This window comes from Antechinus flavipes, chromosome 2 (assembly GCF_016432865.1).
Source record: "Antechinus flavipes isolate AdamAnt ecotype Samford, QLD, Australia chromosome 2, AdamAnt_v2, whole genome shotgun sequence".
Taxonomy (NCBI): domain Eukaryota; kingdom Metazoa; phylum Chordata; class Mammalia; order Dasyuromorphia; family Dasyuridae; genus Antechinus; species Antechinus flavipes.
The window spans coordinates 175,854,396-175,907,239 of NC_067399.1; the positions used below are offsets into that span (position 1 = coordinate 175,854,396).

At 35.8% G+C, this 52,844-nt stretch overlaps 2 protein-coding genes and 1 pseudogene across 4 annotated transcripts; 1 reads left to right on the forward strand and 2 right to left on the reverse strand.

The window, feature by feature from the left end:
- Positions 1-375: 375 nt before the first annotated feature.
- LOC127552421 (ornithine decarboxylase-like) lies at positions 376-1,762 on the reverse strand (annotated as a pseudogene).
- Positions 1,763-14,737: 12,975 nt separating this feature from the next.
- LRRN4 (leucine rich repeat neuronal 4) lies at positions 14,738-29,956 on the forward strand. The gene is made up of 5 exons (XM_051975950.1): positions 14,738-15,073; positions 16,351-17,078; positions 20,007-20,211; positions 24,837-24,974; positions 27,042-29,956. Exons 2-5 carry the CDS (start codon positions 16,382-16,384, stop codon positions 28,330-28,332), a joined length of 2,331 nt encoding a protein of 776 aa, XP_051831910.1. The 5' UTR covers positions 14,738-15,073; positions 16,351-16,381; the 3' UTR covers positions 28,333-29,956.
- A 2,152-nt stretch (positions 29,957-32,108) lies between these two features.
- On the reverse strand, positions 32,109-45,468 carry CRLS1 (cardiolipin synthase 1). 3 transcript variants are annotated; one of them, XM_051975951.1, is made up of 7 exons: positions 44,616-45,468; positions 41,683-41,820; positions 39,728-39,857; positions 36,829-36,914; positions 35,902-35,970; positions 33,516-33,607; positions 32,109-32,439 (listed from the first exon to the last, which is right to left on the reverse strand). In XM_051975951.1, the coding sequence occupies exons 1-7, from the start codon at positions 45,099-45,101 to the stop codon at positions 32,352-32,354; spliced, it is 1,089 nt and encodes a 362-aa protein (XP_051831911.1). In that variant the 5' UTR covers positions 45,102-45,468; the 3' UTR covers positions 32,109-32,351. The 3 variants fall into 3 exon arrangements, with proteins under 3 accessions (XP_051831911.1, XP_051831913.1, XP_051831912.1); XM_051975953.1 differs by lacking the exon at positions 44,616-45,468 and adding an exon at positions 44,454-44,474; XM_051975952.1 differs by lacking the exon at positions 44,616-45,468 and adding an exon at positions 43,691-43,788.
- Between the last annotated feature and the right edge of the window lie 7,376 nt (positions 45,469-52,844).

The window sequence follows — 52,844 nt, forward strand, 5'->3', positions numbered from 1 at the left end:
TATTTTTTAATTTCAATATACTTTTATTTTAAAAGAGGTCACAACACTAAGCTCAATCCCATTATGCTATTATACAAAATACAAATGCTTGCTTAGCAGTTGAGAGGCAATCTTTAGAAGCATATTTGAAAAGTGAATAAAAATCCATATAAAACAAATATTCAAATAGTTTCCATAGGAACACAGATAAGTATGACCCCATCTCTTACATCTTCCATATTGTTGCATTTGTGCCAATCCTATTTCTTAAAACATTTAAAAACTCTAGCAGGAATTAAGTCAATGGTCCCCCAAAATGCTCTAATTCAAGCTAAATTTGCAATTAATGTCTACAAACAGCTTCTATACATTAATACTAGCTAAAGTACAAATTGTCTAGTGATGTTCCATTCCACTTTCCCAACTGCAAGATAATGGCAAAGTGTTGATATCCTGATCCTCTACTTCTGCCAGAAAACCTTGGTTCTTGATTTGTTGCATACATTGCCATGCTGGCCCAGACATCACATAATAGATAGTGGGTCTCTGAAATCCATTAAAAGTGGAAGCAGCAGGAACAGTGTAAGCACCCATGTTTTGAAACAGCATCCAATCTCCTACAGGCATTTCTGGTAAATCACAGTGTTCAATAATTCGATCAAGGCCATCACATGTTGGTCCCCATATGCTAGAAGAATAATACTTCTCATCTGGTTTGGGTCTCCTTTGTAAAATAGGTTTAACATGTGCATGATCAGAAAGGATGCAATTAAATGATTCATATACTCCATCATTTACATAGTATATAAAGGTTTGGTCGTTTGTCTCATCTTCATCATCAGAACCTGTCTGTTCCCTTAATACAAGTTTTTTGGCAATAATATTAACTGCTAGCATGAAAGCTGATGCAACACAGTATCTTCCTAGTTCAGTTATGATTCTCCCTCCAAAGTCAGAAGAAAAATACTTGTCCAATGCTGGACTGATTACACTTGAGATCTCTTCAAACTTAAGCTTTACATCTTCAGAACCAGAAAAACCACCACCAATATCAACAAGATACATGTTGAAACCAAATTCACTCCCATGTCAAAGACACATTGGGCATCAGAAACTGCTTGGAGAAAGATTTCTGGATCAATACAACCACTTCCCACATGGAAACTAACTCCAATAATATCAATATTCAGTTTCTTTGCTCACTCAAGAAGTAGCCTACTAGTTTTGAGAGTGGCACCAAATTTAACACTTAGCCAACAGACAGCTTTGGAGTCATCAGTGGCAATCCTCAAAACAAGCTTTGCCTTTGGATGAGCTCTGGCTCTTTCATTAGCTCTATTTCACTATCAAAAGTCATCATTTGTACTCCATTGTTGGCAGCATACTTAATTTGTGACACTTGTTTGCGTGGATTTGCATAAATTATCCACTCTGGAAGCACCCTCTCTGTACTAATTGTATTTAAGTCTTGCTAGCACAATCAAATCCTACTCCTATAGTAGCAAGTATCTTTATTGCTGTCATTACATTTAACAACACAAAAAGGAGTTACTCAAGGAAGAGCTTTGTACCATCTCAAATGTTTTTTAAGGACGTCACCAAGGTCAGCAACATAGAAGATATCTTTATCATCAGAAGAAGAAACTTCATTAATTTTCTGGTCCAGAATCTCCTTTGCAGTAAAGCCTTCATCCAGGAAATTGAAGTTAAATTCATCATTGCTAAAGTTGTTCATGGTTTCTTGGTTTTCCTTTAAAATGCAACAAAACGGAAAACTAAAAGATGGAATTTAAAGACACACTATTTTCAGCTTTATACACAAGGTGGTTCTCCAGGAGGATAAAGTCCTATTAAATACAAGGCTACAAATGTCCCTTTGGTACAGCCATTGCACTGGATGTTCTCTTAAAGGGCAAGGATGGAGTGGGCAGACCCCATGGAGATGCTCAAGATGAAAGGAATTCGATGGCTATACTGCCTTCCCCCCAACCTCCGCCCCCACTCATTCACCTCCTGCCCAGCTGGAGGAGACGCACTAAGTCGCCCACCCAAGGTGGCACAAGAGCTGGTAGCAGAGGAGCTACTGGTGGTGGAGGCTGAAGGGATCTGACCCAGGTCTTCTTTTTGATGGTAATTCAAAGGCAGATAGCCTTCTAACCGTGTTGGCCAATACTCCTTTATTTCAAGAAGCCCAATAATCTCATTTTAAATATCATCAGGCTGCTCAAGTTTTATGTTGACAATTTGAAATAACAAGAATGGAAGCTAGGAGCATAGTAAAAGCCTGTACGGCTTGCCTTCCTTTCCACACTCCTACACTACCTCCAGGGAAGAACCCTCATGGTTTGAGACCCAATGAAATTTGGCAAATGGATGTGACCCATTATAAATCTTTTGTTCACCTGTCTTTTATCCATGTTGTGATAGACACCTTTTCAGGATTCACTTTTGCAATACCAGCAGCAAAAGAGACAGCCTGAGTAGTCACTGAATTCTTTATCCAAGCATTTGCAATTATGGGTGTGCCACAAGCCATAAAAACAGATAATGGATCTGCATTATGCTTCTAAACATTTTGCACACTTTTGTGCACAGTATAAGATTTTACACACCACTGGCATACCTTTTAATCCTCAAGGACAGGCAATAGTAGAGAGGAGAAACAGAGACATTAAGATGCTACTCCAAAAACAAAAGAAAGGGGGAGCCACGGGTAACCCTAGAGAACTTCTAAATCTAACCCTTTATATGATTAACTTTTTGATTTTTGACAAAGATATACTGACTCTGGCAGACAGGTTTTATAACCCACCGGAAGGGCAGTGTCCAGTGCGAGCAGCTCCACTATCTTTAGATAATCGCCAGGTGATGTGGAGAGACCCAGAAAGTGGTGAATGGAAGGGACCAGATAGGCTAACTGCTTGGGGGAGAGGGTTTGCTTGTATCTCTACAGGTGGAGAAGGAATCAGATGGGTGCCAACGAGCCGTATTCACCTTGTCCATTGGAGAGAGACAGAGCAGACCCTTGAAACGAAGGAGAAGATCCAAGAAACATCAGGTGGTTCCATCACTGACTGTGCCCACCACTGAATGAGCATGGCAGTTATGGCGTTTGACTCATGGACATCGAAAATTGTTGGACTTCAAAACCCTCAGGAATGATTGGATTCTCTGAGATATGATAAAACTGTTGTAGGACTTGAAAACCCTCAGGAGTCATTGGATTCTCTTGAGACATGATAAGACTGTTGTAGGACTTGAAAACCCTCAGGAATCATTGGATTCTCTGAGACATGATAAGATTGTTGTAGGACTTGAAAGCCCTCAGGAATCATTGGATTTTCTGAGAAATGATAAGACTGTTACAAGATTTCAAAATCTGCTGGAATCATTGGATTCCCTAACACATAAAAAGACTGTTGTAGGACTTCAAAAACTTGGGGGGATAATTGGATTCCCTGATATGTGAAGCAATGGACAATAGTTTGGTTTTGGACTATCTCTTGGCTGCTGAAGAAGGCGTATGTTTGACTGTTGTTTACATACCCTCCTTCTAGGACTTCTGAAAATCTTTTACAACACTGTATTGATCTATATTGTTTGTTATATCACTACTTGCATGTACAATTCATGTTTGTTACACCACATTGAGTCTGCACTGGCTGTGGGGAGACTCATCACCGATAGCCTGTACATTTTTGCTATGTGCTTGTGTAATACCTCCCATGCTGATGGGTTTGTGCATATCTGTTTCTAATAAGACCCTTCAGGCCAGAAACCCGCTAGCAATCCCCACTTCCCTTTGGTGCTTTTCATCTCCCTTCCTGAGATGTCAGGGAGGGCATGATCACCTCCTTTTTGGGGTTCTCACCTCCCTGAGAAGTCAGGAATGCTGTGACCACCTGTATTCTAAAACAAAAGAAAACGGGAGATGTAAAGGTCTGAAACTCTTGAGTCAATGCACTGAGGTTGGTTTGAGAATTTAAGGCTAATTACTGATTGGACAATACTCTATAAGCATATGCTTGGAAAATGGCCCGCCCCACTATCCTATGCTGGCTCAATAATTGGTGTATATAGAGAATTTTAGGAGGGATTAGGGGATAGAGTAAGACTAGCCAGAGTCACTTCTGGGCAGGAGACAAAGAAAAAAGGTCGCAGAGATTCTGCTTCCATCCAATTCAATCCTACCTCTAAAGACCAAGAATGAAGACTAAGGACTTTTGCTTATCCTGACTCCAGCTGATTCTAAAGTATCCAGGGTGCTAACACGGTCATCACAGATAGAGAAGCTGTCCTTGAACTCCTGGAGGAAAACTTCCTCTTTTCATATATCCTTAAAAACTTCAATCAGCTTTGGTATGAATTGTGTCCTTCCCCCTTTTCCCTCACTTTGTAAATCTCAGTTGGAATAGAATCAGCATCAAGTGCTTTGCCACGTGAATGGAACCTAATGGCTTTCAAAAACTCTTCTTCAGTTAGAACTTCCACTAGAGAGGAATTGACTCTAACCTGAGGTAAATATTTCAGCATCAATGGATATCAGTCTGTTGAGAAAATTATGGAAATATTCAGCCCATCTCTCTAGGATCATGTCCTTATCACTAATCAATGTGATTCCATCAGCACTAAATAGATGAGATGCACCATATGTCTTTGGCCCATAAATAGCCTTCAGGGCATCATAAAAGCACTTTGGATTGTTACTATCAGCATAAAACTGAATTTAATCTGTTTTCTTACTAAGCCAAAAAATTCTACATCTCTCTAAACTTCACTTGTATTTTACTTTTGATGGAATTAAATGTTGCCTTCTTAGAGATGAATGAACTAACCAAGCAATACACCAGAAGTACTAATATTTCCTGAATACACTCTACACTCCCCCAAATTAGCAAATGATTCCTAGTACTATCTTGGCAGTTCTGACTCTGGTTGACTGTATAATCCTTAACTGCCCAATCTCAGTTTCTTAGATTACAAGGGAATATAAAGACATCTTTATCCATGTCTTGTGTACAACCAATTTATACATCATCATTATCATAGCATTTATTTAATGCTTATTATGTGCCGGGCATTTTGCAAAATGCTTATATTATATCATTTGATTCTTACTACAATACTGAGGTACAGGTACTATTATGTCTCCATTTTATACTTGGGAAAACTGAGGAAAAGAGAGGTTCAGATAATTTGTCCAATGTCCCACTACTAAGTATCGAAGGAAAGATTTGAAGTCAGATCTTCTTGACTCCTGACCCAGTATTCTATCCACTGTGTCACCCAGGTCTCTAAGTTATAAAAAAAGATCTATTTGGTATGATGTGAGCTAAGGCAGTCCTAGAGGTGCACATACAAAAATATGAAGTAGACATCACAGTGTTAGTAGAGATGTAATGTGGTATAGGACACTGACACAGGACTTGGAGTCAGAAATATCACTTCAAAATCTTCCTAGTTGGCAAGTCACTTAATATCTCTCAACCTCACTTTCCCACCTGTAAAATGAAGGAGCTAGACTTAAATGGCCTCTAACATCCCTTCTAGTACTAGATCATGTGGTTTTTCTTAGCTTCAATAAGCCAACCCACAAAATAATTCATAATGATTAGAGTCATTCCATCTGAATTTTTAAGATAATTGTTCAAATAACATTCACCTCTCCCCCTTTACAACATTCCATTCCCAGAATATACAAGGCACACATATGCTATAGCAAGAACATTTAATTAGGACCAAAAAAAAATGCAGTTAATGGTAAAGAAGAAAAATGGTTGTGATTCTTTGTCCTATTCTCAAATAGATGCATGTTCCCTTCATGAAGTATTATTCCAAGCACAGAAATGCTCAGGATCTTTCTGAATCTTGAGCTCAGCTATTTTCATAATCTTTTTTTTCTCCATGGTTTTCATCTCATTCTTTTCCAAGTTTGTGCTCGTGATGCAAGATCTCATCTCTGTGCAAATCTTCCAGGATTCTGAGTCTTGGATATTCTTTAATGAACAATAGTTCTCTAAAACCTCATGGTTAGGGAAAAATTAAAACCATAGTAGAAAGCTTCCACTAGCCCATATGACATTTGGAAAATCTGAAATCATAATAAAAAATCCAACAAGAAATCCACAGTAATGGGCAGCTAGGTGGCATATTGGATAGAGCACCAGCGCTTAACTCGGGAGGGCCTGAGTTCAAATCTGACCTTAACAAAATCCCAAATTATTACTTATTTGAATGGTCTGCCAACCTAGCTATAAAACGGAAATGGGATTTTATATGTGTGTGTTTGTGTGTATACATACATAATAAAGCCTTAATTAGCCTGTATGCCAAGAATCCCATGCAAATTAGTTATTAAATAGTCATCTCTTTTATATGCGACTTCTTTGCAAAGATTTGCCTTGATTTATTAGAATTATATCATTCTTTTAATGACTATCTTCTCAGGGTTCTGCTATGTAATCAGAAAGGTCAATAATGATAATAGCTCACGTATTTGAAGTTTGCAAAGCATTTTATGTACATTATTTCATTTGATCCTTACAGCAACTTTGTGAGATTAGTCCTATAAGTGTAACTTCCATTTTACAAATGAGGAAACAAAGCAATAGAGATTATCTGGCTCACCTGTGGTCCGGTAGTATCAGAGTTGAGGAGGGAGGAAACACATTACAGTCAGGCATGTTTCTCAAGGCCAGAAAAGAGCTTCCAAAGTCTGACTTTTGTCATCAACAAAGAGAGTCAGTTAGCAAGAGAGAAAAATGGAGCTGGAAATCGAATTGGGTTGTAGAGAAGACTTCTTAGAGGGGAGGGAACAAAGCACCCAGTCATGAGGCTCAGTCAAGGCAATAGTGTAATATCAAAGAAAAGGCAGATTGGCCAGGGTAGCTGGATCACAGAGAAAAGTGTGAGCCTGGAAAGCTTAAAGGGGCCCAGATTCAAAAGGATTTTAGATGCCAAAGGAGCAGTTCTCACATGTTTACTTAAATAAGTTCAAAGAGAATAACTCTTAATGACAAAGAAGCTTCCTCCATGAAGAACCTCTTCTTCTTGGACTTCTTTTCCCCCTATGCAAGTTTTCTTGTCCTGATTTTTCCCTTTATAAATGATACAGCCATTAGACAGCTCTACAGAAAAAAAAGTGCAAAAGGAAATGTATCTTGAAGAGAGGGGCAGGTAAACTGGATCTGTGAACTTTTTTTTTTTTTGATAATTGCATTGTGATATATTTGCTTTCCTTGTAATCCTTTGTGTTTTATATGCATTTAAAAACATCTGAGAAGTGGTCTATATTTTTGTTCAATTGTTTTAGTCACATCTGATTTTTCATGACCCTATATGGTGTTTTCTTGACAAAGATACTGGATTTCCTTTTCCAGCTCATATTACAGATGAGTAAAGTGAGACAAACTGGGGTAAGTGGCATGCCCAGGGTTACATAGCTAGTGAGTGTTTGAGGCTGAATTTGAACTTGGGTCTTGCTGACTTCAGTTCCAGCTCTCTATGTACTTTCCCAACTAATTGCCCCTGAAAAGTGGTCTATAGGTTTCCCCAGATGGCCAGAAATATCCATGATACAAGTTAAGAAAGTAATGACTTTGCAGAAGATAACACATTTCAAAGAATCACAGAATATTAAAGTTGAAGGAACCCTAGAGTTCATTTACAAATTCCCTCATTTCTTCATTAGTGTTGAGGACCATGAGGTTTGGAGAAGCCTTAAAGGAAAGCTCAGAAAGGCCACACAGTTAGTTTATAGCAAACTAGCTTATAGCAAAGCCAAAAATAAAGCCTATTTTCTAGTTTAGTTCCCCTTCTTTCCAATCTACCATGAGTAAACAACCCTCTTTCTACTTTCTATAATGTCAGGAAGGGGGAATAACAATAAATTAAATTAATTCCTTCTCATTGAGGTATGAGAAGAAGCATAGCCTGTTTTTGAACATATACATCTCATATGTATATTTTACATTAACCTTATCACTTCATATAATTACAACTTAAAATAAAATGCTACTTGGATTCTACTTTTTTTACATTTTGAAATCTAAAATTTTGTATGCCAACACTGGACATATTGCCAATTTAGCTGATGAAATCCTGTCTTTAGCCACATTTTTACTGAATAACAAGCATCTTAAATTGGTACTATTTTTAAATATATCAAGTTTATTTCCTCACTTAGGAGTTTTTTTGTTAATCTATGCGTCACTTTGATGTTTTTATGTTTTTATTCCAATCAGTTGAAATTCCTCTATAATGGATGTTGCTTGGAGACTTTATAACCTGGTACCATCTCCTCCCATAATGGCCCTCTTATTGCTTTTCCTTATCTAATGTGGTGTCAGAGAAGTATGCTTTCAGTCTTTCACATTCCAATTCTTGTAGTCATGGGGATTAGGACACTCACAACCCCAAACCATCACTTCATAAAAGCTAAAAGGGAAGTTAAATTTAGCGTACTTGAGAAGAATGACAAATGGCCATACCTTCCCCCAATCTACCCTAGTAAGTTATTTTAGTCAGACAACCTGAATGAGAATAGGTAGAAAGAATATTCTCACAAGGGTCATTTTCCCAATGGTGTATTTTTTGCCTTGTGGTCTGTCAACATTTTCTTTCTCCACTCCTGTCTCATTAACAAAAATCTGTTTTCTCTCCTTCCCTCATCCTTCCCATTGGGAAAAAAAAAAGAAAGAAAGAAAATCAACACCCGTGTGAGAATTATGAAGAATCAAAATTAATTCCCATATTGATTATGTCTAAAAGAAATACTTCTTACTTGGTCCTCTATGTCCATTACTTCTCTGTCAGAAGGTCAGTAGAATGTTTCATCATTATGTGTCTTGCTAAATCATGATTGGGCATTCCATTGATCAATGTTCTTAAATCTTTTAAGTGTTTGTGCTTACACTGCACACTTTGTTTTGTTTTGACTTTTTGGGCTATTGGACAAGTAGCAGTGTTTTAGGAGCAAAAGGAATGAATAAATTTTTTTTTTTGGGGGGGGGGCAGCAGGGTTCCAAATTGCTTTCCAGAATGGATGGATTTATTCACAGCTCCATCAAAAGTACATAAAGGTACCTGTTTTCCTGTAGTCTCTCCATCATTGTCACCTTCACCAATCTTATTAAGTGTAAAATGGAACTTTATAGTTGCTTTAGTATGCATTTTTCTAATTATTCCTCCAGTCACTTGAGAAAGGTTCTTATTCTTATAAATTTGAATCAATTTAAATTTGAATATGAGACCCTTATCAGAGAAACTTGCTAGATTTCTTTCTAATTACCTGTTTCCCTTTTAATTACACTTGGATGGGTTTTGTTTACACAAAAGCATCTTAATAGTACATTATCAAAATTGCCTTATAACTATGTTCAAAGGTTTTAGGAAGAATCAGAGAAAAGGAATAATAGACTTGGCACAATGAACATTTCTTTCTGCTTTGGGGGGCTGTTCCATTTTGCTAAGAATAGGACTGAAATGATTGGCCATTGTGGCTAAATTAAGGCAACATAACTGGTTTGTTAGGATAAGGATAACCACACTTTACAATGGGATGGTTGATTTCCCCCCTTCATTTTATTTGCAATTGATAGACTATAACTCAGAAATGTTACAAATTTTCAAGGGCATAATCATAGGATGTAATTTTTGTACAAAAGGGCAATAGGGAAATTGTGGCTAAATGGAAAACACATGAAATTTGTTTATGGGCAATGAATGGTTTTTACTAACACTTGGATTACAGTGGTGTGTAAATTATCTGCTACCAAGTAAAATAATGAAATTTTTTGACTTATATAATCAATTGTATAATTTTTATACCTTTGAAACACATTAAATATGCAATATATCCTTCTTTTGCTGCTCTCTCATATTTTACATGATTTAATATCAGTCATTAGTTGTTGATACTTACTTGAATTCTTTATCATGATATCACACTTTTATGAGGCCCTATGATAGAAATTCCAAACATAAAGGTGATATTGTGGAGAAGATGGTGGGGGAGTTACAGACAACCTTGCTCAAAGAAAGACCTGCCACTTAATAAAGCAATGCATCTGTGGGATAGTTTGGTTTATTAGGAACTTTTATTTTATACCAAGACCAAAATACATCATATTTGTATGGTATTTTGTGTTTATAAGCCATCTTGGATGTATTATCTTGTATGATTTTCACAATAATGGTATGAAGGAAAAGCTAAATATATACACACATGCATATATATCTATGTGCACATTGTTATTGAATTCAATTATATCTGACCCTCCAAGACCCCATTTGGGATTTTATTAGCAAAGATTTTGGAGTGATTTACCAAAGTGACTTATCCAAGGTCACTTAGCTTATAAGTGTCTGAGGGCAGATTTGAAGTCAGGAAGATGAGTCTTCCTGATTCCAAGTGCAGGTCGCTATGCACTGTACTACCTAGCTGATTTCATATACATACATCCATGTGTACAGATAAGTTTTACAGATAAAGACTCTGTCAGAAATGACAAAGTCAGGACTCTTTAGAATCCTTATTCATTGGTCTTTTTGTTTCTCACTATTATCCCTTTCTTCTAAATCCATATTTCCCATTGACCTTTTCCCATCCTGATTACAGACATGGACCATCACAACAATAAATGCTATCTGATCCTGGCTTGTATAATCAATGACTGGTTGGTTTGCCCCTATAAATCAGAGATTTGGACTCAGTACTAAATGGCCAGGGAAATGCACCTACGCCTTAAACTGAAGAAGGTCAATTACTTTAGCTCATGGTTTTGTTGCCTGGACCCAGTTATTGGCCAGAATACTAAAAATCTAATCCTTTTGGCAGATTGGGATATATATTTAAGTTCATTCATGAGAACCAATTCTTTTTGGTAGCTGGGATTTTAGTTCAAAATAGATTTTTGAGATTTTAGTGTGAGGAAAGAGATTATGTCCCTTTAAGACGAATGCTATGATTGTCCTAGAAAATCTGGTGTTTTTCATCGCCGCCTAGATAAGGAATGACAGGAAGAGAGATAAGTTTTGGTCTGATCTCAGAATCTGGTGCAATCTTTCATGATTAACTCCTTCTCACCTTCTATGCTCATACTCTCTCCATTTTTAATGGGATTGGAATAAGGAAAAGTTTCCTGTCTGTTTGATCAAGGATTGAGGAGAAACATCATTTGCTTTGTTTTTCACATGCAACTCTGAGATATAGAATTCATCCATATTCTTAGAATTATATTAGAGAAGCATAGGAATTCTTAGGATGTTCAAGGAATTATAGGAATCAAAATTTAAAAGTTTATTCAAGATCATTTGGTTCAATTTCCTCATTTTCAAGATGAAGAAACTGAGGTCCAGAGAAGTCAAGTAATTACTTAGGTTACACAGCTAGTAAGCAGCAAAGCAAAAGTGAATGAACTTACAGACTAAGATAATATTTTCTGCACTAATAAAATTTTTAAAGAATTAATTAGATAGCAAAATGTAATTGAATCTCTTCTACTTAGAGTCAGTGTCTGGGTACGATCCTTTAAAAATAGCAAAAGACCATCCAAAAGTGGAATGAACTGCCAAGAAGCTTGGTAGTCTTCCTCTTCTTGAAGGCTGCCAAGTAGAGAATGATCACAGGTCAGAAATATAATAGTGGAAGCCTTTTTTGAATATATATTGCATTAGGTGGCTGTTGAGTTTCTTTCCAATCTTCAAATTGTATGAATATAATCACAAGAGGAAAAAAGAAAATCAAGGGAACAATATAATGTAATTAAGTCATCAAAAACTGATTGAGATTGTCACAAGAATTACTTTGCCATGATAAATTCTAAATGGATATATATATGATTTAGATGTAAAGAATAATATAATTTAAAAATGGGAAGAGCAAGGAAGAAAATATTTTTCATAACCATGGAGAAGGGGAGAAAATTATTACTATTAAGACTATAACACAAAAAGATCAAAGAGGGAAAAATATATGCATAAAAATATTTATACCCCCTCTCTTTGTTGTGGCAAAGAATACGAAAGCTGAGTAAATAATGGAAGGTAAATGTCATAGAATATTTTAGCACTGTAAAAAAATAGCAAAAGATATGGTTTCAATTAAATCTGGAAAGGTTTGAATGAACTGATGCAGAATTAAGTAAGCAGAGCCCAAGGAACAATTTATTATTTTAAAATATTTTATATCTTTTACCTTTAATTATCTATAATTTCCTCCCTATTTCTTCTCTTCTTCCCAGAATTGTTTAATTCTTCCAACACTGATTTTTTTAAAAGAGAGGATATTAAAAGAAAAAATTCATCCAAAGTCAATCAACATAACAAAATAATCTGACATTATATACAATGCTCCACACCCATCAAACACCAAGGAGGGGAGGCATTTTTTCATAAATTTTTGTGGGGTCAAGATTTTTCTTAATAATTTAACTAAATTACATTTCAAATTCATGATAATTAGTGTCAAAGTAAGCTGCATTTCAAGATGAAAACAATGTTGCTAAAAACAAAAAGGGTCATCAAAGCATTTTTTTAAAAAATGTACAGAAGTAGGGCAGTTAGGTGGTACAGTAGGGCAGCTAGGTGAGGCAGTAGTTAGAGCACCAAGCATTAAACTCAGGAGGACTTGAGTTCAAATGTGATCTTAGACACTTAACACTTCCTAGCTGTGTGACCCTAGGCACTTAACCCTAATTGTCTCAGCAAAAAGAAAAAAAAAATGTACAGAAGTGAACAAAAGGAAGAACAGAGAGAGATGAGCAAAATGGCTTTATATATTTGTTTTTATTTCTTAATAAGAGATTTATATTATTATTTATTTAATAGAAGTTTTTATTGTTCAGTTTGAAGACCAGTAGTATGGATGGATAATTAATTCTTACAAAAATAAAAAACAATGAATTTATTTATAAATTTTTAAAAAGTAAACTGTATATAATAGATTTACAATTTTACAAATAGTCCTTTTCTCGTCTTTTTACACAAAACTATTCTTTTTCTGTTTCTCTCTTTTAAACAAAGGAATTAAGAGCAAAACATTAAATTAAAAAAAATAATAATCAGTTTCACCTTCCTGGAACTTAAAAGTATGCAAAAGCCACTGTTCAATATGTGCTATGTATACAGTTTGTTAATATGATTATTTTGTTAGGTGACAAGCATGATCCATTAGATTGTAAATTTCTTCAGGGCAAAAATTGCTTTTTTCATATTTGAACCTTCACTGCTTAGTACAATGCCTGATACATAGTAAGTGCTTAATATTTATTAACCACTAATACATTGTTGATGAAGCTGTGAAATGATCCAACCATTCTACAGAGCAATTTGAAACTATGCCCAAAGTGCTATAAAACTCTGCATACTTTTTGATTCAGCGGTGCTACAGTGATACTTCTGTATCCCAAGGAAATCATAAAGAAGGAAAAAAGACCCACATTTGCAAAAATGTTTATAGCAGCGCCTTCTGTGGTGGCAAAGAATTAGAAAATGAGTAAATGTCCATCAATTGGGGAATGGCTGAATAAGGTACAGTACATGAAAGTAATGGAATATTATTGTTCTATAGAAAATGATGGACAAACATTTCCAAAAGACCTAGAAAGATTTACATGAACTGATGCTGAGTGAAAGAAGCAGAACCAGGAATGCATTGTACACAATAACAGCAAGGTTATGTGATGATCAATTATGATAGATCTGGCTCTTCTCAGTGGTTCAGTGATCTAAGGCAATCTCAATAAGCTTTGGATGGAAAATGCTGTCTGCATCCAGAGAGATGGAGACTGAATGTAAATCAACATATGCTATGCACACTTTTTTTTCTTCATGGTTTTTCTTTCTAACTAATTTTTCTCTCCCAACATGATTCATAAGGAAATATGTTAAAAAAAATATGAATGTATGTGTATAACCATGTACTGGGGGTGGGAGGAGGTGAAAGTAAACCTTAAAAAAAATAAATATTTATTGACCATTGATCTTAGGAATTCCACTTTTATTGTAAATAATGAAATAAAACACAAAGGAAACTTTGATATATCATCTAGAAACAGATTTCCAGTACAAAATGAATACAAGCATGTATACTGAAAGCAGGACAAAAGTGATTAATGCTCTTTTATTATCTCTGCTTTTGAGATCAACTAAAGGCCTTTCCAAGCAGAGCTCCTTTCATTTTTTCCTTCCTCTTTCTTCCTCCTATTTTGTACATAATCAAATCAATCAACAAGTATTTTTAGGTGTCAACTTGGAGGTGGGGAACCCTCATTATATTCTTGCTTTTGGAGAAGACATTTGGGGCACCCTCATTAAATTCTTGCTTTTGGAGAATACACTTCTGGGGGAATGCTCACTATATTCTTGTTTTTGGAGAAGACACTTGTGGGGGACCCTCATTATATTCTTGTTCTGTGTTCCAATGCTATCAGTACTGGTTAGCAGACTAAGGAAATTGTAGCGGAGTTCATTTCAAATTGACATTTGGCTGTCCTGCCTTGAGTAGAAAGGGACAAGCTTTTTTTCTTTTCTCACCATTCAGTTTTACTTCTCCCATGGAAATAGCAATTACCTGCAAGGGAAAAGCTGCTCTAAGCAGATTACTGAAAAATGAGGATGAAGTTGCTCTCTTGCCTGACCATCCAGCCCCATTAACCCTTGTTAAGTCCGAACCTGAGAGAGCAAGAACGTTTCATACTTCAGAGAATTCAGGCAATGTAAAAAACAAGAGACGAAAGCTGTAACAAGCTCAGAGAGGAGTTGGCTTTAGAGGAGGGGGAGGGGAAGGGCCAGTGGGTAAAGGAGAAACTATGAAAGCTCAGTGAAGGAGGAGGACCAGAAAGAGAAGGAGGAGGGGCTCAGAAGGGCTGGAGTAAGCTCTGCCCCTAATCATGGGCGGAGGGACAGAAAGAACGTGGATGGGGAGAAGTTGGGAAGAGCTGCCACTGGGATCGTGAACAAAGCTGCTGGCTGACTCACAAGTTCTTCGTCAAAATCTATCTCTATATATATTAAAAAAAAAAAAAAAAAAAAAAAGAACCGAGGGAATCTGAGGAAGACTGGAAGGCTATATACTTCAAAAAGTGCCTGTCTGGTAAGTACAAAGTGAATGAACTTTCTTGAAACCCACCCCATCCCACCCCTCCTCATCCCACTATCAAGAACAGAGATTCTCAGAATCATGGCTGTTTTGTTGTAGAAACTGGAAGGGATCTTAGAAATCATCCAGTCTAGCTTCCTCATTTTATGGAGAAAGAAACTGAGGCTCAGATGGTGGAAGTGGCTTTCCTATATCCTATAATTAAAAGTATGACTGGGACTATAGTTCATGGCTCAGAATTCCCAGTGAGCAGAAAAAAATGGCTTGGGTCATAATTAACATTGGGAGCTAGTACAGATATCAATAGCTGGACTGAGGGAGTAGCTAGTTTGGAGATCTCATATTCCAGGGGTTTCTTTGCTCCCTCACCTTAATAATAACTGAATTTTATGTAGTACAGTACAATTCGCAAACATTTTAGAAACATTGTTTCTGAGGTCTATCCCCATTTGACAGATGAGCAAACAGAGGCTTACAGAGATGAAGGGGTTTGTTCTTGGTCACTAGGGCTTAGCGCAGTGCCTGGCACATAGTATATATTTAATAAATGTTTACTGATTTATTGAAGTGTTGGAAGTAGGAATAGAACCGTTTTCTTCCTGACTCTAAGGTCCTCTGTATCTTGCTGTTTCTCTAGTATTGAGCAAGTCAGTGTTATTTCCAAGTTGTACAAAAGAAAAACTCATGTTTTTCAATTTTCTTTTTTTCTTTTTGTTTTGTGTAAGGATATATACATGTTTGTTGATGTTTGTCAAGCTCATAATTTTTAAACAAATATTTTTAAAAATATTCTGTGTTCCCAGAGACCTTGGAATGTAGCTCATGTTTCTCTCTCAGCCCCATACCACTTCTATAGGGAAAAGATTTCAGCTGGAAGTCATCAAGTTTTCATGCCCCACACTTTTTGAGCCTAGGAGTGGCAACTTAATATTTTAGCTTGATACTTAGGGGCCTCAAGAATTATTAGGAAATGGTATCTACCTAGAAAGTGAGGGTGTTGACCTTGGAGGTTTTTAAGGTCTCACAATTCCCATGTCAAAATATCCCAGGCTTTTCTAAAACTATAGCAATGGCTTTCCCTTCGAAGCTTTTTAGAAAGATTGATGTTCATTCCAGTAAAGACCTTACTACATCCCCTGCTTCTAGGTAACCATTCCAGGTATAACAGGAAAATCCACCCCAGCCTTTTACTTAGAAACTCTTTCTGAACACTGAACAGCAATTGTATTTACTATGTCTTCTGATGGTCTTTGCTACCCTCTCCCCAAAAGGTCCATGCTTGGAAGCTACTGAAAATACAGAATGTTGTACTTGCTGCTGCTTTCCATGATGGAGCTGCGATGGGCAGCACCTGAGAGCCCACTGAGCATGGAAGGTGTTGCTGTGCCAAAGGCAATAGCAACTCTCTTTCAAGTCACAGAGCTTGGTCCCCAGGAGGACAAACTCAGTTTTTCTAGCTTATCTTGTGAGGAGTTCAATAAGACAACAAGAGGCACCTTGTTTCTAGTCAACAGAAGCCTTGAAAACTTCCCTCCTTGTCTGTCAAAGACACTACAAAGCTTAGACCTAAGCAGTAACAAGTTGAAGGAATTGAAAGATCAGGACCTGAGGAACCTTCCCAATCTTCAAGTTCTTATCCTGAGGAACAACCTGATCCAAGAGCTTCACTGGGGGGGAACCCTGGTCTTTGAGAGCCTTGAAACTCTGGACCTAAGCTACAACAAGCTCTCATCCATGCCCAGCTGCCAAACTATGATGTTGCCGAACCTGACAGAGCTTTCACTTGTTGGAAATCCTATTCTGGAAATCCAACCCGGGGCATTTTCCTGCTTTCCATCCCTACGTCTCCTTAACCTGTCAGCTACTCTGTTGGGAAAAAATGATCAAGAGGGAATTAAGGAGTCAGCTTTTGCTCAAAGAATATTAAACGAAGCTGGAGAAAAGATACCGATGCAAACCATGGAAGTACTGGATCTGAGTGGGACTTTTCTTCCAGAAAGTAAGTCTGAGGATTTTTCTGGGAATGGGATTGGGCTTTAAACTACAAACATTATAGTGGGGAATTTCTGGTGTGCAAAAACCTTTTTTTTTTTTTTTTAATCGCTGCTACTCATCTTCAACTTAAGCAACTTTGGGGAGCATGGAAAATTGAAATGACCTTGCCCATCCTCAAAAAGCCAATATATGTCTGAGGCAGAAAGTGAACTCAGGTCTGAATCTAGGGCCTGACTTCTTCTGTGGCCAGCATGGCCCTCAAAGAAGGAAGATATGAATATAAAAGGATACACTCAAAGACACACACATTGTCATCTATCTATACATAAGCATATACTTTTATGTTGCATTATGTATATATATACACATGGATACACATACACATATAGACATAAGAACATATAAAATATATATATTTGCATGTGTTTGGGTGTGTATATGGTGTCACAAGGGGAATAAAGAAGAAAGCATAGTACAAAATTTTTTTCTTTCCTGAATAATACTACCCAATACAGACAGTCTGGGAATATATATAGATAGATAGATAGATAGATAGATAGATTAGATAGATATAGATATTTATAAATACACACATACATTCCTATAGACACACATGCACATAATACATATATGTATACACATGTATATATACGATTACACATACATGAACACATAGTCATTCTACTAAACAAGCATTTATAGATGCTCAGGAAATAGACTTGATGAACTCAGCACTAGATGTACACTCTGAGTTCCATCCACAGGAGGGTCAGTCCTTTCCATATTTCTTTGTTTAGTTGGTTTAGTAGAGAAAGAGAACATTGGACTTAAGAGTCCCCTCAGACATTTACTGACTTTGAGTCACTTTTCTTTGCCTAAGATTTTCTCTTCTGTTAAATGGGAATTACTGTGTATCGCTCATGAGGTTCTTGGGGCAATTAGGTACTGCAGTAAACAGAGCATCAGACCCCTGGAAGACCTGAATTCAAAATCATCCTCAGACACTTATTAGCTCTGTGTACCTGGGCAAATAACTTAACCCTGTTTGCCTCAGTTTCCTTATCTGTTAAAATAAACTGGAAAAGAAAATGTCAAACCATTATGTTGAGGTTCAAAAGGCGATACCAAAAAGTTGAGGTTGCAGACTAGTGTCATGAGGTATCTCAAAAGAATTCGCAGGCTTAATCTATCTCTAAATCAAGGGGCAAAATTTATTGTAATTGTAATGCCAATTGAAGCTAAGTTCCAAAAGATTTTAGCAAAAAAACAGGAGAAAGAAGATAAATTTATAAGACAAGACAGATATTTGATTCTTCATGTCACTGATATGCTAATTTTATAACTTAGAAATCAAACTGAGGAAGGGTCTGTTATGCACCTCAATACTGAATTTTATGGTTTAAAAGTGGGGTTGAGCAATAGGCTGGTATGCACCTCACCATTTGTCTCAGAAACTTGTTATCACTGACCAACAGATTGTTATCTGGCAGTCAGAAAAGTTTCTAAGACTATAGTATAATATTCTTAAAGCCATGAAACTTTAGGATCATTGACAGAACAATTAGATTAGAACAATAGCACTCCTAAAGTCTGGGGGCCTCAGGATTACTGCTATATTTCTCTTAGAAGCTACACTTCCCCCTCTCCCCCATCAGTTCCAATATCGTTGCCAAAAAAAACCCTAAGTAAGGTCACAAAGAACTGAGCAGAACAAAATCATAGGAGGGCTAAATGAGGTATCACAAGTAAAATATTTTATAATCTTATAGCATAATATAATTGCCTCTTGTTATCATTATTGATAAATTTATCTCAAAGAAAGCAGTTTTTTTTCCCACCATAAATCCCATTTAGAACAAGAGAATTTAGGAAATTGAATTAGAACTTGGAAGGTGAAACTTTTGCTTTTGTAAGGAAGAAGAGGAGGAAAAGGGGTGGGGGTGGAGAGCCATCAAAGTATAAAAAAAAGTAATTTGCCTAATAAGATGACTTGCTCTTTTCCCCAATTCTTTACTTCCACTAATTACCCCATTTCATATCTGAATTTCCTATCTTCATATTAGCTACTTGAGAAAACTGCTATGGGTTGGAGTTTTCTTTAGTTTTCCTATTAGGATGTAAGAATAAAGATACTGAGCTAGAGGTCAAAAGATCTGGGGGTCCAGTGCTCACTTCTCTTTACTAAACATTAACATTAACATTAAGAAAGTAAACCTCTTTGCGCCTTAGTTTCATCTCAGGTAAAATGGTGCTAGATTTAGAATCAGAGGACAAGCCTTGGAATTCTGACATTGCTATTTACTGCCTGTGTGACTTTGGATACGTCACTTTACCTCAATTTTTCATCTTCATTCTAGAAGTGATTTGTACTGAATGACTTTCTTTTAGCTGTCATGACCCTATTATTTTGTTGATGTTGGACTATATTCCAGTTCTATGATTGATGAGATGTGATAACACTCTAATTTCTGAAATCTAGTCCTTCTCATAAACTACATTTTTAGTTGAGATTCTAAACTAATCACATATTAATGAATCTAAAATGTAGTCTTTTGAGTTTCATTTTAAATTTCTGATTAACTCCTACATTCATGAAATATCATTTGTGAATGTTGTATCATTATTTTTTTTAACTTTAAAGATTAGGTTTATTTGGAGAAAACAAAACAAAAAAACCCAGAAAAAAAAAAACACCACCAAATCCCACAGCCCAAAGGATGGGGATTTTACATCATAAGACATCTCCCAGGTAGTAAGTCTACAGATTACAAATCATTTTCATAGAAGATATCTTTGTACAAATTTTACATGTCTTCAGGTGCTGGACACAAATCAATCCTTGTATCATTGTTTTTAATGAAACTTCATTTTAGTGCCCTTTCCCTTCTGCTTGTCTTTGCATGGTCAATAAAGTTTCCTCTCTGTATTTCAGTCCAGCTGGGATGGATCAGGGACATACCAAACCTCACGTCCCTCTACCTTAAGAAGATGGCAAGGCTGAAAAGCCTTGATGGGGAAATATTCAAGGCTACACCTAACTTGAGAGTACTGGATTGTCAAGACTCTCAAGCACTAAGTCTTGTTAAAACAAAAATATTTGAAGATACTCCTCATTTGCAATCTCTTCTATTCCAAAAGTAAGTGTAGATCTTAGATCACTATGCTTAATGTTTGTGCGTCTGTATTTTAAGATCCTACATTAATGATTTATTATCTTTCATCTATGCTGTTATTTTTATGGACATATCAGTATCTCAGGTTTAATGACATCCACAAAAAAGTGGAGAAATTAACCCTGACACTTTTTCATTTTAAAAGAATCTTAAAAAGATGCTTAACTCAAAGAGAAAAAAATTACTAATAGGGGGGATATATCAGACACTATTGACACCTCAAGTGATGAGTTTAGTTGTGAGCAAGATAGCCTTTACAGGTCCCATGGATTATGACACGTGGGCAATTGCCTCAACATATGGCCAACCATATCCAGAAAAATAATACTCCAACATCGTGACCACCTTTTATTCAAAAAAGTTACATTAGAAAAAATCCCATTCAAAGCCAATCCAAGCTATCCATCTTTTTTAAGTCTAGAAAGGGAATAATAGCCTGATTAAAGGCATAGATATGTATGTACCAACTTGAATCCCTAATCTTAGCCTTAGCTTCCATAAAGATTTTAAGGTTTATTTTAGCTTCAGAAAGCTTAGTTGTCAGGGTCATTGTTGGATTCTGACTCAGAAATAGCATGGTATGGTAAAGTTTCCAGTTTTCTGGTTGGGAACATACAGTTCTGGTTTAGCAGCCCCATACCTTGGAATGTGTGGGAGGACTGGTATAAAACCCTTCAGTGCCTAGTACAACATATGAGAGTATTGCAACTATGATGACTGAATAAAGAGAAGTTTGGGGAGAAAACACTGAAAATATGAGGAATTCAGAGGACAAAAACTATGAAAAACTAGACACACAGCACATACCAACAGGGGGAAAAAATGGTCACAAATCTAAGGAAGGGTAAAAAAGAATGGCCCATCCAAGTTTGTTACTAATTGTGTATATAAAAAGATACTGCTGAACCATACTTTTTACCTTCTTTAAAGAAAAAAAAACAAACAAAAAACCCCCCAAAAAACTGTTTCCTAGCCAAAATGCCCAGTAATTTAAATTTGTGTGTTTTGTGTATGGTTTTTGGGAGGCCCATTAGCCATTACTTCATAGGGGCAACTCTATTACCTGTTAGCATACACTAAAACATTACTTTAACCAGCTATAGTTCCAGGGGAAAAGAGCAGCCTGGTCTTGAAGGAACCAGAACTAAGAATTTTTTTTCGGTTTTCTAATGTGTTGGACTGGTGAGATATATTTTACTGTATAGGCAGTCCTTCCCCACTGATGCAGGCCACAGCTTCTTCATTATTTACTCTGTAGGATTCTTGTTCATATTGTGTCTCACAGAAGATATACCCAATGCTCTACAAGCCTTCCCTTGGTTCTTTTCCTATTTCAGGGATGTCAGTACAAGATAAGAGTTGGGGTCAGGATTATCCAAGTTCTAGTCTCTATTTTAATTTTCAGTTACATGACAGGAAAAGTCACTTGACCTTCATGTGCCTCAGGTCATTTACTGGTTGTTCTGAGCCATGAAATCTGATTTGTTATCACTTACAGTGTAGATGGAACTCCCACACTGATGGTTCCTACCATTGCCCTTAAACAAACTTTTTCCAAACCTCTGCAACAAGTAAGCTGTCATTTCTTGTTGCATATATTTGTGACATTATTTACTTTGTATATCTTATTTTTGGGTCATATATGTAATACCTTTATGCCAGTTGTCTAAACATAATTCTAAGTAACTTGCTGCAGCCTCTATATATACATCAAACATCTTTTCACTGGCTTGTGAGTTCTTTGAAATTTTGCTTCTCCTGAGATAAGGCATTCCATTATTGGGAGTCATCACTAATCCTGGGAAAATACTGGTGTGAAAAGGAGAGCTTTCATTGTACACAGTAGTTAGCACACACTGAAAACACCATGGAGTTTTTCCAAATGTGATTTAGCCTGATTTACCTCTACTAAATTCCATGCTTAATTGTCTATTTGCAATACCTCTTAAACTTGTACATACTAATAATGTATTATTTTAATGGGTTTCTTATCCTAATGCAGGTTAATATGAATTTTTCATTCACTTTGTTTTTGACACTAAATTCAATGTACTTTCTACCAGTTGTTTACATTTTAATGTGAGGGAAAGATGGAACTAATTATTTTTTGCCTCGGGAGCAAGACTATCTGTCACCAATTGCCAGAGAATAGCAGAAAGACTCTGGGATATCCTTTAGGGAATTGGTAGGGAAGAAAGCTCTGAACAGGTAGTGCTAAAGAAACATCATCTTTTAATTTTGCTGAGATTTGGTCCTGGGGGCGGAGCTACTTTAAACCTTGGAATGGGCTGAAAAAGTGACTGCCAGGAGAATCAATCTGAAATTGAGGCAGTTGGATGGTGCCAAAGATAAGAGTGCTAGCTCTGTAGTCAGACCTGAGTTAATACTGGAATCAGGAAGACTGTCATTCAGATCCTGCCTTGGATATTAATTGTGACAGGTCATTTAGCTCTTATCTGCTTCAATTTTCTCAATTCTAAAATTGGAATAATAGCAGCATGTACTTCATAGGATTATCAAATAAGATATTTGTGCCTGATACATAGTAGGCATTAATCAAATGCTAATTCCCTTTCCTACAAATATTTGACAAAAACTTGTTAAAACAAATTAGAGACCTTGCCTATTTGTCTTATATTACTGAAAATGAGTAGAGTTTTCAGTAGGAAGAGCTAGATTTGAGTCAAAACAAGTATTCTTTCCCTTTAGAAAAAAAGGAATGTCACTGTCTGGGTAAAATGTATGTTTTGTACATAGAAGACACAAAATAAAAGCTTATGAAAATGAACAAGATTGAATTGATTGAATTATCAGCAAAGTTCCCATTTATCCACATGATTTCAAACAATTCTACCAACACTAGGAGAAAACTGTTATTGCTATTCCAGTCTATAAAGTAATCATTACTAGGATTTTGACATTTAGGGCTAATGTCTTGGGCTGCTAATTTCATAGAAAGAGGATTTCTGGGGATTCTATGATCATAGATTTGGAGCTTCTTGAAGACACCTTTAAAGTCATCTGGTCTTCCTCATTTTAAAGATGAGAAACTGAGATCTTAAGATCACACAAGTAGAGTAATTAAGTAGAATTGGGATTCAAAACTCAGGTCTTTTAACCCAAATCCTGCACTCTCTCTCATTATAACATGTCAATTATAACAATGAGCAGTCATTTTTGATAAATGTTAGTATGAGGTTCAGTATAAGGTTCTTTCCCAAGATAATCATAGTTTAAAGCTCAAAGGGCTTTCCAAGCTCAATCAGATCATCCAACTCCTTGGCAATTGAGAAATTTGAGGCTGAGAAGAGTAAGGAGACTTGTCCAAGTGAAAGGTGACTTGAAGTATGACAAATTCAGATTCTCTGACTCCAAATCCAGTGTATTTTTCAAAATATTAGCCTGTTTTTTCAATAGTTATGCAGCAGTTTGCCACTTGCTGCTAAAAAACAAACAACCCTAAGGTTCACAAGAAGATAATCATTCTATTAATATCTAAGGAAAAGTAGTTTCATATCCCATTCCCGGAACTGTAGGTTGCCTTTTTGTAATCACTCCCCTTTTTACACTGCCTTAGAAACTCAATTTAAAGATTAACATATACAAGAATGTTGGGATGAGATAATTCAACAAAGGGGAGGGAAACATAAGATAAAAACAGAAATCCAGAGGTTAATTTAGTGAGGCTACTTTTCAGAAACAAATCTGAAACCACTTTTCAAAGTGCACTAATAGCAATAAGCAATAAGTTAATTTTGAGTGAAAGAATACAAAAATAAAAACAAGAATAAATCACGAAAAAAATTCTCTTTTCCACTCAAATAAATTGCTAGAGATCTTGAGGTTATCTCTGGAGTGATTTGGGAAATGTGCTTGCCAATCTACATAGTAAAATTATTGAGTCTAGAGATTGCTCCTGACATCAACCATAGCAGAACACCCATCCTAATTCATCCACTCTACATTTTTGTCATCTTCTCAGTATATAGTGTCTGTCTTTCTCCTGTCTCTCTCTCTCTCTCTCTCACTCACATAGAATTGTTCATGCATGTATGGATGTGCCCATGTATTGTGCAATTAGTATAATGGCTGAGCCTAAGAAAGCCTAAGAGATTAAAAAAAAAAAAAAAAAAAAAAAAAAAAAGCAAGGCTAACTACCATTGCAGGTTAACATTTCTAAAATGGCAGTGAAATAGCAGAATGTTAGAGGCCATCATTTGAGATAGTGTAGGTTCTCAATCTTTTATTATTATTTTGTTAACAAATTTGAATGCTTATTCCATAGTAATTTATTGTGCTTTATTGTTCTTAAAAAATGCTTTTTATAGCTATCTCAGTTGATTCTTTTTAGAAGCATCTGAGATAAGAACTGGTATTTGACCAAAGTAAATATGGGATACCAAAGGTACTAAAAATGATTTGAGGATCATAGTTGGTTAATGGTAGAAATGGGCCCAAGACTCATCTCTTATGTGCTGATACAATTAATTTTTTATTACCTTTGTAATATAACCATAATAATAAAACTGACATAATTTATACCTACCCCCCCTCATCCTTCTCTAATTTTTTTACTTTTTGTTGTACAGTTGCAACCTGAGTTCCTTCCAACCTTGGTCTCTGGATTCCTCCCAAGTCATTTTCATCAACCTATATGGCAATCCTTTAACTTGTAGCTGTGACTTGTCCTGGCTCCTCTCTAACACAGAGAAAATGGTCCTGAGCAGGTAACTGGCTTTGTTATTTTGCTGGGAAAAAGGACTTTGTGGTAGAGGGGCCTCAGATAATAGCTTTACTAATAGCTCTTACACAAATTACTTGTCTTTTCTACTACTGTTTGATACTTTATGGTTTTTTTTGTGTGTTATTGCACCTAGGAGTTTAGTTTTTTAATAAAAAGTATTTAAGAACTTTGAGGATTCCTCCAAGTAAGGCATCAAAATGGTCCTTTGTCACTGTTTATCAAATAACCAGTGCACTATTATGACAAGATAGTAGGAAGATCCCCTGAATTCTCACAGCATTATCAATATATCCCAATTCAAACAAACTCCATACAACCCTCTAACAATAAGTTTATATGCTAGTGATTTTATTCTGATGAACATTCTATTCAGGAATTATTTGTTGCCTTTATTAAAATGATTCCTCAACTATCCCAAATCCCAGGACTACTTAACTTACAAACACAAATACTATGATTTCTTGCTCCAGATTGAAATTACTATACTAGAATATAAGACACCCAAACTGAAAACAAACTTAATTACCATGTTAACAAGAAATTTTGAGGTAAGTATGTGAAGGTTAACCATTTTGCAAAGGTTAACCATTTTGCTATAATCAAAAAGTAGCTTAAAAAACCTAATTTAAAGGAAGGATACTTTTACAAAAAGTCTTCATTCCATACTTGAACGATTCTAGAATGGTAGTCTATCAATTCACACACATTTATTAAGTATACATAAGAGTAAGGCACTTATTAGGCCATGGGAATTCCAAACCAAAAGTTAAATTCCTTCCCTCAAGGAGGTTCAATCAAAGGAGACATATACAAATCTAAGTATAAAGAAACAAACAATTCATCACCTTGCAGCTTTCTCAGTAATGATTTCTGGATCTTGAAAAGTTGATCTCTAAGTGACAAGAGTCCTCTCACCTATCTCATATTAAATTCCAATTTTGTAGGGTTTCTCAGAACTTGTACCTTTTTGGAACAGCCTTTGAGAAAGGCTGGGTCCAGTCACCCCATGATCTTACTTCCAATTAATGATTTGTTCATCAGTTTCTGGAAAATACATGAAAAGTAATCAAAACAAAAAAGACCTTCATGTAAAGGTCAGGGAAGTTGATATTTGTGAGAAAATTTACTTCTCTCTATCCCTCTAATTACAAAGCAAGTTAAAAGTTAAGCATATGGACGTTGGTTGTCCTTCAAGCCTGTTCAGAGCTCTTCCTTCTCCACAACTGTGCACTGTGCAATAGGGATAGGTTTATTGGTCATTCTTCAACTCCCTTCTCCTCATTCATTTAGGCCCTATTAAGGTTTAAAGCATCCCTACTAGTTCCTAGCTACTCAAAGGACATTAGATTCTACTTCCATATCCAGAATAGCCTTATTTCCCATGCAGCACTTCCATTATTTGATCTTCCTCCTTTTAACTACACAGTTCCTTAGCAAAATTACTGCTCCTATAATCTGCCATTGCTCCAAAGCTTATTGGATAAACAAATTCAGTTAAGATGTTTATGGTCAACTATAATTTAGCACAGGACAACCAACGTCCATATGCTTAACTTTTAACTTGCTTTGTAATTAGAGGGATAGAGAGAAGTAAATTTTCTCACAAATATCAACTTCCCTGACCTTTACATGAAGGTCTTTTTTGTTTTGATTACTTTTCATGTATTTTCCAGAAACTGATGAACAAATCATTAATTGGAAGTAAGATCATGGGGTGACTGGACCCAGGTTTCTCAAAGGCTGTTCCAAAAAGGTACAAGTTCTGAGAAACCCTACAAAATTAGAATTTAATATGAGATAGGTGAGAGGACTCTTGTCACTTAGAGATCAACTTTTCAAAATCCAAAATCATAGTAACATATGATTTCTGTAGGGCTCTTTACCCAGAGGAATGATACATACAGGAATCTGAGATATCTGAGATCTTTTGGAAGGGATCAGGATTAGTTGGAGATATATATATATATAGGAGCTTAGTCCATCCATTGACCTCTCATCATTCTAACACTGATATCAAGTATTCTCTAACTGGTTTGTCTCAACTTTCCAGGTCCAATGACACTACTTGTACTCCAGTTGCAGATCCCAACAGTACATTTTCATCTTCTCTTTCTCTTTCCCAACTGTACGGCAAGTGTCATTCTAAAAGAAACTCAACCTTCATGACATCAAGTCCTCCTTCCTTGGAAAGCAGTGCTAACAATTCTAGTAAACCATTAAATGGACCAAACCAACCAGTGACACTGGCTTCTCCCAGTTTCCATAAAACAGAGCCCACAGCATTTCCTGCTTTAGGAACACCAAACGTTACCAAGGAAAATTCCATCCCAAGCAAGAAAACTACCTTTAATACACTGGAATTTGTACTGCCTACCCAAAGTGTTGGAAGGATAACAATCATTCCAACCACAGTCCCTTCAGTAGGTCCTGGTGATGTGACTATTCCACCCAGGGTTGGAAAAACAGCTCCAAAACTAAGGAAAGAAAATACTACAAGGAAAAACTTCCTTAACCAATCTACTATTGAACCAGGTATCTCATTAACTACTTCAAACTCTACTCCATTCCCTAAGCAGCACCCCAGGATCCCTGCTCTTCCACACACAATAAGCACTCCCCGAACCAATGAAAGGGCACAGACCACTGGAGGACATCAGCCAAGCGCTTCAATTGCAGGGATTCCAATCTACATGATGGATGACTACAGTTATGAGGAGGAAGAAGACAGGAAGGAGCTGGTTAAGCAGGATATCCCCTGTGATTATCATCCTTGCAAGCATCTCCAAACTCCATGTGATGTACTACAGAAATCATTACGCTGCCGCTGTCCCGGCCTCAGTGGAGAAGACACCATCCCAGACCCACCTAAACTCCAGGAAGTGTCCGAGACCACTGATACATCTGCGCTCATCCGCTGGTGTGCACCCAATTCTGTGGTGCACATGTATCAGCTTATCTACCACCCTGAAAACAGAGCAGAGAAACAGACAGTGCTGAGAGAGATCCACGCCATAGCCAGGGAGCACCCCTTGCACGGGCTCTCACCAAGTACAACTTACAATGTGTGTGTGTTGGCGTCTAACAAAGCAGGGCTGAGTCTAACCAGGACGAGTGAATGGAGAAAAGCCTGCGCCACATTTACAACAAAACCAAGTTTCTTATTCATTTTTGCAGGTCTGTGCAGCACAAGTGGACTATTATTACTTAGCACCTTTATACTGTCTGTGTGTCTTTATAAGAAGTGCAAAACCAGACATGCAGAACAATATGATACGCATCTTGTTTCTTACAAAAATCCAGCATTTGACTATCCATTAAAACTTCAGACTTTTAAGTCTTAAGTGCCAAGGAAGCCTTTGTCTAAAAAGCTCATTCTAAGGAACTGGCAATCTTTGATCAAGTTAGGTCAAAGTCCTCCCAAGGGAGAACAGAGATTGATGTACAATTTACATCAGTGATAAATTTGTGAGTATGATTTATCACTACAAACATTACTGACTTGTTTCTAGAGCATAAAAGAGTGTATCACCTGTTTCCAAATTCCTTTTAGAATACTCCACTGCAGGAATAGATAGAATATGAAGGGAAGTAGTTTTACGTGCAAAACTAGGTCATTATCAGTTTCCCAAATTATTGCAGACTACCTTATAGTTCAAAAAGCCATAAATTGTATATAGACACTCCTTTCAATGACGTCTAGATTACAAGAACTGACAATTATATAGTGCTTTAAACTTGGAAAGGTACTTTATAGGCACTATCTCTTTTAAGCCTCTCAATAATCATGTGAATTAAGTGCTATAGCTTTTAAATCTTTGAGACTTGCTATAACAATTTGCCGAACTAGTAGTGTTCTTCCAAACCAGATCTCCAAACTCAGTTCTTAAAAAATGTTCTTTTCCATCTCCAGTCTTACCATATATCTTGATTACTAGGTATAGTAATTTAGTTCATTGACATTTATTGGATATCTGCTATGTAAATTAGATGTGCTGTCTGGTAAAAGCCCTTGAATTTCTCATAAATTAAGTGTCATTTCAATATTTAATAAAAATATGTAAAATAAAGCCCTAATGCAAACAAATGATTCTTACATTGTAGCTTTGCCTCTTTTAAAGCATTAAGTCCAGCCAAGATATAACTGATAACAGGACACTAGCCAAGGAATTTGTCCAAGGATTTCAGTAGATTCTTCCCCTGAAGGTTGGAATATATGGATATAAATACAGATCTTCTGACTACTTAGCTAAGGATAAACAGGATTTTCTGGTATATTAATTTCAATTCATAGCTAAAATGTCTTATTTCCAAAAAACACCACCAGGACCAACTACTTTGAGAGACACAAGGAAGATGTCTCCTCTTTTTTTAAGTACCTGGAAAAAGCAACATCTGCTCCTATAAACTTCAGCCTATTAGATTTTAAAAAGATCTACTATTGAAAAAAATAAGTAAACAAGACATTTTGGGATTTCTGGGTATCAAACATGGCCGAAAAATTCTTGTATGTGTAACTACAGATAAAAACAATTCTCCTTCTAGTCTTTTAAATCATAAGGTTTTGTTTTTAATGTTTTTCACAAAAATATGGGAATAAGTAAATCCTGTATAAAGACTTTAATGGTGATAATATTTCCTGAGTTTGGTTTACTGCTTTAAAACGTTTTGCATCCAACTACTTTGAGAAACACAAGGAAGATGTCTCCTCTTTTTTTAAGTACCTGGAAAAAGCAACATCTGCTCCTATAAACTTCAGCCTATTAGATTTTTAAAAGATCTACTATTGAAAAAAAATAAGTAAACAAGACATTTTGGGATTTCTGGGTATCAAACATGGACGAAATAAATTCTTGTATGTAACTACAGATAAAAACAATTCTCCTCCTAGTCTTTTAAATCATAAGGTTTTGTTTTTAATGTTTTTCACAAAAATATGGGAATCCTGTATAAAGACTTTAATGGTGATCATATTTCCTGAGTTTGGTTTACTGCTTTAAAACATTTTGCATTGAAAAAAATTTGCTTCAAATTGCTGTAATCACATTTGTAAAATGACAATGTTGTAACACACTTTCATAGCAGAAAGATGAATTATGTGTTCTTTTTATAGATGTAAAAAGTTTTAAAAAGTGAAGGTCTAAGGTAATGTGAGGACTGGGATTCAAGTTGCACTGGCATTATAGTACAAGATCTTAGGTTATTTTTATAAACTCGTCAAAACCCCTTTTCTGTCCAATGTATAATCCACACATACCATCTGTACTTAGTCTTCTCATACATCCCACCTATATGTAAATGATATCTTATTAAAAAATATCCAGGGCAAAGTAACATACATGGCATATATGAATGAAAACTTAATACTATGCTACTTTATATTTCTATAATTAAATTAGATTTAAAATCAACCACAATTTAGTAGTACAGTACAAAGTAATGCCAATATTTAAAGTTGGGTGAGGGGATTCAGTTGTGCTCCAAATTGGATCAGATCAGCTAAAAGGTTGATCAGAAGCTTTGGGAAGGAAAGATCTAGTAAACATCAGAAGTGAACATTTTATCACTTAAGATTGCCAACTCATTAGCTATAGCAATAAGCAACATAATGAGTATATAAAAATCTTTTTATATCAATACATAACCTTGTAACTGTAAAATTTGTGCTTAGTGTTCCCCCCTTCCAAATATCTTCCATCTATAGTCAACTTACTGTGATGCTTCTGAATTGTTCCTCTTCAGGATCTTCTCAGTATTTAGAAAAACCCAATACTCTTATGAGTTAGAATGATGAGAAATCTATATAATTCTATTGTCAAAAGTCCAACTAGTTTTATGTTCTTTTTCTTTGGAGGATCTAGATTTGTGTGTGTGTGTGTTGTTTTTTTTTTTTTTAAAGGAAGGAATAACTTTAGAGAAGGTAATAGTAAAATTTACCTCTATCCAAAGAACCTTAAAAAAATGGTACAAAGTTCAACATTTTGCGCTGTTTACCATTTAACCCAAAATAGGGAAGGAAAAGTAGGGAATATCCACAAAGATTTAATTGCTAAAACAATGTCTTAGTATATCATTTTCTATAACAACAATAACAGCATTTATATAGTGCTTTAAAATTAGTAGTGTCTTTCAAATTCTATCTTATTTTGGTGTTATCACTATACTAATTTTACAGATAAGAAAAGAGGAAGGCATTGAATGACTTGCTCATGAATACTTAAAGATGATGTATTTTTGAACCCAGGTCCTCCTGCTTCTAGGTCTTGTGTTCTATGCACTGTTAACATTCTACTTTGCTGAGCTCTATTTTTCCAGTTCATTTTTAGGAATACTTATTTTAATTCACCAGTGATCCACATACCTTGAAAAACTTTATTTGAAATAAATTGTTTAAATAAAAAGTTTACTAGTTTGTTGGTAATACAGAATCCGAGAAATTAGTAGGCATTTGATGAAATAATATTTTCTGCTATTTTATTCTTTTATTATCTTCATGAAAACAAGATTTCCTTAAATTTAAAAAAAACTTTGAAAAATACACATCTTTAAATTATTTATATATCACATGAATACAAGTTCTAATATTGTGAAAACTTGTCTATTTTAGGAACTTAGTGCAAAGTCATAAAGTAATCATTGATCCTTAGGTAGCAAACAGTAATAGATGTATCCTCTATGTTAAGCTATAACACTATTTTGTTATTCATTATTTTGACATAAATAATAAATTATTGGGCATCAAAGATTTGGAAGACTTAAAAACAACTCAGTACTCTGGTATGTGTTTGAGTTTATTTTCAAAACACACTGCATTTTAAATCCTCTTTAAAACTTAGCTTGTCATATATATTACCAGTCGAAACTAACAAATGACATATTCATATCAACTGCTATAGGCCAGATTTGAATAATAAAACGATTTACCTAAGTATGTAAGTTCACATTGAATCTAATTCCCTTCCCTTCCACTAACTTGGTACCATATAATGCTTTCTTAACAATGAAAATTCTACTTCATATACAAGGGAACCTGGATATATTTTCAGGAAACATGTCTTTAATAAAAAAAATCAAAATTGACTAACAATAATTAGTGAATTGTAAATTACTTTAAGAAATCTAAGATTAAAAAATCCCAAATTATATTTTTATTTAAAAATACATTGGAAAATTCCACATATGTACAGTACATGATTTAAGCTTAATTTCAATGCACTTGACTTCAATTGGGATGACACTGACATGGTTTATGTTTTGTTAAAGTCTTTTCCAAACTAACAAAAAAAGGGAGACTCCTGCAGATTACCAGCTGGTTCTGATGTAGATGTCTTACTGCTTTCCAGCTAATAATGTTGCGTGATATTTATTTGTCTTTTATCACCTGGACTGTTTTCCGGCCATAATGATAATAACTGTAGGCTGATGCAGTTGTGGTGAAAGCTGTAAAATACCTTTTGTTGTAGGAGGGGAAGTAGGAAGAAAAAAGAAATACAAGTTATACAATTATAAAAAATATAATTGCCTTACATTAAACTTCCTTTTTTATTTATGTGAGTCATGATATAATGAAATATTAGGATTTACCAAGTTACAGAAAGCTTCTTAACTAAAATCTAGTAGGCATAATTTTCAAAAGACAATTAAGTCAAATGATGTTTTAAGCATTTTTTAAAAAATGATTTGTCTTGTATGTATCAAATACAATCAAACATTTGAAAGACACAATGCATGAATGAGAATTCTATGTAAGTCATTAATAACTTGTTGCTTAGTCACTTTCAGTTATCCCTAAAACTTTGTTGACTCCTTTTTGGAGTTTTCTTGGCAAAGATAGTAGAATAGTTTGACATTTCCATCTTCAGTTCATTTTATAAATGACAAAATTAAGGCAAACAGGGTTACATGATTTGCCCAAGGTCACAGAGCAGTAAATACTGTCTGAAGACTGGATTTGAACTCAAGTCTTCCTGATCACAGGCCCAGCATCCTATCCATTGCACCACTTAATTGTCCCCAATGCTAACTTCACATTTGTTTGAATGATGTAGAATAAGGAAAACCAAAAGAGTAACACATGCAGTGACTGCATAACAATGCAAATGAAGAAAACATTAAAAGGAAATGATATTCAGATTAAATACATATAATGCTGGTTTCAAATCATCAAGGTTCAAGCACAAATCTTTACTTTCTCTTCAACTGCAATAAACAAAATAGGCATGTACAATCAGTCTATGTACAAGCAGTTTGGTTAACTTATTTTTCATGGAAACTACTACAAAAGATTATTTGCAGGGAAGTGAAAACTATTGAAACTGTTAAAAAAAATTCAAACAAGTATTAAGTACGCATAAATATCACAATCTGCTAGCACACTTTATATTTATAAATTGGGCACATTTTCAATGCTACAGATTATTATCAGTACTGTTGAAACTGCTGACAAAGTAGCACTACAAACAAATAAAACTGCCAAGACATATCTACATTAAATTCTCAAGAGTGAGAAATTAAAATTTTACCTTACCAAAGTATCTGAAGATAAATGCTGTCAACATAATTGAAAACTGGAGCTGCCAAAGAAGCTGCCACTAAAATCAATTGAACTGCTGTATTCACCTACAGAAAAATATTCAGGGAAAAAATAAATCAAAGCCAATTATTCTTATTCTCAATTATATAGCATAATGACAAGTTGACAATGAAACTGGCTATTTTAAAATAGAGCATCCACCAAATGTCTGACATTGAAAATATTCCTAATGTAGAAAATTTAGATATATAAAGAAGAATACCATGTGCATACAATTTTTCTTTTAAAGAAATTGCGGCTATTTAATTTTGAGGGTTTACAAATGAATGACTATCTGCAAGATAACTCTTTTTTTGTGAGAATACTATTGGTTTAGCAATAATCCAACATCTTTCATTTGTATTTGCTTTAATTTTTCAAACTTATTTCACATAACCTCAATTTGTGTGCAACCCTATGAGCAAGCATTTATTGAGCAATCTATTATATGTCATGTATTATGCTAGGTACTATGGATACAAACCAAAAGTAAAATAGCTTCTATCGTTATGGGCTAACATTACCATCCCCACTGTTTAAGTGAGGGTAATATAGAAATGAAATAATTTCTATAAAATAGCACATCAAGTAGTTGCAGAATTAAAAGTAGTATTTAGGGTTTCAGAATTCAATGATCTTTTCACTATACTATCCAATCCCCTGGACCAATAAAGTTAAAACATTCATTTCATTGCTTAGCCTCATTGAAGCAAATTTTCTAGAGAGTTGGGAGAATGTTCTTAATATATGGGCTTGAAAAAGGGACTAAGAAAAGGGAACAAAGAACATAATGACTCTCTGACTGGAATATAGAGAAGAGAAATGATGAAGAAAAGAAAACAGAGAAGAAGTATAGACCCAAGGCTTCTTAAACTTTTCCTACTCATGACCCCTTTTCTGGCTTGAGAAATTCTTACAATGCCCTAGGTATATAAAATATGTATAATTATTAAATAGGTAAAATTTACTGATAATAAATCAATTTCACAACCTTCACATTCAGTTATGAGACTCCATATAGAGTTGCAAACTACAGTTTAAGAAGCTGAGGTGTAGACAACGAAAAAAGACCATAGAGACCTGTAACATATTATGTATGTTATGTTACAACTTTCCCAAAAAGATAAACAAAAAAAGATTTTTTTGTTGTTTGTTTGTATTTTTTTTTGCTAACAATAGCAAAACTGTATTAAACATCCACATACTGCAGGACACTGTGCTAAGTGATAAGAGTAAAGGTTGAGTAAGGAGAAATCAAATTTAGAAAATCCAAGGTCCCTGCCCTCAGTTTATAAGGTTACTGTGATCACAAAATACATATTTAACAAATACTATGAACTATTTTATTCTTATTATTAATACTGTGTGAAGGCCTAGCTACAACAATAGACATTGAAACATTTGTCCTTATAACTCCCTAAATCATCTGCAATTTAGTGTTACACCTTTCCAATTGTTGCTCAATATAAACTACTTAGAAGTCAAAACAATATGAAATTAAAATCCCATTAAAGCAGATTAGCTAAGTTGGTATTTGTAAGAACAAGGATATGGTTTTCATCCTCCTATAGACCAGTTACTTGTTCTAAGGCCAGACTCCAATCTAATCAGCTGGAGATGGTACAATAGTATAATGATGGATTAAAACAAATAATTACTATTAGAAAAGCAGTTCCTAGCACATATATATCCTTGTGGAAATATAATCTTTATGTACAAAAACAAAAACAAATTATTACTATTTAGTAGAGTTAAATGACATGATTTGAGTAGGTAGGCATCCAGCAGAGCAGACTGAGTATATAGTTGTAGTGTTTTGATAGTGTGCTATTAAATTATGCATGTTCCTGTTCATTTACCATGCGATAGTAAAAGATAAAAATAGATTGTATATGATATTTACACTGCAGGAAGACAGCAGAAATGATTTTTGTTCAAGTAGCAATTTACCTTCTACTCTTTACCATCCCCCAATTGAAACATGAATCATCTTGAAGAATCCACTAAATTTCCTAATTTCCCGATAAAACTAACAGTAAGACTGATAAAGAGTTAGAAACTTCAGAAGAAAAGAGGGTGAGATGTATATGGGTGATGTCGCTTTCTTCTAAACATATCATTTGCTAGCTAATTCATTAAAAGCAGCAGCTGTTACGTTTCATTTGTAGTTCCAGCAGATTCAAAGATTTACAAGTAATATAGTTACAATGAAAGACTTTTGTTTCTTTCTCTGATTATAAAAACAAAAAAATAAAAAACTGGTGTATCTTTATCATTGGGCTTGAACAACATAATAACAAAGGAGACAAAATATATAGAATAAAGTTTATATTGGCCTTACCTTACTGATGAATGTTGGTTTTAACCTGGCAGTGGCATAGCAAGGATTGAAATATCTAGCCAGTGTTCGCTGTGAAAATGATAATAAAAGTTTGGATATTTAGTTTGTTCTTGAAAAGCAAAAATATAAATTCTAAAGGAATTTATATCAGTTTAAAACATAAATCATTTTGTAAATGTTAGCAAACAATACACAGGAAATGAACAAAATGTCATTTTTTAGCTCTGAAACAAAAATATTTTAACAGTTATACATTTTATATACTTCTTATGAGCAAATTTTATAGAATAAAATGTAAACAGTAATATATGCAACAGCATAATTATATACCAGGGTCCTGGTTTTATGCAATCAAGAGATTAATACACTCATTTGATTAAATAAGTCATACTGAATATACAACAAAACACCTAACACTGTATATTATTTCTTACTAGAATCACTATATTTTTAGTCTGAAGAATTTAAAATATAGTCAATGATATTTTTAAAAATTCTTTATATTCAGTTGGTGACATGGGCAAATTCAGAGTAGCCCTAAGCAGAAATTAACAGCATGATAGTTTTTATTCTTAAAAAGACAACTTTTAATAAGTCTGTGATATTCAATTAAGTAGATGAAAAGAAATTTGAACATATAAAATATAAGTTCCTGTGCTTTTTAAATTTAGTGTATCTCCATGTTATTAAGCAAATACTTTAATCTCTTTTATGAAGCAAGATGATGCATGCTTAAAAAAAAAAAATCATTATTTGAATCAATTGATTAAGGGATGAAAAAGCCATCACTCAAAAGATATTTTAATAAATAGACCTCAATATTATGTTAGAATAACACTTCCAGACTGTAGCTCTTTACTTAAAACCTATAGAAGAAAAACAATTCCGTAAACTCCCTTTAAAATAAAGTACATTTTTTCCACTTACTGGTGATGGAAGAGTTCTGTATCTGACGTAAAAAACGGCAGCAATCAATGCTATATCTCTTGAAATAATCATGTAAGTGAGTGAAACTGAAAAATGAAAATAAAATTATCTTAACATATATAATATTTGTCAAGATACCAGAAGATACCCCATTTTCCAGAACTAAAGTCTAGCAAGCAAGCTGTGCCCCGAGTTTGGCATAAAAAAATCCTGTGCACTCACCTTCTGAAAAAAAATTACATAATTATTGCATTGCTTTAAGGCATTAGCACCAGGTATTCTCTGAGCTCAAAGTTGGATGAATACCTGTGGCCTGTTCATGAAGCCCTGGTATGAATTAAAGTTCTCATTGTTGCTCATGAGTTGCCCTTCACTGTTCACAGCCACAAACTCACTGTGTGGCCCCCATTGACATAAGTACTGAGACCTACCTTGGGTCTGCCCACTAGGGGAAAGGCCCCAGCACATGTGTCTAAACTGACTCCTTGCTTGCAAGCCATTTTCCTCATTTTGAATTTAAACTGATTTCTGAATTTCCTATCATAAAACTGCTTTGTTCAGCTCCGGACATCCACAAATTAAAGGCCAGTTCTATCCAGTTGACAACATTAACAAATACTGTCAGATAAAGTATTGTACATAAATTTTCAAATTAAATAATTTACTTTCTTGAATGCCAAAACATTTAAATTCTAATCATCACATATGGCAAACTTTATAATATGGGTTAGCCATTTCTCCATCTTCATAAATACAGATCCATAATCTTTTCTTGATGACCTTAGGGCTTCATTGTGAAACGCAATTGTCCTGTTGTGTGATAAATACCATGATGTCCTTAAAGACTAATGACATGTGTGCAGGACTGAAAAGCTCCAGAGACTACTATTAAATTTTTTTTAAACGTCTTCCCCTTCACTTCTCAGGTCTACAATTGTTACTTCGTGCAATCCAGAGGTTTGTTTCTAAGAAATACTATCCTCCATTTTTACCATTAATTGATTTCCTGAGTTAGGAAATATAACTGAGCCTTTCAGAACTGTGAAGAAGGCTATATTTAAAGAGATTCAGTGCTGCACAAATGGTCTCTCCTTCTCCTCCTCCTCCCAATACCATATTTAAATTTAACTAGGTGTTCTATAGTTTCCAAAGCACTCTAGTCTTTAAGAAAGACTGATCAAAGTTATTAGCCCCTTTTTAAAGTATAAAGGAAACTCGGAGGGGTTAAATAACTTGCTTTGGTCAATTTTTCTTTATCTTCAGATTCTAGCACAGTGGCACAAAGCAGGCACTTTACAAGGGTATCTATTAATGAAGAGACAAAATACATTCAAATATTGTATATGGATGTTTTTGAGATATTCAGAGAGACCTTTTTTCTATTCACTCCAACGTTCTTCACTTTATTCTTGGTAGTGAAAGCCACCTTCTCCTTACTACCTAGATTTCCAAACCAAAATGCATCACTTGTTCCCTTCCTCATTTTGACAATACCCTTTCCATTATCCATTATCTGTAAGTTGTATCCACAATACAACACAAGGCCCCTGGCAGCACTTAATGTGCTTCAGTAAATAACTTCAATCTAAGATGTCAACAGAAATGAGGTACAATATTCCTCTATTTATGAAAATACTTCCTTTATGTATCTTAGAAGATTGATCTCCCAGCTGAAGAAGTAACCACTCAAATTTTCTTGGAGAACTTTTCTCTCCTCTTTTGCCTTTACTACATTTTATTTTGGACAAAACTTTTTTGCTATATATGTATATATATGTTCTTTGAATTAGACTGAAAGTTCTTCAAGTAGCTAATAGTTAACATTTATATGGCTCTTTAAAAGACCTGCAAAATGCTTTACATTTTCCCAATGACTTGGGAGATATATGCTATTTTTAACCCAATTTTACAGAGGCAAGAACTGAGTCAGATTGAGAATACGTAACTTGTCCAGGATCCCGCAGCTATAAAATTTTTGAAACAGGATTTTAATTGAGGTCTTACTACTTCCAAAGCACATTATCCACTGTGTCATCTGTTTCTTTTTCCACTTTTATATCGTCACAGTGTCTAGTACAGTTTTCTTGCACAGAATAATCAATATAGTATTGTGAGAGAAAGAACTGGTAGAGAGTCTAGTCTGACTGCAGCAGTTCAAAGCATACTATTTTTTTCACTTTCTGTAATTTTTTTTTTGTTTGGGTTTCTGTCTTCTTTCACAACATGTTAAAAAAATGTTCACAAAATGTTAAAAATTGTCTATGTGAATCTGGGGAAAATATTTAAAAATAATTTGTAATCTCTCAGAAAATAGGAACTTGTTTGCAAAATTTTTTTTTTTTACCTAAGATATATATATATATATATATATATATATATATATATATATATATATATATATATATATATTTATATTTAAGTTTTGAGCATTCAACCTTTTAAAAGAAATAAAAATTAGCTTTCTTGAGGGTCATGTTCATACAAAGATGGAGGTTATTGATAATAACTGGACACATTAAAAAGTATTCTCTGATTTACATAAATCAAAATTTTTTGATCAAATGGCCTATTAGAATTTATCACAATCCTATTATGACAGAAAGAACATTTTATATCTGATAAGAGTCTTTCAATTTCAAATCGGGCTTCTGACGCATATTGTTTTTATAAAATTTGGGGCAAATTTTTTTAATCTCTGTGGCCCACGCAACTTTTATTAAGATAATAAATTGAAGGTCAATTGCTGATATACTTTGGTAGAAGGTGTTTTCCTGCCAATGAGCTCTTTAAAACCTTAATACTGGACTGAAAATAGAAGAGTTTTTGTTTTGTTTTTTAAACAGTTTGTGGTAAATTTCTTACAAAATTACAATACTGGATATTATTTTTGAGCTCTTACCTGGAATAAGATCTGCACATGTCAAGCTAACATAAAGGACACTGATGAGTATTTTATCAGCAAGTGGATCAAGAGCACTTCCCAATGCTGATTTCTGGTTGGCCCAGTTTCTGGCAATAAATCCATCCAACTGAAAATAGAAGAGTTTTTGTTTTTTAAACAAACATCATCATTACTATAAATGCTATATGAGATCACTTCAAAATAAAGCAATATTCCTGAATTGCTAACAAAAATATATAAATGTTATTTACAAAACATATAAAATGAAGTATCATCAAAATTTGATGTTATACACCCCTCCCCCCCAAGGTTTCTAATTTATTGTTATACATTCACTTTTGGATATCACTCACTTATGTACTTAGAATTTTCATTATTTTTCTACTATGTCAATATTCTAAGTGTGCAGCCAGGCTTGTTAATACTAGTAATATGTTGATTTAATTACATACCATTTTTAGTGCTTCCCTAGTTATTCCCATATTCTAGGGTATCAACAACTTCTATCTTTGTATGACCTTCTTGATTTCTTGAGGGTCATGTTCATACAAAGATAGAGGTTATTGATAATAACTAGACAGGCATTAAAAAGTATTCTTTGATCCAGTGACATTAACCTCCCTCAAACCAGACATCATCAGAGCACTTTCTCTTATTGTCCCCCTTACCTGGAATGCTTACTTGCTGGCTAGATCTTCATCTCCAGCTCCACTTACTGGCATCTCGGCCTTCCTCTAAATTCCAATTAAAATCCTATCTTATATAGGAAGCTTTTCCCAACCCCTCTTAATTCTAGTCCTTCCTTCTTTTAATATATAATATTGTTGTTTTTCCCACCCTTCGTTAAGATTATGAGCTCCCTGAGGGCAGGGGCCATCTTTTCCTTCTTTATATCCTCAGTGCACAGAATACTGCCTGGCAGAGTGTAGGTTGCTCAATAATATTTACAGATGGACAAATATCTTGTTTAGCATGTTACATAAAAATGTGCAAGATAAATATGTTCTGATTGAAAACCTTGATAATATTATTTCCTTGTTTACTATTGCAAAAAAAGTTAGGCAAAGTAAATTTGTGAAGCATAAATTTGATTGGTGGTATAGATTTACATAAAGAAAAAAGGGATCTTAATATGTGTTTTGAAACACATATTACTATATGTAATTACTAAAAAAAAATTAAAAAGACTAAACTTTTAATCTTTATATTGGGGTCTTTTAATGTTTTGTATTCTTATTGAACATGTTAAATATTGAACTGTTTGCAAAGTTAACAGTAGATTACTATCAGTACCTTAAGTGAAAAGTTATACATTGTAGTTATCTATGAATAATGGGCCATCCACTAGGGAAAAAAAAAAAAAAAAGAGTACTTAAATATACTTATAAACTATAAGAAAAGATTTATTTTAATCAATAATTATATAGTGATTAGAATGTTATATAAGGTAAGTAGAAAGAAAACTAATCCAAGAGAACTTAATTAAAAAAAAAAAATTCCCCTGCTCCCCAAACCATATCAGTCTGTCCAATTAAGTACAGTAGTATATAGTCTCTAAGCATCAAAAGACGAGTTCTAAGTCCAGCTGTTATTAACTAGCTATATAATCTTAGGCAAGTTACTTAATTTCTGTCTCAATTTCTTCATTTGTAAAATATAGATAACATTTTGTAAGAGTAAAATTAGCTTGGACATGAAAAATACCTCAAAAATGCACAAGAGTTGTATAAATGTACAGTACCATATTATTGAAATAATGGTTAAAAATAAAGGATTACTTGAAAATTGTTACTACCTAAGAATAGATGTATATAAGAGATTATTTACAGTACTGTCTTCAAATTGTATAGATTTTCCTGATGATTATTCAACTGCAACATCCACTGGCCCTTTTAATGACTACAATGTTCATTATCATTTTATAATTTTTATAAACATACATTACAACTTACCAAATCAGTTAATCCAGCCAAAGCAAAAACTCCTAGTGCAACATTAAAATCTTCTTCAATAATCAAATAACCCAAAACAGGGGCCAAGGCAATTCTTGTCATTGACAATAAATTTGGGATTGTCCATGGGTTTTCATACTGGAACAAAAAAAAAAAAATAAGAAAGTTAAAAATTAACACACACACACACTCTTTGTTTCTAACTTCAAAACAGTACCATCACATCCTAAAAAGGTTAAGGGAGTAAGAGTAGTTTAACAAAAAAACAATAATGTGGCAGAATCATCAATTATCAGGATCACACAAACTATGTGCTTTAAACTTGAGTCACTCTTAATTTAGTTCTGTTTCTAACAAAATTTACTGAACTTCTAGGTATTGAGTTAGACTGTGTTAAACAAGACAGCAACATCTGGCTGCTTCTACAAGCAGCCTCCTAAATAGATGTGGGTCAATTAGAGAAGAGAGGCAGAAAAGAAAAAAGATACACACAAATTACTTTTTAAAAAGATAAGTTTTGCTTTTAGAGATAGTTTCTGCAGGAGGTTTGTTTGGGCTTTGCTGAAGGATGGATTTCAAACAGTGGAGAAAAGGAGTCCATTTCATCTACCAGATATATCATAAGCAAAAGACACAAGCAAAAATGCAGAGTTTTTGTTTGTGGAACAATAATTAGTCCAGTGTAGACAAGATATATGAAAGGATGTAAAATAAAACTACAAATATATACAGCCTTGAAGGCTGGTCTAAAGAATATTTCTACCTAGATGCTCTGCTGAAAGTCAAGGAAAATACAACATCCAGAATATTTTAAATAATTTATAAAATAGATCTGGAAACTAAACAGCACCCCATCCCCAAAATTCAAAGCCTTTCTACTAATTTCTTCTACCCAAATATCTTCACTTAGCAGATATTTATGTAATACGGTGACATTTAGCTGATATGTAGTGCCTTCAAGAATCTCTCATTCTTTTGGCAAGAAATTTTCCTAATGATAGCATTTCTATTTTCAATAGGTTCAGCTGTGAATGATGGAACTTCAGAAATATTCCTCCAATAATGTGATTTCCTAACTTCCTAATGGAATTTTCTTTTCATCCATCCAAACACTCATTATGACCTTATTTAGTGCTTCATAAAAACTTGTGTTACACATTTAAAAATCAAATGTTAACAATACTAAGAAACATGAAGGTACTACATTTTTCTATCAGAACCTGGTAATGTTTTTAAAACTAGTTTTTTTTTTTTAAACACAATGTCTGAAAAGCACTCTACAATGAAATTCATAATTTACAAAACTATCATTCAGTAATTCAAATAGAAAACAAATTTGGAGACATTTGGTCACATCATTGTGTTCTATCTTCCCGTTTTCTTCCCCCAATGCTCACCCTACAATGCCTACCATAATACACCTGGCACACGGTAGACATTCAATAAATGACTGTGGAATGGATTTTGTTGAATGGGCCCCCTTACATAATTTAACTGAACCCTAGTAGGACTATGTCCAAATTCAAGTTAAAAGGTCATACTCTCTTTTCCATTGCCACAGTCCAAAAAATAAAGACATGCATTTCCAGAGACAGTCGTCTATAAAGCAAGTTAAACATATCCAAAGAAACAACGAAGAAAAATGTGATAAATCACTTAATAGCTGAGGGTAAGAAAATAAAAAGCAAAAAGACAAAAATGAAAAAAAAAAAAAAACCCAATCCACAAGAGAATAAAAGCACCAAGAATTACTCTTGGAGAAATCAATGAGATAAAATAAACAAGGATGAACAGTTTTGTACATCCATGTAAATTAATTTGATAATTATGATGCAAGAAGATAGACCAGGTCCCACACTAATGATGAGATGAGTTAGTTTTTGCCATATAATTCAGGTCAGAAAGAATATTTTATCGAATTAATTCACAACCATTGAAGCTAAATTTGTAAAACTCTCAAAAAGTTAAAGAAGCTAATCTCAGATTACCCAACCAGATGCCACTCAACCTGTGTCATGCTCGAGAAACAACTGAAGTTTATGAAGGAACTTCTGCCAGGAGATGGCAACCTCAAACCATACAGCATTCAAATGTCAACATGCTTTAGCTATTAAGGCAGTTTATACTTCTGCCTTGATATGGTTACCTCAACTCATGCTGCACATCTGATGAGATGGCCTAATAGAGGCCATTGAAGACATAACAATTGAACATGTAACAATTGGAGACGAGAATTGCTATCATGACAACAAAAGTTCTCCCAACTCAAAATCAAGCTGACTTAATGTTTAGTCAACATTTAACAGACACCGGTAACAAATGAAAAAAAGTTGGAAAATATTTCCAAACTCGACAAATAAAATAATTTCATTTTTTTAAAATCAAAGATATAGTTTTAATTAGAACTGAAAGCAGTCTTTTTAAGATATATCTGAAAATGGTCATATGCTTTAAAAAATTAAGTCAGCCAGTTTTGTTTCCTCCCTTAAAATTTAGTTTCTTTGATTCCTTAAAAAGAGTTCACTTTAATTTATTCCATTTAATGAGAAAGACTAAAACCACTTTTTAGCTCTGGTAGTGCCAAAAAAAATTCCCCACAGAAATCTCTGGGTGTAAGGGCTGCTGCACGTGCCGGTAGTGGCTAACTTTGCCACTCTAAATGACCTCCAAACGACCAAACTTGGAGGATGCACGCTTGTCACCTCGTACAAATGGCATGTATGGCTTACGCCAGTGCAGAAATTTTAACCAGTTCAGCGACAGAAACAGACTTTCATTGGGATGGTGAGGTGCTCGTCCCTGCAGTCCTCGCTCCCCTGCGCCAGGGAGCCACACAGCTAGATCCAAGTCAGGTGAGTGAGGCTGTGGGGCACTGAGCCCCCTATTTGAGGGAGGGGCTCAGATGACGCGGAGAAGCTCTCCGCGTTACCTACCAGGTTGGAGGGATGCCGTTTCCACGCCGAGTTCAAGACTTCTTTCGCTCCTGTAGCATCTGGCGTTTGTTCCGGGGCTCCCCTCCCCCCGGCCGAGCTGTGTCCTCTTCGGCCGGACCCTGCTAACCGCAAGCCAGCCGTGACCCCAGTCCTGGGACGGGGGCTGCCCGGCACCTGCGGGAGCAGTCCCCAGTGGGTGGGCAGGAGGCCCCAGCAGTTGCAAGAGGCGGCGGAGCTCGGGCTCAAGGTGGGCCGGGGTCGCTTCCCAGCACTCGCCAGGAGCTCCTCGAGTCCGCCCGCCCTAGACCACGGTCTGGCAGCCGCTAGCCGCTCCTCGGCGCGCTCCTGATCGAACTTCGCCCCTGCCCCCAGCGCGGCTCCCCGCTCCAAAGACACGGGACTGCGGGATCGGGGGGTGAGCGAGAGACTGCGGCCGGCACCATGAAGCACCCCCCGGGAGCTCCGGCTTAGCCAAGCTGGCAGCATGGCTTTGGAGGGGGGCGGCGGCCACAGCGGCCGGGCTGGGGAAAGAGCGCGGAAGTCGCTTCAGCGGCCTGAGGAGATGCAGCAGCAGGAATAAGTGCAGAAGAGTCTTCCCTCCATGAAGGCGAGTTCTCAGTCGCTCTCACGACCTACTAGCCCCAAGGCAAGGCCGCAAACCAGGACGCGGACACCTGCATGTTCGTCTTCGAACATCCAGCGGTCCCCGCCTCTGTCCAGGTGGCCTCGAGAGTGGCCAGGGGCGGGCGCTTTCACGACACTTTTACGACATCCCGAAGCCTTCCCTACCACTTACCCCAACCGGGTCCGTTAGTGGGGCCCGCGGGGGCCGTTACGGTACTATTAACTGCTGATCTACCGACAGTCTCCAGAGGAAATGGAGGGGGCGGGGCGAGGAGCGGGTGCAAAGACCCTGAAGCCTTCAGCTGGGGGGCGCCCGGCAAACGGGAAAGGGGGCAGTAGTTGGGGGAAAGGGTGGACACATCCCACTGGGAAGCTAGGCGAGGGCTGGGACACTTACATCTACGGGTTGGGCAGGGAGCCGAAGGAGCTTGCCCTTCCCATCCGCCAGCTACCTGGATCGGCTTCTTCTCTTCGGACCGGACAGATGCACGGCATTGGCATCACGGAGGCAGAGCCGAGGGCTACTTAGATAAGATAGATATCTCCCGTGGGAATGATTGTAGATCCCAGGACCTTAACGGAGCCAAGTTCGGGGTAGTCTACGGCCATTGGACCTTCTTTCCGAATCCTGCTGGTAGTCCTGCTCCAACCTGGGACGGGTGGAGGTGAGGTGCTGGTCCCACACTAGAGGCCCGAGGAGGCTGCAGCCTCCCCCCTTCCGTAGAGCTTGGGCCGGCCCAGGAGTCCCGGACCTCGTGGAGTTTTCTGCCAGGTCTGAGATGGAGCTCAGGAAAAAGAAGGCAGACGTTAAGGGGAAATATGTAAAGATGGGCTTGTTTCTAATGTGGACTAAGGTGTGGGAAGGGTACTTTTGCTTAGCATATCTCCAGCGGCGACAATAGTAGGCGCATATTAAATGTGTATTGGCTTGTTGGAACTTTTTGGATGAGTTGGGTATTAGGACTCTTAACAGATTAAACTAGAAATTTGGGCAGGAAGGACTGTTAATCCGTACTTAGTACTCGATTATATTGGGGAAGGATTTGTCTTGTTTATGCCAAAATTACAGACAAATAGGGAGCAAAGAGTTTTAACAAAAACAGTTAACTGCAGTAAAAGTAAGCAGTGCTTGGAGCCAGTTTTGAATTTTTTTTTTTTTTTCTGCTGATATTTCGGACAAGTCAATGAGAGATATGTTCTATTTTAGGTTGAATTAATTTTATGAAAGTATCTTGTAGTGCATTTATTTCTTTTTTGGATATTTATTTATTTATTTTATTATAGCTTTTTATTTACAAAACATATGCATGGGTAAGTTTTCAACACTGACCCTTGCAAAACCTTCTGTTTTCCCCTCCTTCCCCCCACTCCCTCCCCTATGTGGCAAGTAGTCCAATACATGTTATATATGTTAAATACAATATATGCATACATATTTATACTGTTATCTTGCACAAGAAAAATCGGATCTAGAAAGTTTAAAAAAAGTTAAGTTTTAAAAAGTTTTAAGTTTAAGTTTAAAAAGTTAAAAAGTTTTTAAAAGTTTAAAAAAACCTGAAAAGGAAAACAAAAATGCAAGCAAACAATAACAAAGAGTAGAAATGCTATGTTGTAGCTGATTCTCTTCATTATTGAACAATTTGATTTGAATCATCTCATTGTTGAAGAGAGGTCCTTCAGAATTGATCATTATATAGTATTGTTGAAGTATATAATCTCCTGGTTCTGCTCATTTCACTTAGCATCAATTCATGTCTCTCCAAGCTTCTCTGAAATCATCCTGCTGGTCATTTCTTACAGAACAATAATATTCCATAACATTCATATACCATAATTTATTTAGCCATTTTCCAATTGATGGACTTCCATTCAATTTCCAATTTCTAGCCTCTACAAAAAGGGCTGGTGCATTTATTTCTTAAACAAAACTGATTTAACGAAGTAAATATTATAAATTTTAAAATGAGCCAATATAAAACTTGACAAAGTAGCAATTATTTGGAATATTCTATAATAAGGCTATTATTTTCTCTTATATAATAGACAAAAGTCAAATGAGTCAAATCTTAAAGGACATTAAAGTGAACAACTAATATTTAGAATTTAGTCATAATTTTTGACCTCACATGACCTCACTAAAATTTAAATCACACCAGAATACTGTTCTCCCCTTGACCATATCACTTGATAACTCTTAATTCCTTTATGCCAGAAGCTGCTGTAATCAGACTTTCACTATTATTTTTACTAAAACTGCTTTCTTCATAAGTTGTGATTTCCTAATTGCCATATCCAGTTGCCCTTTGTTAGCCCACATCTCTGAACTTTCGTTGCTACTCACCCTCTTTTTTGACATTTCTTCTCTAGCTTTTCTGAAATTGACCCCTCCCCATTTGCTGGTTACTCTTTCTCCTGTTGCCACTTAAGATATAAATATGTTCTAAAGTTATGTCCTAGGTATGCTTCTTTACAGTGTCCTTAGGGCAATTTTTGTGAGAATGTATTTTGACTATGCATGTTTGTTAGTATGAGAAAGGACTCTACATGTATTGAGACCTTACGAATCCTGCCATTTTCTGTGGCTGGGAGGGAGTCAGAAAAGACATCTCTAACCTTCTCTTTCTTCCACTCCCATCTCCAATGGGAACTCATTCTTGGAAGCTGAAGACTACTTCTCTCCATAGAATAGTATAAGTATTGCCTATTTGCTCCCTTAAATATTGTTCATCTAGGGAATATGATTTAACTTCTGATAGCTTTGTCATTTCTGGGAAGAAGGGGAACCCTTCCAAGTTCTATATCCAAGGCTTTAACACCTTTACCACCAAATACCTGTTCCACAGTTAAAATACATAGTGAATTGCTAAGAATCCCATTTATCCAAATCATATCAAAATTGAAATCAAAGGAAGATAATAGAGTGAAGTTTTTTTTTTTTGTTGTTTTTGTTTTTGGAAGCAAGATACCTTCACTCAATCAAAAATTGAGTATCCTATCGTGAAAGTATTTCATTCTTTTTGTTTGCATTTTGTTTCTCATTTTTTCCCTTTTTGATATGCTTTTTCTTGTGCAGCAAGATAATTATATAAATATGTATACATATATAGGATTAACATTTTTTAACATATATTGGATTATTTGTCATCTAGGGAAGAGGTTGAGCAAAATTTGAAACACAAGGTTCTGCAAGGGTCAATGTTGAAAAATTATCCATGCATATGTTTTGAAAATAAAAAGCTTTAATTTAAAAAAAAAATGAGTATCCTAGATCTTATTCAAGGGGTATTCCCCCGAATCACTTATGTAAACAAGCTGGAAATTAGGTATGGGATGGAGACTGGCAGCGCTACTCATATCTTCCCAGAAACTTTTCCTTCAGCAGTCTAAAGTGAGGTTGGCTTCTTCCATCTTCTTTCATGAAGCTGGAAGCCAGATATGCCTAAAGATTTGACTTTGAAGACTAAAACTCTTGTGAAGGATGGTTGCTAGGACCCCTATTCCCTCTCTTCCCAAATTAATCAAACACATCTTAAAGTACAAAGAGAAAGCATTTATTTAGTGCTGCAGGGAGAGGCCCAGGCAAGCACACTTGGGAGCCATCCCAGCTTCCACCATTGTGGTTGTGAAGTTTGTTGGGATTTAAATAGCAAAAGACCCGAGCTTTTTCATTGGATAGACCAAAAGAAAGTAACCATCCTTGACCAATGGTCACCAATGTTCTCTGCTTCTTGTGGGTCATGTCATTTCACTAACTTCATGTGACTTTTTGCAACGCAGGGTTCAAGGCCTGATCTTCTGTCTCTGGGAATAGGGATCATGTGACTTAGGCCTAGTCTCATAAACTGAGAAAACTTCACTTGATCAGTCCCATTCAGTCCTGATAAATTTTTTCCACTAGGCTATCTCTGTGACCTGGGCCTTCAGGTTGGTCCCTCTCTTCAGTACTAACTGTAATCTGCCCTCTACTATTTAGAACCAACACCCCCACATCAGAGGAAGCTTTAGCTCAATCTTGAACTACTCTGATGATTAAATGCATAAGTAAGAAAGTGACAGGATATTGCTGCTTAAAACAATGAGTAGGAATCAGAGACTCCACTTCCACCCACTCCACCAACTTGAAAACCCTGTTATTACAATCAAACAGATTGGCATTTGGCAGCCAGTTATCCATAGAACTACAGCACTGGGGGAGGAGGAGAGGCCCTTAAGGCCACTGTCACATCATTTCCACCTCAAGCAATCCAGACCCATATTCATTTGGGACAAAGGGACAAAATTCTCATCTTCTGGAACTGCTTCAGGCTAACAAGGGGCGTAGAGTTGGCCCTGCCCAGTGGGGTCCAGACTGAAGAGGGGAGACAAGTGACTTGTAGGTGGTGGCAGCAGCGGCAGCAGCATCTGGTGTGGAGTGTCAGAATTGGCTATCAGGTGATTTCAGGTTGACTAAATGGTTGGAATTTCATGTCTTGGAAGAAGCAAGTCTCACAAGCATATTTAAAATACAAGGACTAAATATGAGCAAAAAAGAAAGTAGTTAATATGGAGATTACTAGGAACAGTAACCCCTCCCAAAGGGAAGACTTGGGTTGTGGGGGGAAGATGAAGCTACCACAAGTGCCTCTCATCCAAACAGCTTTCCTAGGATAAATAACAAAGAATGTTTTCCCCCAAATTCTTGCTTTTGTTTCCTCAAAGAAGTGGGTGCAATGGGTTGAACATTGTGTCCTTCAGTGAGTATGAAAGGCTTTTACCCAACTAGTATAGGTATACTACAAACAGAGCAGTTTGAAGCCCCAGCACGGGGCACATGTGCAGGCCCTTTTAACAGTCCTTTAAAAACTTACTTGCCTGGGAACTATATGAGGGAATGTAGGAGTCAGAAGTTGGGGAATCAAAGTTGCCATAATCAGAAGCAAACAGCAATATGGGCAGCTGATCTGTAAGCCTGTTTCCTCTCCACCTAAAGAACAACAGAGACCTCTCTAGGTCCATCAGCAGTTTGAAGTAATTGTTTTCCCTGCATACTTAATGGGGAATTGGCTGTCAAAAATGCCCTTTTCCATATAGCCTCTGTCATCATGCAAAACATGAAAAATGCATTTGAAGTCAGTATAGATCTTTGCAAAGTAAACAAGGGGTCTAAGATAGGCTTCCAGAGACCCCTAGGACCTAGTCCTGTCTTCCATCAACATAGTATAAAAGGCTCTAGGCAGATTAGTTTAGCTTTCAGAGTCCAAAAAAAAAAAAAAAAAAACTTATCCTGATCAGGGCCTGCTAAGATTGTCTGCTTGCTTTCCTAGTGAAAAGGGAAAGTGGACGTGGTCCCAAATACTTAGGCAAATTGGCCTTCAGACAAATTCTAGCCCCCAGGAAGCAAAAGATTTTCATTGTTGATGGAGTTGTGAATGAATCCAACCATTCTGGAGAGCAATTTGGAATTATGCCCAAAAAGTTATCAAACTCTGCATACCCTTTGATCCAGCAGTGTTACCTACTGGGCTTATATCCAAAAGAGATCTTAAAGAAGGAAAGACCTGTATGTGGCAGCCCTTTTTGTAGTGTCCAGAAACAGGAAAATGAATGGATGCCCATCAATTGGAGAATGGTTGGGTAAATTGTGGTATATGAATGTTATGGAATATTATTCTGTAAGAAATGACTAGCAGGATGAATACAGAGAGGCGTGGAGAGACTTACATGAACTGATGCTGAGTGAAATGAGCAGAACCAGGAGATCATTATACACTTCAATACTATAAGAGGATACATTTTGATGGAAGTGGATATCTTCGACAAAAAGATTTAATTCAGTTCCAATTGATCAATGATAGAATCAACTACACCCTGAGAAGGAACACTGGGAAATGAATGTGGACTACTTGCATTTTTGTTCTTCTTCCCGGGTTATTTTTACCTTCTGAATCCAATTCTTGTGCAACAAGAGAACTGTACGGTTCTGCACACATATATTGTATCTAGGGATATACTATATTTAACATGTATAAGACTGCCATTTAGGGGAGGGGGTGGAGGGAGGAAAGGGAGAAGTCGGGACAGAAGTGAATGCAAGGGATAATGTTTACCAAAAAAATTACTCATGCATATGTTCTGTCAATAAAAAGTTATTTAAAAAGAGTTTAAAGATTTTAAACCTGAGAATCCTCCAGAGCTTCGCTGCAAATCAATATTTATATACTAGTATATTGTGCCTCATATCTTCTAATGGCCACTTGCTTTGATTACAGAATTTTGCTATAAGAGGAAAAATCAGGGACATGATTAAACAGTACCAAAACTGGTCCCTCAAGTCTTGACCTGAGTGCATATACAGGATAAAACATCCTTAACTCAGTTTTACTTCAGGTAACTGTCCCTAATTAATTAAGCTGGTAATAAAATTTGTATTAATGAAAAACATAAACTTCTTTAAAAAAATCTTATTTTTGCTGATCTTCTCTTATACAATTTTTCATTTTTCCATCCCCATTTCTTAATTAGTATTGCTTGTCTTGTAACAAAAAGGTAAAGAGGGGAGGAAGTTTGACAAAACTATTCTGTTTCTCCAGGATGTCTGACAACAAACAGATATGTAGGTGGTTCAGCTAACAGGTGTTAGCTGACTTGGAATCAGGAACATCTAAATAATTGAAATCTAGTTTCAGACACTTGAGGCATGTGACTTTGACAAGTCACTTAATTTCTTTCAGCCTCTTGTTTCTTCACATAAAAAAACAGGGATAGCACTTCTTTCACAGGGACAACCACAAAGTAAGCAAATGAAAGGGCTTTGCAAATATAAAATCCATTTATGTACTTTGTAAATGTAAATGTGTGTGTGTGTATATATGTATATATATATATATATCAAAATGATATCACTTAAGTTAGAGTCAAGTTAGTGTGTCCAACTATGGCTGATAAGACCAATAAGAGCTTCGAATGCAGAAACACAAATATGAAAATTTGAGATGGCTTCTTTAAGTGCACCTTGGATTTCTTCTGAGCTCATTAAATTCTGCATTGCTGTGAGCACATCATCTTCTCTGATGAGGGCAAGCCATGCTGGGCAGTCCTGAGCCAGTGTCTTCTTCCATGTCATAGTCAATTCTAAAATTCTTAAGAGACTTTGAGAGTGTCATCATACTGCTTTTTCTAACTACCTGATGAGCGCTTGCCCTATGTGAATTCAAGAGTCTTTTTGGCAAGTTTAACATTTAGTATTTAAACAATGTGGTCAGCCCAAGAGAATTGCATTCTCTGGAGCAGAGTTTGAATGGATGACAGTTTAGTTTGAGAAGGAACCTCAGTGTCTACTCTTATCCTGCCCAATAATCTTCAGAATCATCCTAAGATAATTTAAATTGAAGTGATTCAGTCTCCTAGCATGGAGTTGATATCCTGTCCAGGTTTCACAGGCATACAACCATGAGGTCAGTACAATAACTCTGTAGACCTTTGATTTGGTAGTCACCTCTCCTCCCCCACTTTCCTTGGGACCCTCCCAAATGTTGAGCTAGCTCTGGCAATGTGTGTTTTAACCTCATTATCAATGAATGCATACATTCCTGGAAATTATACTGCCAAGGTAAGTGAATTTGACAG

What these genes read in the sequence shown, in the direction of transcription:
- LRRN4 (XM_051975950.1), top strand. Translation starts at nt 16,382, where the DNA reads ATGTTGTACTTGCTGCTGCTTTCCATGATGGAGCTGCGATGGGCAGCA. An exon ending in TGGGACTTTTCTTCCAGAAA is followed by an intron (nt 17,079 to 20,006) that starts GTAAGTCTGAGG and finishes TCTGTATTTCAG; the next exon opens with TCCAGCTGGGATGGATCAGG. An exon ending in GAGAAAATGGTCCTGAGCAG is followed by an intron (nt 24,975 to 27,041) that starts GTAACTGGCTTT and finishes TCAACTTTCCAG; the next exon opens with GTCCAATGACACTACTTGTA.
- CRLS1 (XM_051975951.1), bottom strand. Translation starts at nt 45,101, where the DNA reads ATGCTGCCAGCTTGGCTAAGCCGGAGCTCCCGGGGGGTGCTTCATGGT. An exon ending in AACCAACATTCATCAGTAAG is followed by an intron (nt 33,608 to 35,901) that starts GTAAGGCCAATA and finishes ATTTTTCTGTAG; the next exon opens with GTGAATACAGCAGTTCAATT. An exon ending in ATTTATCTTCAGATACTTTG is followed by an intron (nt 32,440 to 33,515) that starts GTAAGGTAAAAT and finishes CTACAACAAAAG; the next exon opens with GTATTTTACAGCTTTCACCA.